The sequence below is a fragment of the Sus scrofa genome, unplaced genomic scaffold (genome assembly GCF_000003025.6).
Source record: "Sus scrofa isolate TJ Tabasco breed Duroc unplaced genomic scaffold, Sscrofa11.1 Contig1206, whole genome shotgun sequence".
NCBI classification, from domain to species: domain Eukaryota; kingdom Metazoa; phylum Chordata; class Mammalia; order Artiodactyla; family Suidae; genus Sus; species Sus scrofa.
In genome coordinates, this window is record NW_018084833.1 from 1,202,542 (window position 1) to 1,258,534 (window position 55,993).

The 55,993-nt window shown below is 66.3% G+C and overlaps 1 protein-coding gene across 1 annotated transcript; it reads left to right on the top strand.

Moving 5' to 3' along the window:
• The first annotated feature begins 6,749 nt into the window (after nucleotides 1-6,749).
• On the top strand, nucleotides 6,750-50,307 carry NOTCH1 (notch 1). The gene is made up of 34 exons (XM_021081037.1): nucleotides 6,750-7,080; nucleotides 8,771-8,852; nucleotides 25,406-25,668; nucleotides 26,475-26,813; nucleotides 28,616-28,738; nucleotides 29,240-29,473; nucleotides 29,835-29,990; nucleotides 30,164-30,349; nucleotides 30,585-30,698; nucleotides 31,215-31,328; nucleotides 31,572-31,805; nucleotides 31,878-31,988; nucleotides 32,490-32,682; nucleotides 34,024-34,169; nucleotides 34,263-34,376; nucleotides 35,922-36,041; nucleotides 36,344-36,496; nucleotides 37,068-37,296; nucleotides 37,902-38,103; nucleotides 38,657-38,810; nucleotides 38,934-39,118; nucleotides 39,554-39,686; nucleotides 39,874-40,131; nucleotides 40,208-40,320; nucleotides 40,953-41,524; nucleotides 41,709-42,116; nucleotides 42,591-42,739; nucleotides 43,457-43,673; nucleotides 43,801-43,888; nucleotides 43,976-44,141; nucleotides 44,669-44,964; nucleotides 45,779-45,926; nucleotides 46,016-46,113; nucleotides 47,240-50,307. The coding sequence occupies exons 1-34, from the start codon at nucleotides 7,020-7,022 to the stop codon at nucleotides 48,761-48,763; spliced, it is 7,683 nt and encodes a 2,560-aa protein (XP_020936696.1). The 5' UTR covers nucleotides 6,750-7,019; the 3' UTR covers nucleotides 48,764-50,307.
• The last annotated feature ends 5,686 nt before the right edge of the window (nucleotides 50,308-55,993 follow it).

Genomic DNA, 55,993 nt, shown 5'->3' on the forward strand with positions numbered 1-55,993 from the left:
ACTGCAGGCCACTGTGGTCCATGGCTCAGCGCACTGGTCTGGGGCCCCTGAGGCCAAGCGGCCCCCTGTGCAGCCGGGTGGGGCATTGACGGGTCAGGGCTCCCCCCCTCACCTGCGGCTTTGCAAGCCCCACCCCCCAGCCACGGCCTTGGGGGGCAGAGCACGGGGTCCCCAGGCAGACAGCATCTGCTTTGCTTCACGTTTCTTCCCTTGACTTAACGCCAAGCCTCGCTGTACTAAGTGAGGTGCAGATGCTTGGGTAACCCCGCTCTGGACCCCCGCTTTTGGGGGGAAGGACAGACACTCCCCCACCTCCTGCGAGGAAGGCCCCCCCAGGGAGGGGTGAGGAGCCCACCTCCCCCTGCACCCGGCACAGAGGGTGGGTGGCTGAGGCAAACCCCCCAACACTCACCACTCACCGCACTGGCAGAGCCCCCGAACCCCTTCCCGGCCCTGCCCCGGCCGTGGGAACCGGCCTCCGTCCGCCAGGAGATGCGTGAGAACCAAAGAGGAAAAAACCGGGGGGGGGGGGGCTTTCCTCCATCCTCCTGGGGCCTGCGGGAGTGAGGGGCCCCCGCAGGTGCTCAGCGCCCTGCAGTCGCCCTCACGCACGGCAGGTCCCGCGTGTGGCTGAGGCCAGGAGGGCTGGTGGCCTTGGGTTCCCGGCCCGCCCGCCGCCCCCTCCAGGGCCGCGCCCCTGGGAACTTGCGAGCAACTCCCAGCGCTGGCTCCCACAGCACTGGGGTATTTTTATCCTCCCTCCGCCCGAGTGACAGTGGCTCTGATTTATGTTGTGCAAAGCCCCTCCAGTGGCTGAAGGCCCCTCGGGCAGGCTCCGTCGGTGCTGGGCCGGCCTCGCTCCAGCTGGGGCCACGCCGTCACAGCCGCATGAAAGGCGGCTCTCCTTGATGCTTTTTGAGAATTATCGCACCAAATGTTCGCCCGCGAGATGCTGACTGTGATGATAAGGAGGCTGGAGAGGCCGAGCAGAAAGGGGCTGGAGAGGGAGATGGCAAAACCCCCTCTCTGGATGGCAGAAGCTCCAGTCGCAGGCCCAGCCCACTGGCATTTGCCACCAAAGTGCCTGTTTTTATTTAAATGGCCCAGAGCAAGTCTCTGACTAAACTAACATTCCCACGCCAACACGCAGCAGTGCCTCTGGTTTTTGGCAAATTTTTTCCTTAGCTGTCAAGGCAGAAATATAGAAGGATTCTGGTCTTACTTAAGGAGGGCTGGGGTTTTTGCCCTTCCCCCGGAGACATGAAAATAACTCACAGATGTGCCGTACCTGCCCCTCGATCCTTCAAGAGCACAATTCCCCGAGCGCCCTGTAACTCAAACCCCGATTTCCAGGCCAATTTTCTTTTTACCAGCGGGCCGCTGGGGGGGTGAGGGCGGAAGTCCCAGACATGTTTAAATGTGTCTGCAGCAAATGGGAAGAAACGCAGGCAGCCCTGAGACCCTTGCTGAGGGGCTGAGACTCCTGCCGAGGCCCCACCTGGGGGACCGGGGGAGGAGGGGCGGGCGAACCGTCTGCAGGGCTCCTGGCACCTCTGCTGGGGCAGAAAGACCTGCCACGAACAGCCTCTATCTTCCCCGTAAAAATAAAAATGGACATTTTTCGGAAGGACGTTTCCAGCTCTTTTTAACAGCAGAAAGGAAGGCACGGAGGAGGGGGCGCTGGAAAGACGAGGAAGGAAGAAAGAAGGAGGAGAGGAGATGCCCGGCCAGCTGGCTTCTCCCTGAGTGACTCAGGCCTGCGGAGGCTCCGTGGATCCTTCAGAGGGTGGGGCCGAGCAGTTTCGGCCCCCGGGGAACTTTCTTTTTGGAGAAAGTTCTGAGCGGCAGCCAGCAGGGCCAGGCAGGTTGGAAGCTCCCCAGAGCCCGCGGCTCCCAGCGAGCTCTGCAGGGGTCCCCAGGACCCACGGGGATGGGGCTGGCAGGGCTCGACCCCGGTGCCAGGCCGGGTTCCACAAGCCCCCTCGGAGCATCAGCGTCCTGTCCACAAAAGGGACAAGGTGACGGCACCCCTGGGGCGGCCTGGCCCCTCTGCTAGCCCCGGCCGGGAGATGTCGGATCTGGGCTGGACAGATTCTCTGAGCCCACCCACCGTGACCCTCTGCCAGGAGTTCGGCGGCCTGGCCTGGCCCCACGATGCCCCAGAGTCCTGGGCGGGCCCTCCCTCTCTGAGGCCAGCCGCCTCCCTAGGGACCCACAGGGGAGCCACCGGGCCCTGGGTGACTGACGCAAGCCTGGGCTTTTCCCGCCCAGGCCCTCTGGGCAGATGTGGGGGCTGGGGGCCTGGAGGGGGCCAAGCGGGGCCCCTCCTTCTCAGAGCTGGGCCACCTGCCCCTGGGGCTCCTGAGGAGAAGCAGGGTCACTGTCAGGGCCTGGGCTCCGCTCGCTGTCCTGTAGCCCATTTCTCAAATGCCAGCACCAGACGGACCCTCGGTGCCCACACCAGCCAGGCCTCCTGGGCTCACCTGCTGCGGAAGGCAGCTACCTGTCAGGGGACTTGCCCGGGCAACACACTCCCCAGGTGCTGTGCCCGCCTCTGGGACGCGGACCCTCCTTCCTGGGCAGCAGGGGGCTCACAGCCACCCGCTTCCTGGCCCGAGCTGCCAAGCAGACTTGAGGCTCCCGTGCAGCGACCGATGTGGGGACAGGTGGACCAGACCCTGAGCAGGACCGGGCCCTGTACTGAGTCCCACATCACTGAGCTGTCTGCTAGCCACGTCTGTTGAGGGGATAGGACCCAGAGGGATGGGTCCCTGCGCCCAGGAACCTGCCCGGAGAGCGCCGCGTGATTGCTGCAGGAGCCAGGAGGCCCAGGGGCTCTGGGACGGCTTCTGGACAAGGTGAAGGCCGACAAGAGCGGGGGTTGTTTCAGCAGAGGACACGGCACAGACGGAAGAGCAGGGAACTGACTCACTGCAGGCCGTTGGGAGCAGGGCCTCCCCGACCAGGCCTGCGAGGCTGGCCCGGGGGAGACGCCAGCACCGGCAGGGCCCCCGCCAGGCGGAGCCCCGTGCAGCCGCGCGGGTACACACCTGGGCCCGGGGGACAGAGGGTCCCTGCGTGGGGGGCAAGGGCGAGCAGAGAAGCAAATGCTAGACCCCAGCCGGCCGTTCCCTGCTCTGAAAGAGGGGCCGGACTCCGAGGTCCGCCCGAATCCCGCCTTGGGAAAGAGCAACTAGGAGCTAGAGTAGCCCTGCGTGCAGCCGGCATGGAGACGCACGGCCCCGGTCCAGCACAGGGGCCTGGAAGCCAGCCCTTGCCCCTCCACCTGAAGTCACACCACACAGCCGCTGAGACCACGTCCCAGGAAAATGCTCGAACCTCTGGAAGTGTTATGTAGAAAAAGCTCTCTTGGTAGAGGCAGAAACTGAGGATGCAGTGGTGACCTCTCAGCGGCCCGCTGCCCGGAGTCCAGAGCTGGGCCTGGGCCTGGCTGGGGGCCGGGGGTGGGGGGTCAGAGGCCGGGCACCTCTCAGGGCCCAGGGCTCTCTCTTTGCAAGCGGGTCAGACGTGCTTCATGGTGAACTTCCAGAGTAGAAGAGCCCTACCCGCTGTGTTCTGGAACCGCACCCCAGCCGCCCTGGCCTGCAAGCCGCCCCTGAGTGGGGCTGGCGCCCCCATCACAAGCCACCCCCAGCCCCAGCCCCACCTCCAAGCCCTCCCCCTCCTCCTGGCGCCCCCTCCCCTCTGCCTCAGGCCACTGTAACCCACACAGGCTGGCCAGTGCCTGCACCCTCAATTAGACTGCAGCGCTGCACTGGACAGCACACGAGGCCAGGGAGGGCGGCCACGTGCCCCGCCTGCTGTGGTCACACACAGCCCATCGCGGCCCTCCAGGGCCCACCTGCCTGCTGAAGAGCAAGGCCAGGACCTGGCTGCCCCGGAACCAGGCCTGCCACATCTCTGACGTCAGGAGCATCATGCTTTTCTGGGGCTGTGGGGTCACAGGGGACCCAAAGTCCAAGGCCAAGCCCTGCAGGAAGGAAAGGGGCTGGTGCCCCAGGACCAGGAGGCTCAGCCTGGCTGCACCTTAGCATCTGGCTGACAACCCCCACCCGCCCCCACCGAGCAGGCCGAGTCGTGCTGGACCCGCTGCAGGAGGGGCCGGGGTGGCTTTTCGGGGGGGGAGTGGGCCAACATCAGCACAGCCTCCCCAGCCCATCCTGGCAATGGCATCGTTGTGTCTCTCTCTCTGGAGGCAAGGGACAGGGGACCTGACCCAGCTCAGCCTTGGCTGTGGCACGAGCAGACCTGCTCCCCTTCGGGTCCGTCAAGCTGGCCCCTGGAGAAGCACGTGGCCGCTGGACACACATCCCCTCTGAGCGCCAGGCCTGCAGCCTCACCCTGCTGCTTCCAGTTCCCCAGACGGCCTGGGCTCTGCATCCGGCCTGCAAGGGAGCGCCCTGTGGGACTGGCCCCACCATCGGCGGACAGGAAGCCCTGGGCTGCGTCCCACTTCTGCACCCCAATTCAGCTCTGGCTGTCCCAGGCCCCGTCCTCCCACTGGGTTTTTGAGGTGGCCAGCACCCCAAATTCACCTCCCCTCCCGCCGGTGTTTCTCCTTAGCGGCCCCAACATCCATCCGCCAGGGCTGCCGCTGGGCTGCCCACGCTGTGCCGAAGGTCTCCAGGGCCTAGTCCATCAGGACCCCCGAGTCCTCCCCTCCCTCAAGCCCCCTGGCCTGGGACTGTTGATAAAGAGAGGAGGCGGCCAGGGGTCTCCAGCCTAATTTGTGAATGAAGAAGCCTGGTGCCTCTTGCCAGGCCTGGAGGAGTGGAGGAGGCAGCAGCCCCTGTCCAGGCCTCACGCACAAGCCCCTTCCCAGCCCCAGGCACTTCAGGCTTCCGCTGAGGGTTTCCCAGGAGGCAGGTGGCACAGGGGTTGCCACAGAAGGCCTGGTAGCCCTGTCTGCACCATGGGCTAAGGAGAGCGTCCAGCTCCTGGGCAGAGGCCCAGGGTAGAACTGGCAGCACTGGGCAGACTCAGGTGAGCCTCCTCTCCTCCAGGGCTGCTCCTTCGCAGAGGGGGAGAACTTGCCCCCCAGCCAGCCCTGGACAGGCCTTTACTGCCGGCCTGGGGCCTCCTGGCAGAGACGCAGGGCTCCGGGGGGCACGCAGGCAGTGGCTCACGGAGGACGGCCTGGCCGAGGGGGTGTGGTGTGCAGAGCCCTGAGACTGAGAGCTGGGGGGGACTTCGCAGCCCCCCTCTTCCTTCTAGGGAAAATCTGCTCCTCCAGCCTGCCTGGCTGCTGTTATATAAACAGATCTGCTGCCTCCAGACGCCTCCTCTCCCGGGCACTGACCCCGAGGAGTTACCCCGGCTCTGAGACATGCTGCCAGCCGGGGGAGGAGGCAAGCGGGGGTGGCGGCGGGGGGGGGTGTCCCACAACAGCTGCTTGGGGCCTGGTCTGGCTGTGCTGCAGCATCCCAGCTGCCACCAGTGCCCGGCAACAGGTGTGCCCAGAAGGGTGGGCTGGGGTCAGGTGTGAAATGTGCCCACCACGAGGCAACCCCTCTCTGCCCGCCTCTCGGGCCTCTCTGGCAAGGACTGCTTCTCAGCCAGCCCCTGGGATTTCGGTCCTGAAGTTTCTCCTGCCTGGGCCCTTTACCTGGCTAGGTCCCTCTCAGCCCTTAGGGGCTTCCTTCTGGCATCACCTACTCCAGGAAGGCCCCCAGGGCTGCGTGGGCGGGCCTCCGGCCACGGGGCTCCATACCCTGAGTCGGGATGGGGGGGCGCTGTGGGTACCCAGGGTGAGGCTGTGAACTTTGGTTTCGGAGGGACTACCACAGGCGTTTTGGACGCCCAGCACTTAACCGGGGTTGGCAAGAGTTGCCCAAATCTGGCACAGCCGCGCAGAAAGAAATCCGGAAGGAGCCCGTGGGAGGGGCCCAGGGCTGCAAGAGCGAGGGCAACAGGTCCGCTTGACCCGCGCGCGCGCTTTGCAGGGCACCTTGGGCTGAGAGGTAGGACAGTGACCAAGGAGTCTAGAGGCAAGTCTCTCCTGAGGGAGCTAGCCACGCATTGGCCCCAGACTTCCTTTGGGGGGCACCCAGAGCCCCCTTTTCGGAGGCCGCAGCCCCGGTGCCACCATGCCTCAGGGTCAAGTGCCCGGCCTTCAGAACAGCCCGGAGTCTGGGCTTGGTCTCTCGAAGGCTTTAAAGCTGCGACCGCGGAGCTCCTGCATTGGACGAGGGGGGCACCCACGGCTGCCGAGGGCGCTACTTCACGCAGAGCCCCCGTCCCACAAGCCCCCAGACTGGGCATCGGCCGCTCCTCTCCACCTGCCCCAGCCCAGCTCCTCGCCGGGCATGGCCTGCCCCGGGCTCCCCTTTCCCTGCTCGGCCCCCCCTTTCCCTGCTCTGCCCGCGCCTCCTCCGCTATTGAGATGCAAATCGTTGCCAATTGTCGCCGAGCGCGGCGGCACCCAGAGCCGGATCCTTCCGCGGCCTCGCACCAAACTTTTGGCCTCCGAAAACTTTCGACAGAGAAGTAGTCCCTAGGGCCGGGCGCTGACGGGGTCCCGAAGCGCCATGGCCCCCAACCGCGGAGGCCCCGGCTCGGGAAGCGCGCCCCAGCCAGAGCAGGCGCGGGGCCGGTCCAGGCGCGCGGAGGGGCGCGGCCAGCGAGGGGGCGAGGGGTGCGGAGGGATCGGAGGCATCGGCGGGGGCGGGACCCAGGGGCGGGGCCGGCGGGCCGGGGGCGGAGCGCACGGCGCCCCAGCGCCTCACTAGTGCCTTGGCCGTGGGAGGGAGCGCAGGGGCGCGGGCCTCTGGGTGCTGGGCGCGGGGCGCGGGCGGGAGCGCAGCGGAGGAGCTATCCCGGGCGCGGAGCCGGGCCGGGGAGGCCCCGAGAGCTCAGTGTCGCCCCCCTGCCAGCAAGGAGAGGGCAATAGCAGGCCGCCGCCGCCCGTGGGACGGTCCGGCGCGCGAGTGTACGCCCGAGGCCAGCCGGCCGGGCACAGGAGGCCACCACCGGGTGCAGCGGGCAGCCGGCGGGCAGGCATGCCGCCGCTCCTGGCGCCCCTGCTCTGCCTGGCGCTGCTGCCCGCGCTCGCCGCACGAGGTAGGCGCCCGCGAGCCCGCAACTTTCCGCGCCTTCGGAAACTTTTGGCGGCACCCTACGCGCGCGCCCCGGGTGGCTGGGAGCAGGCGGCCGGGGGAGGGGGGGGGCGGGCGACCCGGGGCGGAGTGGGGGCCGGAGTCGTGGACTCGGGGAGAAAGGCTGACCCTTCCTCGCGTCGCCTGCCCCATGGGGCGGAATCGCGCTGCTCGCGCCTGGAACCGAGTTTGGGGACGGGTTTAAAATCGGGTTTGAAGGCCGGCATGGGCCGTTGGGGGCCCGGGAGACCCAGCCCTGGGCTCGCCCTTCGCCAGTCGCGCGTGGGGCTCGCCGCCAGGGCGGGCGGGCGGGAGAGCTGCCTACTACTTTTCGTTTTGAATCGAGCCAGTTTTGGTTTCCTGTTGCTTTGAGGCCATTTATCTTCTTTCTTCGCCTCTTGCCCGCGGCGGGGGCGGATGTTGGGGCGCGGAGCGTGGGGTCCCGGGCGCCGCGTTCGTCGTTAGGAGCCGCACGGCCGGTGCCGGCGGCTGCGGGGCGTGGTGGGCAGAGGGGAGCGGGGCGGGCCCGGCGGGCCCGGCCTCCTTCTCGGTGGCGAGCGTTCGCTCGGGGCTGGGGCGAGGGCCACGGACCCCGGGGTCCCCGGGCTCCCGGCCGCCCCGCCCGCGGTGTCTCCTCCCCACACCGGTCCCTGCGCTCAGCCCGGCTCACGGTTATTTGGGGGGATGGGTGTGCGTGCTGAAGACTGGCTGCCTCCGGCGGGACTTTCGCTTTGTGGAGTTCAAGTTTGGAAAGCTTGCAGCGTTTGGGAGGGGGCGCTTAGTCCTCTCGGCTCACTTAGGCTCTCGGAGGAATCCGATGGGGTTTGATCTTGCTCTTCCCCTAAAAGTTGGAGGGAGAATGACTCCGGCGCTTCCAGAAAATAGGGTTCCTTGTCACCCTCGATCTACACACACCCTCCCCTCCGGGAGAGGAGCTTAATTTACCTGCCCTGGTAAGATGGAGAGGAAGGGGCTTAATTAATTGACCCCTTCCCGAGAGGGGGGTCCAATTCCTGGCAAATGGAGCATCTTCATCCCCCCTCCTGGGAGGGGTGGAGGGGGCTGCCGCTGAAGATGCCCACCCTGGGGAGCTGGAATTGGGTGTCTGCGGAGGCGGGGCCAGGTCCCTGGGGTGCAGTCCCGGTGCCCCAGGAGGCGCCCTGGCCTGACAATGGGCTGCTCTGATTCCTCTGCCGGCGCTTTGTTGGCGGGCGGGGCAGCGGGCTTTGCAGCTGTCGCATTTTCCCACGAGCGGGGGAGCTGAGTGTGGCCACCCCCCCCCTGCGCGCCGTCCCCTCGAAGAACTTGTTTGAACAGCAAGATGATCCTAGCGGTTGGCTCGGGTCCCCAGGGAGGACAGGGAGGGAGTGAGAAGTTCGGGAGAGCGGCCCGGCTCATCCCGGCTGTCTCCACTGCTGGCCTCCAGGCATTCCAGGCCACCCCGCTCCGCCTGGAGCGGGACCTGTCCACCTGCCCGCCAGCCAGCCCTCCCCCGCATTTCTGGCCCCAGGACTCTGGGCGGAATGATGAAGCCCTCCAGGGTTCAGGCCGGGCTTCCGGGGGCCCCCGCCCCCCCACAGCCCCATGTCCGGAGGTCCCTGGGGTGGGCCCTTGCTGGGGCTGGCCGGCTGACCTCTCCTCTTGCCTCTCCCCAGGCCTGCGGTGTTCCCAGCCCAGCGAGGCCTGCCTGAATGGCGGGAAGTGCGAAGGACTCCCCAACGGCACGGAGGCCTGCGTGTGAGTATTCGCACCCCTGCGGGGACCTGTTGCGTTGGGGGGGGGGGTGAGCAGAGCCCCTGCCTTCTGCAGCAAGGCCGCAGCCACCGAACACTGGCCCATTGTCTTCTGGAGATGGCCCAGAAGGCTGGGCGCGGTCACGTGCTACTTTTATTGGACAAAGTCTGGCAATTACTTAATCACCAGCAATTATGCTGCACGCGGAGCGGGTCTGGCCGCTGGAGGTTTGCGCGCTCCTCTGTGGGCCACTGCAGGCTCCCGGGGTGCCAGGTGGGGGTCCCTGGTCCCTGTTTCTTCCTCACGGTCCTGAGAAACCACAGACCTGCCGGGGAGGCTCGGGAGCCTCTGTCGAGAGGCCCAGCCTCACCACCCTGCCACCTGTGGGCCCCTCTTTTGGGCAGGTGCTGCTTCCTCTGGGCAGGTGAGGCCCAAAAGAAACGGACTGTTTCGAAGCCAAGCCCCCCCTCCTCAGCCCGCTGCCCTCCTCTCCACTCCTCTCCGGCCTCAGGTGAGGTTGGGGGCGTGAGGCTGGGACTCATCCGACTGGCGGTGCTCATTGCCATGGCGGGTGGCAGCACCTGCCAGGAGCTCGCCTTCTGTCCTGGCATCTGCAGCCCTGACCTCCTAACGGCTGGCCCTGCGCCGTCCCAGCCCTGGGTCCTCAGCTGTGACTCGAGGTCTGCCCCGGTTTTCCCCGCCTTGGCCGAGGAATCCGGTTAAAATCTGCTGCCGCCTGCCTGTGAACCTGTCAGCCGGAGGGAGGCTTTTCGGTTGTGGCCGGTGCCCTTCAACTTGAGTTGATCCCTGATGGGAATAATGAGGAGGTGCCTGGTGGCTGGAGGAACGCACCCCCCACCCAGGCTGCAGGAGAAGCGGCTCCCCAGCCGGGCTGGCGCGCCCTCATTCCAACGGCGGAGGGCCCATTCCCTTGACAACCCCCAGCCCGGCCCGCTGCCCGCCCGGCCGGTGGGCAAGCAGCCCCCTCCTGCCCCCCCCTCCACCGAAGCCAATTAAGCAGGTCTGCGAGCAGTTTAATGGACAAAGCGCATTGTGTCTTTGTCAGACGCTAATGAATGCACTCTACTTTTTTTTTTTTTTTTTTTTTTTTTGCTTTTTGGGGGCCTTTTTCTCCTCCTGCAGAAGCCTCACCAACGCTTGATGCCCTAAGTCTTGTTTCCTTTCATTCAGAGACCGACAGCTGGGATTCAGTGGAAGTGCAGTGGCTATTGTTGGGGGAGGCGGATTAATGCTGAGTGATTAATTATGCGTGGCTTCCCAGAATGCACAACTCCCTTCCCTGCCGCCTGGCGGCTCCTGCTCTGGCTTTGGCGCTCAGCTCACTGGGGTGTGAGTGTGTGTACGTGTGTGTGTGTTGGGGGGCAGTCTCTGAACTGCGGACAGCTTTGGGAGGGCGGGGGGGTGCGGTGAGTGTGTACTGGGGACAGTGGGGGCAGTCTCCTCTAGTGCCCCCAGGGAGTAGGGCCAGCCTGTGGTCTCCCAGGGCCAGCACTGGGCAGGGAGGGGGCTGCCTTGCGGCACAGGCTGCTGCTCCCTGGCCTCAGGGTGAGGCCCTTAGAGGAGAGGAGCTGGGCATGAGGCAAGGCCTGCGCCCCCAGGCCAGGCCACACATCAGGGCTGGGGTGCTGGCCCTTCTCCTCCCTCCGGCTGCGCCCCCTCCTCCTTGGCGGGAAGCCTGCCCTCGGTGCAGCCTGGCACCCGGCCGAACTCGGCCCACAGAGACCCTATTGTGCGCGCCCCACGGATCCACTTGGCTGATGAACGGAAGTGCTGTGGGATCAGAGTCGGGACCGGCCGGCCACCGAGAGGCACAGGTCCGGCCTCGGGCCATTTGGGGGCGCTGCGGCTGCTCCAGGGGCCTGTGCCCCGAGGCCCCGGGGGTCTGCTGGTGGGGGAGGCTCGCCCCCCGCCGCTCCCAAAGATAGGAGCCGCTTTCCTTCTGGGGGGGGCATGGCGGGGGGGGGGCGGGGGGGCGGGGCGAGCCCCGCCAAATGGGTGTGTCTTCCAGCTCTGCAGTGTCCAGCCGGGACCCTCAGAATGTTCTTTGACTTTCCGTGCTGATTCGCGGGCTCCCCTGTGGACGGGGCGTGGGAAACGCTGGTGCCGTCAAGCCAGGCGTGTTAGTACCTGGTGAATCATCTGTTTCCACCCCAGAGGGAAGGAACCTTCCCCAGAAGCCGCTAGTCAGGTGGCTGCAGGGCTCGGGGTCGGAAAAAGAGGCTCGTGTTGGGCCGATGCCTTCCCAGGAGGTCACAGAGCCGCGGCCGCGAGAAGGGCTCAGCTCAGGTCCCCGTGGGCCGAAGCTGGTCTCTGGACGGCGGCTGTTCACGGTGGCCCCACGGGCAGGCTGTGATGGGGCGCTGGGCCCTCTGCCCCCTCCAGCCTCCTTGTCCGCCCGTCGGGGTAGAGAAGACACTGCAGCGGGCCCCCCGCTTTCCTTTCGAGCGGGGGAGGGGTGGGAAGGCCCACGGGGACTGCCTCTGGGGGCTGCGCATTTTCGGTTCCAAGGCTTACTGGGGGCTGCCTGGTTCTGGGCTGGGAGCTGAGGCCCAGGGGGACTAAGGTAGGCCCCCCACCTGCAAGCAAGTCAGAGGCTCACTGGGGTCTTCCAGGTGCTGGCAGAAGGGGGTGAACCCCGGCGCCGGGAGGGAGGGCCGGCCGGCTGGCAGGTGGTGTCCTCAGCCTTGGACCACCGGCGCGTGAGGCCTGGCTCTGCCGCCTGGTAGCTCTGTGACCCAGATCCTCAGGTCGCCAGAATCAGATCCCCTGCCCCGGGTGTAATTTGGGGCCGAGCCACATGGGTGCGTGAGGCTTGTGTAAGTGCGGCAGTCATAGGCACACGCCGAGCGGCCGTCTCCTCCCTGCCTTCTCCTTTTGAGCTGACAGTGCTGGTTTCAGGATCCTCATTCTCGAACGTTGAGTTGGCTGATGAGTTAATTCAGAGAACCCAGAGGGGGCGGCCTGGTGGGCCTGAGCAGGGTGCTGCCCGGGAGGGGCCGGCCAACTGGGAGAATTTTTTCGCCCGCGGTGGCCCTTCGGCAGCCTTCCTGCCTCCTTCCGACGCCCGAGTGCCTGGTGCGTGCTGGGCCCTGCGCGGTGGACTCAGGTCCCAGCCCCTGCCCTCCCGGAGGGAGCCGACTCCCCAGTGTGGAGGCAGGAGAGGCGGCAGGGACGCGCGGCGGTGAGCGCGGGGCGGGAGCAGCCTGGCCCGACGCGGCTCTGGGCAGATCCGAGCACGGATCGGGCGCGGGAAAGGAAGCGGAAGCACAGAGAGGTCGGCTCTCGGCCCCGGGAACACACAGCGCAGAGCTGGGCCCGGCCCTGCCTCTTTCTCCAAAGCGTGTGTCCTAACCACTGCCGCATCCTGCCCGCGCCGCCCTGCCCTCCCTGGCCCTCCTCTGAGGAAGCAGGGCAGGGACGCCAACTTCCCTTTAAAAGAGGAGGTTCAGAGGGTCGGGTGGGAAGTGACTCGGCGGCCTGGCTGCCGGGGGATGGCACGTTACGCCTGTCACCTGGTCCGTCCGTTTCCACTGAGTCACCTGCGGGTCCGGGCGAGGCCGGGGAGGAACAGGTTAACACGCTGATCCACAGCCCTGGGCTGAGAGCGAGAAGGGTCTGCGCAGGACTTCCTCTGTTTACGCAGCGCCCGGCCTCAAGGACGCAGGGTTAGAAAAACACGTTGAACGCCCGGCGTCAGCTAGAAAGTCTCACCTACCGGCTGACGGCGAAGCGGAGGGAACCTGTGTTTTCTAAAGGAAGGTGCCTCCTCGGGCCTGGCCCTGCCTCTGAACGGCAGCCAAAGTCCTTTCCATTGAAAAAGAAATAATCTTTTAAAAATAAAGTGTTTTTCAAAGAACAAAGGAGGCTCCCTTGTGGCGCAGCAGGTGAAGGATCCGGCTTGGCTGCAGCCGTGGCGTGGGTTCGATCCGTGGCGTGGGTTCGATCCCCGGCCTGGGAACTTCCACATGCGGTGGGTGCGGCCAAAAGGGGGGCGGGGAGAGAGGAGAAAACCGTGCCCTCCGTCGAGAGGACAGCAGGGCGGCAGGCGCTCAGGCCGGGGGCTGGGAGCCCTAGAAGCAGGGCTGGTGGTCCAGAGGGGCATCCGGCGTTGGTCCCCAGGTGCCCGGCAGCAGCCCGAAGGTCCCACAGGAGCCGGGGCTGGCCCTGTTCCCCTCGACCGGGAGGGACTTTGGTGGGTGGTCGTGGCTGGCACTGGCAGATGGGGCCCGCTGGGCAGTGCCGGGCTGGGCCGAGGGTTTGCGCCCTCCTGGGGTAGGGAGGGCACCTTTCCTGTTTCATGTCTCGTCTATAAATAGTGAAAGGATGTGGCTTCGCAGAGTTGATTGAGCGTCTAGATTGCTTTTCCTCAACAATGCAATGATCACAGCTCCTCGCACAGACAGCTGCTTTTATCCAGCAGCAAGAAACCCCTGGCAGCCGTCCTGTTCAGCTGGCTCATACCCCTCCGGGGGGTGCCCGGCACTGCCCTTTCTTAATGCCCAGTTTACAGGTGGGAAAAACTGAGGCTGAGAGATGAAGACACTGAGAAAGGGTGTGGGCACCCGAGGCCTGTTGGCGCCCGCTTTTGCTTTCATGTACGGGCACATCCAGAACTTTCTAGAGTCTTCTCAGAGGCTTTAACGAGCGGCTGGCTTCGGGGCACCATGACTGTGGGTCAGGATGTGTTTGATGGCCTGGAAGTTCCCGGTGGGGCTGTCTCTGGGGGGCCCCACCCATGCCCCGCCGTGGACAGCCTGGAAGATAGAGCGCCTCTCAGACACGCCTCTCTTCTCTGGGCCTCAGTTTCGTCCTCTGGACGTGAGTGTGTGGGGGTAGGGGCCCCTGAGCTCCCCTCCAGCCACCTCCGGGCAGGACCCTGGGGTGGGTGCCCAGGAGCCAGGCCTGGCCGTGCAGCAGGGCCGCTTCTGCCAGTCTGGGGCCAGCTCTGGGCTCTGGTGTCCTGATCACCTGACCTGCTGTGCTGGGGACCCACCTGCTGGAGAGGGGGCCGTGATGGACAGGGCAGGTGGGCAGGGGAAAGCCCTCTGCCAGGGAGGCGTCTGTGGCTCCCCCACCCCCGCCCGGCATTTCCTCTCTCAGGCCTCGCTCCCCCTTGCTCTGCTCTCTGAGAACACAGGACCTGTGACTAGACGGGGGGAGGTATTAGTGTTCGGGTGGGGAATGACCCCGTTTTTATCAGTGTTAGGACGTTAGCCGCTGAGGGTGTTCGTTTCAGTGGCATTTAGTACTCTCGCAAGGTCGATGGTTCCGGAACTTTTTTGTCACCCAAACAGAAGCCCCACGCCCTTTAGACAGGCACCCGTTCCCCTCCCCCAGGCCCTGGCAGGTACTGATGTGCTGTCTGTCTCTGGCTTTACCTGTTCTGGCCACTTCCTGTGAGCAGAATCACAGTGGGGCCTCTTGTGCCTCTTATCCGGCGTCTCACTCCGTGTGTGTCTGTGCGTCACGCCTCTGACGCTGGACTGGACGCTGGACTGTCCGGGATTGGCTGGCGGTGGACCACCAGCAATGAAGTCCCTGTGCCAGCTTGGACGGAAGTCCAGAGGAGGTGGGTGCTGGGGGTGGCGGATGCCCGGAAGGCTTCCTGGAGGAGCCGGTGCCCGTGTCTGCCCCTGGCAGCCGAGGAGCCCCATTGAGGTCCGCTGCCTGGCACCGCGGATTGGGGGGCGTGGGCTCTTATGGAGCGCTTACCAGGTGCTGGGGCCAGGCGGTCACGTGGGAGAGCAGGCGCGTGTTCAGGACCAGACGTCGGGGCAGACGCCTTAACCGCCCGCTGATGGAGGCCCGGGTGCCCCAGGGCTGCTGCGGCCTTGGGGTGCGTCCACCGTGGAGGGGAGCCGCAGGGGCATCACTGGGAAGTAAGGCTTTGGGGGTGAGAGCGAGCAGGCTGAGACCCCGTGCCCCTGCCCGCCCGTGCCATCTGTCTACTTCCCGGCTTTTTCCTGCGGTGAGGGCACAGCTTGTCCTGGGCCCTCAGGGTCAGCTCAGAGTCACCAGCCATACCCCTGGGAGGTGCTCTGGCGTGTGTGAGCACAGAGCAGGCTGGGGGCTGGCGCCTCGCTTTTGGCCACAGACAGGTCCCTCTACATTGCCCTCAGGGACACCAGACCGTGTTAGCACGTGGACACCTGCTCGGCCCGGTGGAGGGTCCCCGGTCCCCACATCCCAGGATCACCGGTTGGCACAGCCCTGGGTGCAGCCCTGGGTGCAGCTCTGGGACGCAGAGGCCCCTGGGCACAGACCCACTCCCCCGTGTTTGCCATGGGGCGGCCCCTTCTTGCTGGGGTCTCCTCCACCCACGCCCTGCCCCTGCCCTCCGTCAGGAGCTTCTGGGAAGGGAGTCTGACCTGTCGTTCACACTGGGAGTGAATTAGCTGGGTCAGTGCGTCGCCTCCTCCCCACTCCTTTCCTGGCATGAAGCCGTCGAGGGCGTGTGGATGCCCCTGGAGGCCCGGCCTCTCCGGCGAGGCATCCCCCCGACCCTGCAGCCCAGGGCTCCCAAAGGCCCTCCCGCCCCATGCGCAGCACTGTGGGTCTTGAGCCCTCCTGGGCTGGGGACCGGGGGTCTGACCTGGAGCCCCTCCACCTGAGTTTCCTGGAAGGAGTGCCTGGGGTCCCAGTTTCACGAAGGCCTCAGTGAGGCGGCAGGTGCCTGGTAGGGGGGCCTCTCCTCCAGCGCCCACACTGTGGCTCCTCATCCTGAGTCACGCAGACAGGCTGCCCGGCCACGGGTGGCCTGGAGCTCCCCTCCCAGAGCTCACCCCCGCGCCCATGGGGCTGCGGGACAGGTGGGTGCCGGGTGGGCGCTGCTGTCACCCGTGGGAGGCCAGGCCGAAGCCGAGATCAGCCGTTGAGCTTTTCAGCAGCGACACGCCGTGTTTGGACCCTCTGCGCCGGGTGTGGCCTCGCTCTGAGCGTGAGCCTCTGTCCCCACCTGTCCCAGCTCACCCCTTCCGTCACCGGGCTGGGTGTCAGGCTTGTGTCTCTGAAGTGCTTGAATTGGTTGTTCTTTTAAGCTGGGTAAACGGTCCCCTTGTCCCTCTGTTGACACTGCTGATTTGCTGAACAAACTCTCGCCCCACAGGTAGCGCAAAAGCCAGCCTCTCCCAGCCGGGCCGAGGCCCAGGGCGGGCAGGTCCCGTGTGTCCCCTTGATCTCTGAGTGCAGCGGGCCCGGGAGAGGGCTGGGGTTCGAGAGGTGGCCATGAGGGGTTGGAAACGCCGGGGACCGATACGGGGCCGGGGCTGGAAGAACCCTGGTTCGGGTGCCGAGGGGATGCTCGGGCACTCAGCCGTCTGCTTCCCCAGGGGCTGCTTGGAGACAGGGGCGGCTGCTTGGCTCCGGGGCTCTTGCCTCCTTTACCCGCCCTCGTGGGCCAGCGCATCCCAGCCAAGCCACAGGCACCTGCCGTGGACGAGACCCGCTGAGACCCTTGGCCGGACAGGCGCCAGGGCGCCTGGGCCCCGGAAGCTGCCAGGAGGGCGCGGCCCCAGCCCGGCCCCCTCCCCCTGGTTGTCTTGGGCCCATGGCAGGGGTGCGTGTGGGAGTGGGTGGGCGGCAGGCTCTGGAAAGATCTGTCGGTGCCTGAGCGGCAGGGACCGGGCGCGGGGACCTACCTCCTACCATTTCCTCTCGGTTTCAGTTGTTCATAAGCGGAAACTACACAGTTACTGGAAATGAGAGTTTTGGGGGAGAAGCCGGAGTTCTGAGTGTGTGTGTTTTTCCCTGACAGCTTTTCAGTAAAAGATGCTGAGCTGCTGGCCTGAGGTGGGGACCGGTGGGGACCGGCGGGGACCGGGCCACGCTTCCGCCCCCTGGGGCCTCGTCTCCCCTGTGTCCACAGGGGGCTGAGGGGTGATGCCCTCTGGGCCTTCCGGTCCCCTGAGGGTCTCTTTACCCCTCTCACCAGGCTGGTCCTGGCTCCCAGGGAGGCCCCACAGGGCGGGACTCCCCTTGCTTCCCCCTCAGGGGTCAGACGAGGGCGGCCTCAGGCCTGTCTGGTTGAGAACCAGACGGGGGTGGCCAGGCAGGGCTGTGTGTCCCGGTGTCCACTGTGGCAGGGGCTCGGCCTGTGGCACATTGTCCCTGGTGGTCCAGGGTCCAGGGCTGACGTAGTACAGGCATTCGGCAGCTCGGGGAAGCTGGAGCCAGATGGGCTCGGAGCTGGAAGGGGAGGCAGGCGGGCAGGTCCAGGTTTCGAAGGCCTGGCTTCCAGGCCGCAGGGAGGCACCGTCCAGGCCGGTTTCCCAGTGCTGGCTTGCACCTTGCACGCTGGGGTTGCCGCATTCCAGCGTCCCCCCAGGCCGGGCTGGGGGTGCTGCGTGGGCTGTGTGACCTTGCTCTGTTCACGCACCTCTCTGAGCTCCCCTTGCTTGTGGGAAGATGGGACCCTGGCTCCGTGAGGGGGAGGGGAGGCCTTCCGCCACAGTCCTGAGCCGCAGAGGTCACCTCACTGCCTGTCTGTGGTCCCTTTTAATTCGGCGTCGTATTTCGAGACAGCTGTAGGTTCACACAAGTCTGTGGGAAGTGAGGTGGTGGGTCCCGGGTGGGGTGGTCTCTGTTTCCTGGGGGGATGTGTCCGTTTTCCTGGACTCCACACTGGGGCCTGACCCCGTGTTCCAGATCCCCGTCCAGAAAGTTCCCTGGCACCAGCCAGCCCAGGATTTGGACGAGCAGCTCGTGCAGACAATCCGGGACTCTTCCCGAGGGGAAGAGCCCGCAGAGCGCCCGCGCTCCCACCAGCTGGCCAGGCTGCCGGGCCATCCCTAGGGTGTGACAGTGCAGGCCTGTCGCTGGTCACCGGGCCTGGGTGCAGCTGGGGCTGGCTTCTGTCTTCAGGTGTTGGCTGTGTTCCTTGGAGCCGGGGCGACGGTGCTGGGCCCGGGGTGAGAGCAGGTGAGAGCAGGGCTGTGAGTGGACCGCCAAGGGAGCAAGCCTTGGGGGCCTGGGGGGCCTGAGGCAGGGCGGGGGTGGGCAGGTGGCCCACCTGAGCTGGGGGAGGAGTCCTCAGAAAGGCCCTGGTTGCAGGGCGGGGTGGGTCACCCTGCAAGGATCACCCCGGAAGCTTGTGCACCGTGTGGCACGTGGTCAGAGGCCACCGTCAGTCGAGGGGGCGTCCTGGGAGCACGGGAGGGTGCAGCGGGGCTGCTCCCCTTCGGCCTGTGCGGCGGCTGGCCAGCCACACGGAGCCGCGTTTCCTCCGTCCCCGGGCCAGACAGGAAGGAAGGCCCCGCAGGCACTGTGGGTGAGGGTGGTGGCAGGTGTCTGGCCCGGCTGTGACCCTCTGCTGCACGGAAGGGGTGCAGGGAGCGAGGGCCCAGAGCCATCCCCCCGCCGGCTGGCAGCCCCCCAGTTCCCAGGCCTCTAGTCCAGACCCCCCCGACCCCGCATCCACCAGTCCTCCGCTGCCAGTCTGGGGTGTTTCGTCCCGCTGGGTCTTGTAGGGATGTAAGAACGCGCTGTCTGTTCCGGCCTCCCGGTCTGGGGAGATCGGGGGGTCGGGCAAGAAGTCCCGGCCCCCGGTGGCCTCTGGCCACTCTTGGTGGCAGGAGAGGTTAGGAACCGCATTCAGATCTGGTGGTGCCATGGCATGGGCTGCTCGACTGTAAAACGGGCCTGGCGTGAACCCGCAGGGCCGCCCGGGTGTGGGAGGTACTGCCGGCAGAGTCCAGGTACAGGTCCGGGAGCGGGGAGGGGGCGTCCTCAGCTGCTTCACTGCGGGACCCACGTCATGCTTTGGTGTCCCCCCACCGCGTCTTCACCCAGACCCGGATGCAGAGCCAGGCTGCCCCCGAGGGCCTGCCGGTCAGCGGGAGAGGACAGGAGCGCCGGTGGGCAGCCCCCCTCCCCCGACGCCCCCAGACGGCCTCTGCGCCTGCGAGCAGAGGCGGGAAGTGGGCAGAATCGTTTCTGGCTTCAGCGTGGAGCTCGCTCTGCAGTTGCTGACTTAATTAATTGAGTTTGGATTAAGCCCTCCCCATGGCCCTGGGCCGCGGGCATCAATCCCCTCTCAGCGCATCCTGGCGTCTGGGGGGGTGGGTCCGGGCCCTGGCGGCTGTGGGGGTCCCCGGCCTTGCTGGGGGCGGGTCCGGGCTCCGCCACGTGGGTCCCTGGGAGCAGGAGCGTTGGGGTGAGCCCAGGGAAGGGCGCCCCTCTAGCTGCCCTCCAGCCTGAGGACACGCGCAGTTACAGTCCTGAGGGGGCGGTTGGGAAGCCCCTCCAGGGAGCAGGGCCGTGGGGGCAGCAGGCTTTTGTCTCACGCCCACCGGCCCCTGGGCCCGGGGACGGCCAGTTCCCAGAGCGCCTGCGCTCCCGGCTGTGCCTTTTGCCGCGCTGGGCGGGCGGGGCTGGCCAGGCAGCGGCCTCCCCGTCGTGGGCCTGGGCTGCCGCTGCCGCCTGGCCGCCCCCGGGAAGCCGCTGGACCTCTGCTCTGGCCTTTCCGTCTTTCGCCCACTTCCCACGCCGAGGGCGGGGCCGCCGGAGCGCCCGTGGGGGCAGCGAGCCCAGGGCCATTGTCCTCCCTGCGGTGGGAAAGGTGGCTTCCGTCCCACACAAAGGGCTTCCCCGTCTCCGCACTTCCTCTTCCCAGGGTGTTCTGGACCATCCGAAGGTGCAGCGCGGGGAGCTTCGCAACAAAGAGCCCCGGGTGCCAGGAGCGGCTGCTGTGCGCCCCACCCCACCGGGCACTGGGTTCCGGCCGCTGCCACTCAGGGCCAAGGGTCAGCTGTGGTCCAGGGTTGGGGTCCGTCTGCATCAGACCTGGCTGGTCCCTCTTCTGGGCTCCCAGGCCCTCTGCAGCCCCGACGGCCCCCTGCCTCCTTCCTGAGGCCTTGGGGGCCAGACTGACGGCTCTGAGCTGCGGCACTGAGCTGCCCCAGCCCGGTTCCCCTGCAGTCACATCCCGGGGCAGTGGGGTCGCAGCTGCTGGGGCGCAGCAGTCCCACACTGTAGCCTCCAAGCCCGGGTGCTGTGCTCTGGGCTGCCCCAGGCACACCCCACCTGACCCCTGCCCGCCCGTGCCCCGAAGCAGGAAAGGGAGGGGTAGGGGAGTGCGGCCGGCTGCCCTCCAGGTGCCCCTGGCACAGCAGACGGGCTGGGTTCTAGCCCGTCCCTGACGGGCGTCCTGTAAGTTTGAAGGCGACCTGAGGACTTGGCATGTGCCGTGGCTCCTTCCTGGTGGCTTCGGGAGGTGGGGCAAGGGCAGCGAGGAGTCACCTGGTGTCCCCGGGGCTTTGCTCGCCAGAGCCAGGCTGTCCTGTCTGTTCCCAGTGGGAAAGGACCCCAGGACCCCCGGGGATGACAGATGTCACCGAGCTCCCCACCCAGCCTGTTGAGAGCATGTCACCCCTTAGCAGCTGGTGCCTCCTGGAAGGTGTCTGCCCTCACCGCGGTCTGGAGGCCTCAGCCTGCCCTCTGCCCACCCCCTCAAGCCTTGGCTAGGAACACAGTGGGGCTCCAGAGTGTGGGGGAAGTGGGGGGGGGCATTGGGGGCCCCATGGTCCCGCTCTCTCCTGCTCAGTCCCCCTTCAGCAATGGGTCAAGAGCCTTCTCCACTCAGTCTGCTGGTGGCCCCAGGGTCTCAGAACCTCCCGGCCAAGCGGCCCAGGGGTGGGCGGGCCTGCCTGCCTGCCAGTGGGTTAGTGGCTCTTTGCTTAGCACCGCAGGCCCACCTCTAGGGAGGGCCATAGCCAGCTGTCCTTGCCCCCGGCCCCCCAACACCAGGGGCCCCCATGACTCTGGCAGTGGAGGGTCCAGAGCAGGGGACCAAGGACTCTGCTTCTTGGGCAGAAAGTTCATGAGAAGGGGCAGTGCTGGTTGGGGAGTGGGCCTCTGGGCAGGCACCCCGATGTAGACAGGGCCGGGGCCGGGCTGAGGGGCCAGCCGGGGGACCCCTGGAGCAGGCAGCTTGGTGGGCCCTTGCCTGAGGTGGGCTTTGCTGAGGATAACCCCCCTTTACTGCTCATGAGCGGCCACTCTGTCCTCTGCTGCCAGAGGGGACTTTGGATCTCAGAGGTGGTGGGAACAGGCGCTGGGGGCCGGAGTGTCCTGCAGAGGGCAGTTAAGGACAGGACGGCCCGTTCCAGCCGGTGGCTCCTTCCACCTGGGCGCTCAGGCTGGTGGGGCATCCAGGGGCCAGGGACCTGCAGAGCTGTCACTTTCCATCTTGGGTGGCGCAGCCCCTGCCACCTTTGGAGGGCAGGCCCGGGCCCTGCAGACGTGGCCTCCAGCCAGGGTCTCTAGCTCTTCTGCTGCATGTCCTGGTCCCCAGGCAGCGTGAGATGGGCCACCTCTGCGCCTGGCAAGCCCTGTGTCCCCATGGCTTCTCTAAACCCATGCCGCTCCCCTGGTGCAGGGAACACATTCCCAGGGATGCGGTGGTAAACGCGGCAGTGCCCAGCCCAGCAGCCATGGCCGGAGGGAGAGCCCCTCCCTACGCACCTGGCCGAGCGCAGCGAGGCCCCCTCTCGAGACCCCCCCTCGACCATGAACTCCTCGAGGGCTGAACCCAGGAATCTCTCCTCCCTGCATAGTCTCTCCTCACTGGGGCTGAGGGGAGGCGGGAGCTGTCATCTGTCCCCTGGGGGTGGCAGATGGCTCGCTTCGCTTAGAAAGGAAAACAGCACAATTTAGAATTAGTCCCGGGTGAAAGGGGAAGAGGTCGAGGCCACATCTGCCTCCGGATGCTTTCTGGAGCTGCATTTCTATGGAGCGGCGCTGGGGCAGGGCTGGGGGGAGGGCAGGCCCCAGCGCAGAGGAAATATCAAGGCAGGAACAGCGGGGGAGGCTGGGGACCGCAGGCAGCGGCCATTTGGCCCCGCTGCCCTCCCCCCGCTGCCCCCGCCCCCCTCCACTCACCTGCCACTGGGATGTGGGGGCAGGTGCTGCGGTGACCTCCTGGGGGAAACAAGGAGGGGAGAGCCTTGGGGGCCCGGCAGCCTTGGGACAGTGCTTGTCCAGTTGTGGGGGCTCCCATCGTGGGCCCTCGGCACTGCCCCCCCCGCCCCCAGAGGGAGGTGCTCTTCCGTCACCGGGGCCCCTTTGGGAGGTCCCAGAATTGCCTGGCAGGTGTTGGGTGCAACTTCCCTCACGGACCCGCCAGGACAGGTGTTGAGGACAGAACGGCAGGAGGGCTTGGTCGCTGTCTGGTGGCCCTGGCCACGTCTGAGCAGCCACTTCTCGGGGAAGTCCAGATGCTGTGGGCAGAGAAGGTAACAGGTGTTGCCCCAGGAAGCGGCTACAGCCCGGTGGCAGAGAGATGCAGACAGGAGAGAGGGGAGAGAGAGGCAGGGCTGGGGGCTGCCCAGAGAGGGAACAGAGCTCAGGTCTGGGGCGGGGGGCAGGGGGGTGGACTGGGGGCGGGGGCTCCAGGACTGGCTTTAAGCTGCTCCACCCACCCCGGGCCCAGACCCCGCCTACCTGGCTGAGAGCTTCCCCTCTCCAGCTCGGGCACCTGGCCAAGCCCTGGTTGCACCCCGCGCCCAGCGCTCCCCCACGGAGCACCTGCCTCGGCTGCCCCCGCTCCAGAGGCTGCCCCTCCCTCGCGGCCCGCCTGTCCCAGAGCTGGGGTGCGGGCAGTGGATGGCAGCCAGGCCTGGCCCTGGAGCCGGCCCGGCTGGGCAGCGTGCCTTCGCGGCAGTGTCCGCCAGGCCTGGGCGGGAGTGGGGAGGACAATGGACCCTCTCAGCCGCCGCGTTCCCCCACGGAGGAGCCTCCCTGGCTCCCGCCCCGCCCGCTGGGGTTGGCGGCCGCCGCACCCGGCCGGGAGCAGCTGCCGCCCGCGTCCCCGGCCACAGGCGCACCTGCTCCCCGGCCGCCCTTTGTCCATGCTGCCGACGCCCGATTTACTGGGCGTGTTTTCCCTCTCGCTGGCCCAGCATCATACAGCCTGCTGGCCGCGATGCTCCCGGTCCAGGCGGATTCTCCCACAGTCCCCCCCTTACGCGCCCCATGCCGGGCGCGGGGGAGGGTGCCGGCGGGCGGAGGGCTGTGTGTCTGGGCAGGGCCTCATGGTCCACGTGGTTACACTTCACGTTCTGACACACTGAGGTGCAGAGCAGGGGGCTCCTCTCGTGGTGGCGGTCCCCAGCGTGTCCCCCCCACACACCGTGATGAGGCCTGGCCCACGAAAGGATGGCTCTGGGCAGCCTTGTGTGAATTCCCCAGAGCAGGGTGGGCCTCGTCTCCCCACCTTGGTGGGCTTTCCTACCCTTGGCGCTGGGGGGTGGGGCCCGGCACCGAGGGGGAGAGGGAGGGGTCCTACCCTGCTTTGGGGGCCCAGCGCCCTGTCCAGCACCCACCGCCTGCCTGCTCCATCGTAGCTGCCAGAGGAAAAAGAGGCTTTTCTCCGGTGGGGTGGGAGCGCCGGCCAGCTCCCGCCTGACAATGAAGGCCATTGATGGTCTGGGGGAGGCGCTGCCTCTGGCCTCCCCTCCCCCCAGCTCCCGCGTTCCCAGCGCCACTCAGGCCAGGACCAGGCGCCTGTAACTGGATCCACGCACAGTCCCGGGGTGTGGCCTTGCAGGAGCCCAAGGTGCCAGGGCACCAGCTGCTGGGGGGTGCGCCCCAGGGTCTCTGCCCCTCATAGGAGCCTCCCCTTTCCCCCTCCTCCCCTTCCTGAGCGGGCTGGTCGGGAGCCAGGGCTCAGGCTTGAGTTACCCCCCCGGACCCCTCCCAGAGGGGCAGCTGGTTTTCTTTAAGCCAGTTGGTTTGGGACTTTTGGCTTCTGGCAACAGATGGTGGGCCCGAGTGGCCATTTTGCGTCCTCCCCGCCCGCCCTGCCCTAGCCACAGCCACAGATAAAGGCCTTCAGGGAGACAGATGCCTCCCAGGCCGTGAGGACAGGGGAGCAGTCCAGCTGCTGAGACACACAGACCCCAGCCCCCCAAACTGCCGGGCTTGGGGACAGGGCCTCTCTGGGGCCGACCCGCCCCCTTTCCCGGGTGCGCTTTGGTTTTGGCCCCTGGGGCAGGCGGGGGGTGGGGGGGGGGGAAGCTGGGCTGGCATTTGTTGGGGTCCCTGGAGTGAAGCCGGCCCCAGGAGCAGCCCCCACCGGTGGGCTCTGGGAGGCGGAGTGGCCCATGCCCGGCAGAGCCCTCCCTCCGCCCAGGTGGGAGGGGGCCCCGTCCACCCAGCACCCTGACCTGTGGGCCCAGTGTGGTCAGAGCTGCCTTCCCAGGCCCGCGGGCGGGGGCCGCGCCAGGGCACGCTCTGCCTCAGAGGCTTTGCCGCTGGGAAGAACACTGCCTGGCTGGTCCCAGGGCCGCCACGGAGCTGTCCCCTTGAGTGCGAGGCCACGCGGTGACCTCGAGGGGCAATTTATGGCCCAGCCTCTAGAAGCTGAACCACCAGGTGGTGGTGGGGGGGGGGGCAAGTGCTGCACCCTTTCCCACAGGGAACAGGGGAGACCAGGCCCGGGGGCGAGGGAGCCAGGGCCCCCCCGTCGCGGTTCCCCTTCTCCCGTCGTAACCTAAGCAGCGTGTACCCGGGGAGGGCGCCCATCCGGCCCGGGACTGCCGGAGCGCTGAGGTGGGTCCCTGGACCCTGGCTTCCCCAGCTGGGCAGTGGGTGCTTCTCCCTGCTGATGCTGTGGGGACACCTGCTGTAAAGACTCGATGCCCAAAGGGAAAAGCTTACGTGCGGGTGGAGGTGGGGTGCCAGCCAGCACGAGCCCCGTCCCCTAAGACCCCAACAGAATTTCACGCCGAAAAGAAAATGGGAAGCCAGACCACGTGTCTGCGTCCTCTCCCTCTGATCATATTGCCATCGAAAGAGGAGAAAGTCGGAGCCCTTTTATCACCCGATAACACATGTGCCTTCCAGAAAGGCTGGAGAGAAAAGAAGCAGACAAGCCCCCCCCAAAAAAACCAAAAGATTTCACAGGGCACCCATTCCCCTCCACCGAGCACGGCTGCACCTGGCCCGGGTGGCCCCTTCTGGGCAGCCCACCAAGCTACAGACAGGCGCCTGCGTGGGTTTTAAAGTCTAACCCAGGTCCCACAGAACTTTCTGGTCTGTAGCCCATTTCTTCAATTAACATAATCTTTTTTTTTTTTTTTAATGGAGGTGAAATTCGTTTAACATGAAGTTAACCACCCTAGGAGTTCCCGTCGTGGCTCAGTGGTTAACGAATCCGACTAGGAACCATGAGGTTGTGGGTTCGATCCCTGGCCTTGCTCCGTGGGTTAAGGATCCGGCGTTGCCGTGAGGCTGTGGTGTAGGTCGCAGACATGGCTCAGATCCCATGCTGCCGTGACTCTGGTGTAGGTCGGTGGCTGCAGCTCCGATTCGACCCCTAGCCTGGGAACCTCCATGTGCCGTGGGAGCGGCCCTAGAAAAGGCAAAAAGACAAAAAAAAAAAATGTACCACTTTCAAGGGTACAGTTCCGTGGTGTTTGGCACAACTGTGAGGTTGTGCAACTGCCACCCCGGTCGTCGTCCCTCGAGAGGCTGGTGCCTGGCTGTGCCTGCTGCCCAGGGTCGGGGAGCCGGGACTCACCCTGGCATGTCTCTTGCAGCTGCAGCGGAGCCTTTGCAGGACAGCGATGCCAGGCCCCCAACCCCTGCCTCAGCGCCCCCTGCAAGAATGCCGGGACATGCCACACGCTGGACCGCGGCGGTGTGGTGGACTACGCCTGCACCTGCCGCCTGGGCTTCTCAGGGCCGCTGTGCCTGACGCCCCGCGACAACGCCTGCCTCGCCAGCCCCTGCCTCAATGGTGGCACCTGTGACCTGCTTACACTCACCGAGTTCAAGTGTCGCTGCCCCCCAGGCTGGTCAGGTAAGGACACCCAAGGGCCCCCACTGGATCCTCAGCCCTCAAGAGGGCTGGGCAGGCCTGGTCCCCCCCGAGCTGCCCAGGTAGCCCAATGTGCTTGGCAGAGCCGGGCTCCCGTCTGTGCTGCTGGAACAGGGTCCCAGGCTGTGCTTGGGGTCCGTTAAGGTCAGGGTCTGTGACCTAGAAATCGCTCAGATCCCGCCCCCCCCACCGCCCTGAGGGTCCCTTTGCCCCTTTCCAGCCCTGGGGGTGGGGGGTTTCAGCTCGAGGGCCCCCACCCCTCCCTGCCTCTGTGAGAAAAGGGGATACCCCACCTGCTTCCTGCCAGGAGGGCACCAGTTTTATGAGCATGGGCTCGGGGAGTTTCCGTTGTGGCTCGGCAGGTTAAGAACCTGATTGCTATCCATGAGGATGCAGGTTAGATCCCTTGGTGGGTCAGGGATCCGGCGCTGCCTCAAGCTGCGGCATGGATCCCGCGTTGCTGTGGCTGTGGTGTAGGCTGGCAGCTGCAACTCCAATTGGACCCCTAGCTTGGGAATCTCCTTATGCCGTGGGTGCGGCCCTAAAAAGACAAAAAAAAAAAAAAAAAAAAAAGAGCCCAGGCTGTGGAGGAACAGCCTGGGTCAGTGCCCCCGTCCGCCCTGGATCCTGGGACAGCTACTCGGCCTCTAAGATGGTCGGGGTCCTGGGGTTCGAGGAGCTGGTGCCCTCTGCTCCATCCCCGCGGGCACCTCCTCCGCGGCACTCTCAGGGCAGCCTGGCGCCGGGGGCAGGAGGCTGCCTGACCCTCTCGCCCCCTCGCTCCCCAGGGAAGACTTGCCAGCAGGCCGACCCCTGCGCCTCCAACCCCTGTGCCAATGGCGGCCAGTGCCTGCCCTTCGAGGCCTCGTACATCTGCCGCTGCCCTCCCGGCTTCCACGGCCCCACCTGCAGGCAGGACATCAACGAGTGCAGCCAGAGTCCCGGGCCATGCCAACACGGGGGCACCTGCCACAACGAGCTGGGCTCCTACCGCTGTGCCTGCCGCGCCACCCACACCGGCCCCCACTGCGAGCTGCCCTACGTGCCCTGCAGCCCCTCCCCCTGCCAGAACGGGGGCACCTGCCGCCCCACGGGGGACACCACCCATGAGTGCGCTTGCCTGCCAGGTACTGCCCCACTGGCCCCCGTGGGTGGTGTGTTCGGGGGCAGCCCCCGCTTCCTCCGGCGGGTGGCTGGCGGGAACCAAGGCCACCGGAGGGAGGGCTGGGGGCGCCCAGTGTGGAGGGAGCGTGGGGCTCCGCCCTGGGTCATTCCTGTCCTCGCGGCCCCTGGCACCTGGTCCCTGCTCTGAGCGTCCTGGCGTGGTGGGCACCAGCCTTCTTCAAGCCACTCAGGAGTCCGTAGGCCCACGTACAAATTACGAAACTCCACCGCTGCAGGGGGCGCCCTTGCTTGTGTGGCCCTTGGGGCCTCCCCTGCTCCCCAGGGTGGGGACAGTGGGGCTGGGGCGGGCGGGTCACTTGCCCCCATGGTGGCCCTTCCTCCTGGCCCTGCCTGTCTCCCACGGGGGCTGGGGGGGAGTGACAGGCGGGCGGAGCGCCCACCATCCCTGAAGCAGCTCCTGTCCCTGTTGTGTGTCCCACACTTTCCGCTGTAGTTTTCATTTGAGTAAGTTTTGCTGCCGCGGATCTAAAATTAATGATAATGACGATAGGTCTGAGAGCCTCTAGTGCGGCAGCCGCACACAGCGGTTAGGCAGGAACCGGGAAGGGGCGGGGTTTCAGGAGAGGCAGGGGACGAGGAGCGGGGGCTGCTGGGGTTTGGGACCCACGGTCCGGCTGACCCAGGGGTGAACCCAGAGCTGCCCCAGCCCCTACGCTGCCCCTGCCAGCCCGGGACCTGCAAACAGGAAGTGCCCTGCCTGCCCGCTGTCCGCCAGGCCCCAGCCTCGACTCTGCAGCGGCCGCCTCTGAGTGCAGACAGCAGGCGCATGCATTTCCTGCATGTCACTGGGTGCTCCCCTCGCCACCTGCTGGCCCTGGCGCTGCTGGCCACCCGGCTGGGCCCCTGTGCCCTCCAGGGGCTGAAGGCAGAGCCCTCTTGCCAGGCCTGCTCCTGGGTTCTGGGTTCAGATGCCTTGCTGGTGGCTGCGGGACCTGGAGTCTGGCCACTTGGGTCAAGAGGGGCCGTGGTGAGGGCCACCCCACACATGGAGTGGGTGCTGGTGCCCCCGCCCCCACACACAGTGGGACTGGAGTTCGGGCTGGGGGGAGCTCGGAGGGAGGGGCAGTGATTAGTAACTGGCTGCAGCTTGGCCATTGCCAGGCGCACCTTTCTGGGTTGATTATTGAACCAGCGGGAGTTGGACAGATTAATAGCTAACTGGCTGGCCGCCGAGGCGGTACCGGGAGGTCGGCCAGGCTGGGGTGGGTCAGTGCCTCCGTTCCCGGGAAGCGGAGAGCTGTGTCTGCACGGCCCCCCGGGATGCCCCCCCCGCCCCCTGCCCCGGTCCCACCGTCTCCGGTCCCCAGCTTGGTCCCCAGGCCCAGTGCAGCCCCTGCAGAATGGGAAACTGGCTGCACACCGGGCGCTGCCGAGAGCCCGCTGCCCTCGGGCAGTGCCCACTTGTGGGAGAACGCCTTCCACCACAGAACCCCTAGAAGCCGTGCCCCCGCGTCCGTCTGCTCAGCCGCCCTTTGCAAGATGGTCCCTTGGGGAGGAACGCGTTGCCCATGGGCTTGGGTGTGCGGCATTCACAGGCGTGGCGGGGCAGGGCGTGGGGTGGGGATTCCAGCGGCTCCAAGGCGGTGGCAGGCCTCAGAGGGGCAGCTCCATCCAGAGCCGGGGGTCGCGGGTCCGGCCAGGAAGGTGTCAGAGCCCCAGGAGAGCGTGGTGGGGCCGGCGAGACGCAGCCCCTGCGGCCAGCCTCGTGGGGAGGCCTGAGCGGCCCTGGCTCCTCCCGCCCCAGGCTTTACCGGCCAGAACTGCGAGGAGAACATTGACGACTGTCCCGGCAACAGCTGCAAGAACGGAGGCGCCTGCGTCGACGGCGTGAACACTTACAACTGCCGCTGCCCGCCCGAGTGGACAGGTGCGTGCGCGGGCACCACCGCTGCTCGAGCCAATGCGCGTGGGTCTGGGGGGTGGAGGGCCGAGAGCCTGGCCAGGCCGGGAAAGGGGCCGGGACCCAGGACTGCCCCTCTGCCAGGGTCTGGTGGCCCCTCAGCTGTCAGCGGTCAGCAGTGACGTGGTGTCAGCAGGCTGTAGGCAGCCTGGAATCAGGTCCCCAGGTGTGAGCCCAGCTTGCCGGGCGGGACACGGGGACGCTGGCAGAGGGGACACGGGTCCTGGCCTCAGGGGCTCGCCGTCTGGAGAGGGCCGGACCTCAGGGGGCCTGTGCCCACAGACCAGCAAGACGAGAGCCCCCCAGCGCCAGGGGTGCAGGGGAAGGAGCCAGTCAGGCTGGCGGAGGGTGGAGGAGTCCACGAGGAAGGCTTCCCGGTGGAGGCGGCCCTGCGCCCCAAGGCGAGGGTCTCGGCTGTGGTTGAGGGGTTTGGAGGCGCCGCCTGGCTCAGGAGTGCCGACCCCGCAGGTCAGTACTGCACCGAGGACGTGGACGAGTGCCAGCTCATGCCCAACGCTTGCCAGAACGGCGGGACCTGCCACAACACCCACGGCAGCTACAACTGCGTGTGCGTCAACGGCTGGACGGGCGAGGACTGCAGCGAAAACATCGACGACTGCGCCAGTGCCGCCTGCTTCCACGGCGCCACCTGCCACGACCGCGTTGCCTCCTTCTACTGCGAGTGTCCCCACGGCCGCACAGGTGAGTGCCAAGGCCCGGAGAGGCGGGGCCTGCTGCCCTTGCTTGAGGGAGGGCCGGGGGCGGCGGGGACCTCGGTCGGCGCTCTCGGGTCAGCCTGGCAGCGAGGCCTCACGCAGACACAGACTGTGGCTTTTCAGGACCTGTAGGGATGACCCCAAAGGGGCCTTTCTGGAGTGAAGCGGGCAGTACAGGCGGGGGGTTGCCTGTGGTCGGGCCTGCTGGCCGTGAACCTCCCAGGGTTCCCGGACGCTCTGCAGCATTGTTGCCGTGTCACAGTGGCGGCCGCTCCCTGGGTTGGTGACCCCAGCTGTGGGCTCCCAGGCCGGGGGCAGTGCCCACTGACTGCCGCCACCCTGCCCAGGTCTGCTGTGCCACCTCAGTGACGCCTGCATCAGCAACCCCTGCAACGAGGGCTCCAACTGTGACACCAACCCCGTCAACGGCAAGGCCATCTGCACGTGCCCCTCGGGGTACACGGGGCCAGCCTGCAGTCAGGACGTGGACGAGTGCTCGCTGGGTACGCATGGCTGGGGCGCCGCCCGGGCTGTCCTGTCCTCGGGGTTCCTAGTCTGAGGGAGGCGGCCCGCCGCTGCTGCGGGGCACTGCCGGTCTGACAGAGGAGGTGGGCAGCCCCAGAGTGTTCCGGGCGAAGGGCTCCTGGAGCAGCCCCTCATCTGGTGCGCCCCGCAGGCGCCAACCCCTGCGAGCACGCAGGCAAGTGCATCAACACGCTGGGCTCCTTCGAGTGCCAGTGTCTGCAGGGCTACACTGGCCCGCGCTGCGAGATCGACGTGAACGAGTGTGTGTCGAACCCGTGTCAGAACGACGCCACCTGCCTGGACCAGATCGGGGAGTTCCAGTGCATCTGCATGCCGGGTATGCCTCCCCGGGGGCGCCGCCGGATGGTGGGGGCAGGGGACCCCCAGCGCCTGGCCCCCCGGCCTCCGCCCCGAGGCCCATGGGCACGGCAGACAGCATCCACGTCTGGGTGGCTGTCTGGGCCCCGGGAACAGGCGTGGAGGGCAGGCCGCCGCTTTCCGGGGCCGAGCCCTCGGCCGTGGGGGGCTGCTGCGGGTCCCCCGCAGCCCTGACCGCGCCCATCGCCCGCCAGGCTACGAGGGCGTGCACTGCGAGGTGAACACGGACGAGTGTGCCAGCAGCCCCTGCCTCCAGAACGGCCGCTGCTTGGACAAAATCAACGAGTTCCAGTGCGAGTGTCCCACAGGTGAGGCCCCGCCCGGCCTGGTCCCCCGGTGCCCGCTGTCCCAGAGGGCTGCTGCACAGGGGTGCCGGCCCCCCACCTTCCTGCTGTGCTCACTCAGGGTGGGGAGCCTGGGGCCTCGAGAGCCTCCTTCCTGCTGGATCTCCCCTGGGGCCTCGGCGGCCTGCAGTGGACACAATGGCCAGGAGGACGCAGGGAGCCCCGTGGGTGCCCGGGTCCGTCTGAGATGGGCCAGGGCCTCGGGCCGCGAGGTGCACCTCAGCTGTCCCAGACGCCAAGCGGGAAGCCCACTCGCCGCCCTGCGGGGCCGTGGTCATGGGAACCAGGCTCCGAGGGGAAGGGCCCTCCTGTGATGGGGGCGCCGGGGCTTGGACCTGAAGAGGGGGCGAGGGAGGGATGGGGGCGCCCGGCCCGAGGGCTTTCTGGGGAGCCCTCCCAGGCACTCGCGTCAGTGGCTGGGGCCATCACGCCCCACCCCTAGCCCACCTGTCTGAGCGCCCCCTCCCCACTGGGCCACAGGCTTCGCCGGGCACCTGTGCCAGTACGACGTGGATGAGTGTGCCAGCACGCCCTGCAAGAACGGCGCCAAGTGCCTGGATGGGCCCAACGCCTACACCTGCGTGTGCACAGAAGGTGAGGGCCAAGCGTGGGGAGCGGAGCCGGTGACCAGGGTCCCAGGGAGGGGACAGGTGGGAGCTGAGGCTAGGAGGTGACCCCTCAGTGGGGCCTCCTGTCCAGGCTCCAACGGCACGGCGAGGTTCCCATCAGGCCGCCTGGTCTTCTCCCACCCGAGCACCAGGGGCCCTGGGTCTGGCGGTGGGACAGGGACAGCTGTGTGCCCTGGGCCACCTTGAGTCCCCTGGACCCGCCCTGCAGGCTACACGGGGCCCCACTGCGAGGTGGACATCGACGAGTGCAGCCCCGACCCTTGTCACTACGGGTCCTGCAAGGACGGCGTCGCCACCTTCACCTGCCTGTGCCGGCCCGGCTACACCGGTCACCACTGCGAGACCAACGTCAATGAGTGCCACAGCCAGCCCTGCCGCCACGGGGGCACCTGCCAGGACCGCGACAATGCCTACCTCTGCTTCTGCCTCAAGGGGACCACAGGTGCCTCTGTGGGCTGAGGGGGGGGCGCCCAAGGATAGAGGGGAGGAGCTGACCGCCTGCCCCCCCGCCCAGGACCCAACTGTGAGATCAACCTGGACGACTGTGCCAGCAACCCCTGTGACTCGGGCACCTGTCTGGACAAGATCGACGGCTACGAGTGTGCGTGTGAGCCGGGCTACACGGGTGAGCCGCCTGGAGCAGGACAGCAGGGCTCTGTCCCCAGCCCTCCTCACGGCTTCGCCTCGGCTCAGGGTCACTGGGATAGGGCAGGTCTGGGGGCCCTGCCGGCGGGTTGGGGGGCCCTGCCATCCGAATGCCAGCCTTGGCTGACGGCAGCAGAGACCACGGAAGGACTGGGGCTTTGGCCGGGGCCAGGGCGGGCGTCCTCGAGCCGCTCGTTCCTGGTCAGAGCCGCCCTGCAGGCCAAGAGCAGAGCCAGGTGCCCAGGCCTGTTTAGTCCTGCTGCCACCCTCTGTGCTGAGCACGTCCAGGGCGTCCTGCGCCCCAGGTGCTGTCGGCCAGCTCTGCCCCCGGGGCCCCTGGGAGGAGGGCCCGTGTGGGTGCAAGTCGCGTGTGTGCAGAGCCCGCTGGCCGGGCCTGTGCCTCGGAGGACGTCGGCAGAGGGGTTTGGGGCGGAGACCCCTCCTGCGCTGCCGGCGGTGTCTGAGCCTGCCCCGCCCGCAGGGAGCATGTGCCACATCAACATTGACGAGTGCGCGGACAGCCCCTGCCACAACGGTGGCACCTGCGAGGACGGCATCAACGGCTTCACCTGCCGCTGCCCCGAGGGCTACCACGACCCCACCTGCCTGTCGGAGGTCAACGAGTGCAACAGCAACCCCTGTATCCACGGGGCCTGCCGGGACAGCCTCAACGGGTGCGCACAGGCCCCGGGAGGCAGCTGCGGGGGGTGAGGGGGCAGGCTGGGGAGGGGCCGCCACCAAGCTTCAGATGGGCTGTGGGGGGCCTGGGCCGAGCGGCTGGGTGCTCCCCCGGAGACGGATCCAGCCAGGCACATGCTCATCTCTGGCCCGTGCCCGGCGCTATCGGGGACCCCAGCGTGGGCTCAGGAAACACGTTTGTGCCAGGCAACGGCTGGCGATTCTTAGGCCTTGTGTCCAGTGAGAGGTGATTGTACGGTCTTTGTCCTGGTCCCTGAAATCACTCAGATCCGCAAAAGTAGAAGGAGCATCTGTTGTTGTTTGTAAGAGCCTTTGTGAGCACACCTGAGTTTAGGTGACGGAGGCTGCTGGGACCGCCTGACGATGAGGCTGGGTGCCGGGGAGCCTGGGACTGGGGGGCCCCGAGTCCCACCCCAGCCTCCAGGGACGGGGAGGGGCTGCAGCGGGAGTTAATCACTAACAGCCAGCGGGTTATGAGGGAAGCCTCCATAAAACCCTAACCGAGGGAGTTCAGAGCTGCCGGCTGGTGAGCCCAGGTGCGGGGCTGGGGCGGGGTGGGCCCTGGGCCTTCCCCATTCCTGGCTCCGTGCCACTCCTCAGGGGGCTGATCCTGATTTAAGCTTTTGTAATAAAACAAACCGCTAGTCCCGTAAGGAAGCTACCTTCGAGAGGGTTCTGAGCCGTTCTAGCCAGGTACGAGGAAGCGTCTGATTGGTAGCTGCTCACAGTGCAGGCGGCGGCCTGGGCCTCAGGGTTAGTGCCTGACCCCGGCCCAGCCTTGCAGGGCCCAGCCCCTCCCCTGTGGGGTCTGTGCTGGTTCTGGGTGGTTAGCGCAGGAACTGGGTTGTGGGTCAGCCAGCTGGGGTCCCCAGAGCTGGAGGACAGTTTGGTGTGGGGACCCCCCCCAGCCCCCCACGTGGTGTCAAGCGTTTTAGGGTGGAGGAGAGACAAGCTTCTGGCTTCTGACCCCCACTGCGTGCCCAGCACTGCTTTGTGCAAACAGGCCGTTGATGTAGGCCGGGACCTCACGGCCTCGTCTTGCACAGAGAAGGCAGGTGCTCTGTGCAAGGCCACACAGCAGCCGCCGAATGGTGGAGGGCCTTCCGACCACGGCCCTGCTCGGGGCGCTGTCCCACGTCGAGTTTAACGAGCCTCCTCTCTATCTCGGGCCAGGCGGGCTGTCGAGGAGTGGAGGGGACCCCAGGGGTCCGGGGGGACCGGTGCCCCCCTGCCGTCAGATCACGGGATGGCGCCTGCCGCCTCCCCCCTCCCCCCTCCCGGGCCACACCCGAGCCGCAGTGTGGTCGCGTCCGCAGGTACAAGTGCGACTGCGACCCCGGGTGGAGTGGCGCGAACTGTGACGTCAACAACGACGAGTGCGCGTCAAACCCCTGCGTCAACGGGGGCACCTGCAAGGACATGACTGGCGGCTACGTGTGCACCTGCCGCGAAGGCTTCAGCGGTGAGTGGCAGCTTCTGGAACAGAGCGGCCCCGGGGTGGGGCCTGGCCGGAGCCCCCGGGGGGCGGCCGCCCTGACTGCTGCCCCCTCTCCAGGCCCCAACTGCCAGACCAACGTCAACGAGTGTGCGTCCAGCCCCTGCTTGAACCAGGGCACGTGTATCGACGACGTGGCCGGATACACGTGCAACTGCCTCCTGCCCTACACAGGTGAGGGCGGGGCCTGGCAGGGGCTGGGCTGGCCTTGCTTAGCCGGCCTTCCCCAGGGTTCTGCTCTGTCCCTCGGGCCATCGCCCTGCAGGCGCCATTGCCGGCTAAGCACACAGAGACGCGGGGTGCCCGGGAGGGAGTTTAGCGTAAGGAGGCCCCCGCTGTTGTGTCTGAGGAGCCTGTCTGGAAGGTGACAAGGTGGAACCCTTGGCGGAGCTGGGAGCTGGGCCTGGGCCGTCAGCCTTCTCGGCCAGGAGTTCGTGCTGCTTGGGCCCGGGGGCCAGGCCACCCTCGCCGCCCACTGGCCAGGCTTGAGGGACGCCTTTGATGGCGGACCTCTTTGTGAGAAGGAACAAGGAGCCCACTGTTTGCAGCGAGAGTGGCGGCAGACGTGTCCCCAGGCGTCTCAGCCATGGCCTGGCCACGGGGGTCGCGGGATACGGTCCCCTCCTTGGACTTTCCCAGTGGTTAAAAGCAAACTCCGCGGCCACGGGGGAGTGGGCAGAGGGCGCTGCCCCTGGGATGGCTGTGGGCCCTGGAGGTCCCGCGAGGCCCCACCTGGCCCAGTGTGTGTGTGGGGGGTACGAGACTGTGGTTCTCATGACATCGGGCGGCCCATGGCCAGAGCAATGTTTTCCTTGACCGAAGCGGGGACCTGGACTCTCTCCTATGTCGGTGAGGAAACTCTCCCCTGGTGGCCGCCCAGGGCGCACCCGGGTCCCTTTCGGACGCGTCGACATCGGAGGCTGGCGGGCGGGAGGAGCTGCCCTGCGCTGACCTGCTTCCCGTCTGCCCGCTTCCTGCTTCCCTCTGCACAATTGTCGGAAACTCTGGCGAATTTCCTGGCAGCCCAGGTCGCTGTGGAAACCGATGGAAAGAAAGGCCCTGGACAATCGCAGCCGCAAGCTGGGGAGATAACGGGCTGCAGGGAGATAGCGCTTCCTGGCCGCCTCGGACTCAGCCCCCACGGGCTGTCAACAGGAAACCCCACGGAGGAAAAGTCACCCTGTGTGCACAGGCACAGGGTTCTAGCCAGAGTCCCGTCCCGTCCCAGGGCGCCGATGCTGCGCCCGACACGCCCCTGATAAGTAGGACATGCTTGGGGCTGAGGCTGGCACGTCCCCCGGCAGTGCTGCCATAGCCTTTGTCCAGTGGCCTCCGGCCATGAGCACTTGTGCCTTGACACCGAACCCCTGGGGTTAGCTCCCAGGCCCCCTGCTCTGGGCAGGGCCTTTGCCAGGCGAGGAGGGCGTGTGAGGCTGGGAGCAGGTGCTGGGCCTGCAATGCTGAGGCGGGGGCCGCATCCCGCTGCCTGGTGGGGGGCAGGCTTCCTCTGGTTTGTCTTCAGGTCCCGACCCAGCCGGGCGCCTCACGCGGGGTCCCGGGGCAGCACCAATACCCCCTCTGTAGGGCCAGCCTGACGTGCCTCGATGGGGAAGGACCAGCAGGTGCTGGCCACAGTGGCCTCTGTCAGTTGGCACCACGGGACACTGACCCTCTGGGCCGGGGCTCCCGGGGCTCCTCAGCTGTCCCTCTTCCCCTCAGGAACCACGTGTGAGGTGCTGCTGGCCCCGTGTGCCCCCGGACCCTGCAGAAATGGTGGCGAGTGCAAGGAGTCCGAGGACTACGAGAGCTTCTCCTGCGCCTGCCCCTCGGGCTGGCAGGGTGAGGCAGCACGGGCCGCGCTTGAGGCGCAGGGATGTGGTGGGGGGGGTGTTCCAGGGGCTCCGGCTCTAGAGCAAGTGGTAGTGAGCTCCCTGTCTTTGGAGACGAGCAAGCGGGCTGCAGAGCCGCCCGCCCAGGGGACCCCGAGCAGGAATGGGCCCTCCCGGCCTTGAGCACCTGTGTCCTTCTTGGCCCGGGACCCGGGACAGCGCGCCCGAGAGCCCTGCCTCCCAGGACACCCCAGCAGAGGCCCTGGGCCCGGGGGCAGCGCTGAGCCAAGGGCGCCTCCCCTCTTCCCGCAGGGCAGACCTGCGAGGTTGACGTCAACGAGTGTGTGAAGAGCCCGTGCCGCAGCGGCGCCTCCTGCCAGAACACGCACGGAGGCTACCGCTGCCACTGCCCGGCGGGCTACACGGGGCGCAACTGCGAGACGGACATCGACGACTGTCGGCCCAGTGAGTGGCCCGGCCGGTCTGCCCTCTGGGGCCCCCGCACTGTGTCCCCGGGCGGCATGGGGCAGGGCCTGGTCAGGGTTGGGTGGACAGTGGACAGGCAGCGCCTGGGTGCAGGGTTGGTTTGACACAGGCGGCGTTGGCCTGGGCCTGCCCGTTCAGGGGCCAGAGGAAGCGCTGGGCAGGTGGCTGCTATTGGTGCCGTGTCATCGAGGGCCTGTGGGGCCATTCGAGGCGGTTCCAGGTGACCCAGAGGCTCTGGGGCCAGCCTGTGGGGCTCCAGGCCCCTCCCAGCATCTCCGAGCCAGATTCCCCGCCCCGCTCCCGGTTCACAGAGCCCTGGGGTCCAGGGCTCACGGGGAAGGTGGTGACCACGGCCTTGCTCACTCTCAGTTAAGCCTGTGTGCTCTCCTCCGCCCTCGTGGCCTCGGGCCCTAAGCGTGAGAGATGGGGCGGGGCTCCGCCAGACCCCTCGGTTGCCGTGGGGGCGGGGCCCGGGGCCCTCCCTGCCTTGGTTGCCCTGGCGGCGGGGGTGGCGCCCGCCCCTCAGGCCCGGCCTCCTGTCGCCTCCCAGACCCGTGCCACAACGGGGGCTCCTGCACAGACGGCGTCAACACGGCCTTCTGCGACTGCCTGCCCGGCTTCCAGGGTGCCTTCTGCGAGGAGGACATCAACGAGTGTGCCAGCAACCCCTGCCACAATGGTGCCAACTGCACCGACTGTGTGGACAGCTACACCTGCACCTGCCCCACGGGCTTCAGCGGGATCCACTGTGAGAACAACACGCCCGACTGCACGGAGAGGTGTGTGGCAGCCGAGCGGGGTGGTCCCGGGCCTCGGGCCCGCGTGGGGAGGGGGCCTTGCCCACAGCGTCTTTGCAGCTGCGCACAGTGTGTGCCCGGCTGGCACTTGGGACCAGTCAGGTGCAGCCGGGTGTTGCTTGTTGCATGGCAGTGGCTCATCGTGTGGCAGTGGCAGTGTCACACATGCCATGTGACTTGGGAGCAGGACCCCTGGCAGCGTGTGCTGAAGAACTGGGGCGCCACCTCCTCTCAGACCTGCAACCACCTTCTTTCCTTATTCGCCTGGGCTGCCAGGGAGCTCGGCCTTAAACGCCCCCCGCCCCCCCCCCGGTTTCTGCCCTAGTTCTCGCCCGTGTGGTGTCTGCAGTTCCAGTTCTTCCCTTGCTCTGTCTCAACCCCTCCACCCTGCGTGTGTCACAAAGCTCCTCTCAGCATGAGCTATAAAACGTGGTCTGACGCCGTGTGGGGCCTGAGCTCCCTGGACCTGTGTTGGGGGCCTCCTGGGACCCAGCACTCACACTGGTCCCAGGGGAGGTCCTGGCATGGAGGCAGCTGCTGGGGCGGGTCCCCACCCCGCTCACCACCCGCGCTGCCCACCCCTCCAGCTCCTGCTTCAACGGCGGCACCTGCGTGGATGGCATCAATTCCTTTACCTGCCTGTGTCCACCTGGCTTCACGGGCAGCTACTGCCAGCATGACGTCAACGAGTGTGACTCGCGGCCCTGCCTGCACGGTGGCACCTGCCATGACAGCTATGGCGCCTACAAGTGTACCTGCCCTCAGGGCTACACTGGCCTCAACTGCCAGGTGAGTGAGGGGCGGGGGAGGGGCCGCGCAATGCAAGGTGCACCTGCTCCAGCCGGGTTCGCCTCCCGGGTTCCGCCGGGAGGGCAGACGGCGCGGTCTCGCGGCTCTGGGGGCCTGGGTTGCCAGGCTGGTGCCTGGGCCTGGGCTGTACTGAGGAGTGGGAGCTGGAGGTGGTGACTGGGGGCTCATGGAGCAAGAACGTGGGTGGGCTGATGTGGGGGGAGACAGCCGAAAGCCAGTGTCTTCATGGAAAAGCATGAGGAAGACTCGCGTAAAGCAGCCACTGTAGACGAGCGGTTTACTTGCGAGGAGAAGCGGCCTCAGGAAAGGCAGCAGGTGTCCCGCCTCACCGAGGGCCCGGAGCCTGAGACCCCCCGGCCCCGCCCGGCTGCTCCTGAGCGGGGACCTTGGGCCTCAGCTTCCCTTTCTGTAGGGTGGGGTCCCAAGCCCCTCGGGCCGAGGGTCTCTGGCGGGGGTGTGGCGCCAGGGGGGCTGGACCCCCGGGAGCTGGCCGGGTCAGGCAGCCTGAGCGAGTCTGCCCCTGCACCCCCAGAACCTCGTGCGCTGGTGCGACTCGTCGCCCTGCAAGAACGGCGGCGAGTGCTGGCAGGCCCAGACCCTGTACCGCTGCGAGTGCCACAGCGGCTGGACCGGCGTCTACTGCGACGTGCCCAGCGTCTCCTGTGAGGTGGCCGCCTGGCAGCAAGGTGAGCCACCGCGTCGTGCCCAGCGGGCGTCTGTCTCCCGAGGTCGGGAGGGGTGCTGTCCGGAGCCGGACGTGGCCCCGGGAGGAAGCCCGGGCCTCACGCTGTCCCCGCGCATCCCCGCAGGCATCAATGTTACCCACCTGTGCCGAAACGGAGGGCTCTGTGTGAACGCGGGCAACACGCACCATTGCCACTGCCAGGCGGGCTACACGGGCAGCTACTGTGAGGACCAGGTAGACGAGTGCTCGCCCAGCCCGTGCCAGAACGGGGCCACCTGCACCGACTACCCCGGCGGCTACTCCTGCGAGGTGGGGCCCGTCCCGGGTCAGGGCGGGCGTGCCGGGCGTGGGTGTCTGCAAGGGCCGGGCCCCGGGCTGGGAACACTAAACCCAGGGGACGTGTGCCCCTCTCAGACCCATTTTCCCGTGGGGGCTGGGGCGTCCGGCGTGACTGACAGGAGGAGTCCTTTCCAGGGACCCCTGGAAGGGGAAAATTCGCCGACAAGTGGGCAGGGTTTGCCCTCCCCCGTGTTTGCCCCGAGGTGCCCACCTCCATCCTAGGGAACACATCTAACCCCGAGCTTGGCCGAGGCCCCCAGTGGACCGGCGCCCTTCCCGGGGTCTGGGTCTGCAGCTGGGAGGAGCCCACGGCCTCGCTCTCAAGAAGGCACCCCTTCCTAGGGGCTGGGGCCGCGTCCCGGCCGCCCACTGAGCCACGGGCCTGGCCCCTCTGTCCCCCTGCAGTGCGTGGCTGGCTACCACGGGGTGAACTGCTCCGAGGAGGTCAACGAGTGCCTGTCCCAGCCCTGCCGGAATGGAGGCACCTGCATCGACCTCACCAACACCTACAAGTGCTCCTGCCCCCGGGGCACGCAGGGTAAGCGGGCAGTGCCCGGGCAGATGCAGCGCCGACCAGGAAGGGGCCGGGGCAGGGAGGCCGCGGGCGGTCGCTGGCGTCTGTCTCCCGGGCGCCTGTAATCCCATCCTGACCGCCGGCCGAGGGGAGCACGTTTGGGAGGAGCAGGGCTGGAGAGCAGGGGTCTGAGCCCACCTGGGCCCTGCAGGTGTGCACTGTGAGACCAACGTGGACGACTGCGACCCCCCCATCGACCCCGTCTCCCGGGGCCCCAAGTGCTTTAACAACGGCACCTGCGTGGACCAGGTGGGCGGCTACAGCTGCACCTGCCCGCCTGGCTTCGTGGGCGAGCGCTGTGAGGGCGACGTCAACGAGTGCCTGTCCAACCCCTGCGACCCCCGCGGTGCCCAGAACTGCGTGCAGCGCGTCAACGACTTCCACTGCGAGTGCCGCGCTGGCCACACCGGTGGGTGCCACCGGCCGGCCGGGGTGGGGAGGGGTGCCAGGCGGGGATCCGCCCTCACACCCGCTCTCGTCCCCAGGGCGCCGCTGCGAGTCCATCATCAACGGCTGCAAAGACAGGCCCTGCAAGAATGGGGGCACCTGCGCCGTGGCCGCCAACACCGCCCGCGGGTTCATCTGCAAATGCCCGGCAGTAAGCGGAGGGCCCTGTGCAGCTGGGAGGGCTCCCTGGTCTGAAGGCGGCAAGTCCGCGCCCTCGCTCGGGGCACCCGGCCCGCTGAGGTGGCCAGAGCCCCTGGGCCTGCGCACACCGGAGGGCAGAGGCCGGCCGGAGCATCTGGGCTCCGTCCTCCGCATTGTCCTTGAGGTCGTCTCTGTGGCGTTCGTAAGCTGCGCTTAGAGCGGTTCGTAGAGAAAAGGTGCCGGGGAGCCCCCCCCCACCCCCTCCCCCGTCAGCGTCTTGCCCTCCTCTGGCGCGTGGCTCCGGCTGATGACCAGCACTGAGACGTCGCGAAGGCCACTCCAGTGTTGTGCGTTGTGTGGGCTTGACACGCGTGCCGTGTCCTGTGTGCACCACTGCGTGTTGCGTGGAATTTCTCGGTGCCCTGAGAGGGCCCGTGCTCTGCCTGTGCCCCCTCCCTCCCAGCCCCTGGGAACCCCTGACCGTCTCACGTTGAAAGACTTGATATACAGGGCCACGCTGCCCGGGAAAAGGCTGCAGGCCCTTCTGGGTGGGGTGTGTGGTGCGCTGGCCGGGCCTGGGCGGGTCCCGTGCTGTCGGGGAAGCCAGCCCACCCTGACACCCGCTGTGCCCCTGTCCGCCAGGGCTTCGAGGGCGCCACGTGTGAGAATGACGCGCGCAGCTGCGGCAGCCTGCGATGCCTGAACGGCGGCACCTGCATCTCGGGCCCCCGCAGCCCCACCTGCCTGTGCCTGGGCCCCTTCACCGGCCCCGAGTGCCAGTTCCCGGCCAGCAGCCCCTGTGTGGGCGGCAACCCCTGCTACAACCAGGGCAGCTGCGAGCCCACGCCTGAGAGCCCCTTCTACCGCTGCCTGTGCCCCGCCAAGTTCAACGGGCTGCTGTGCCACATCCTGGACTACAGCTTCGAGGGCGGCGTGGGCCTCGACATCCCGCCACCACAGATCGAGGAGGCCTGCGAGCTCCCCGGGTGCCGCGAGGAGGCCGGCAACAAGGTCTGCAGCCTGCAGTGCAACAACCACGCCTGCGGCTGGGACGGCGGCGACTGCTCGCTCAACTTCAACGACCCCTGGCAGAACTGCACGCAGTCCCTGCAGTGCTGGAAGTACTTCAGCAACGGCCACTGCGACAGCCAGTGCAACTCGGCCGGCTGCCTCTTCGACGGCTTCGACTGCCAGCGCGCGGAAGGCCAGTGCAAGTGAGGAGGCCGCTCCTCCCCGCGGGGCCGGGCTCACGGAGCGGCCGTCCGCTCCCAGGTGGGGGCAGGGCGGGGCGGCAGGCGGCGGCCGGACCGGCCCGGGGTCTCGCAGGGCACGGGGCGGGGCGGGGCGGGGCTGGGGGCCGGCGCGGAGGGAGGCCTGACCCTCGCCCCGTGCCCGCAGCCCGCTGTACGACCAGTACTGCAAGGACCACTTCAGCGACGGGCACTGCGATCAGGGCTGCAACAGCGCCGAGTGCGAGTGGGACGGGCTGGACTGCGCGGAGCACGTGCCCGAGCGGCTGGCGGCGGGCACGCTGGTGCTGGTGGTGCTGATGCCCCCCGAGCAGCTGCGCAACCACTCCCTGCACTTTCTGCGCGAGCTCAGCCGCCTGCTGCACACCAACGTGGTCTTCAAGCGCGACGCCAGCGGGCAGCAGATGATCTTTCCCTACTACGGCCGCGAGGAGGAGCTGCACAAGCACCCCATCCGGCGCTCCGTGGCCGGCGGGGCCTCGCTGCTCCCGGGCGGCGGCGGCGGCGCAGGGAGCGGGCGGCGGCGCAGGGAGCTGGACCCCATGGATGTCCGCGGGTGCGAGCCCGGGCCTGCTGCCCTCGGGGCTGGCCCTGGGGGAGGCGGTGGGGAGGCCCGGGCCCTGGGACGGGCGGGGGCAGCAACAGCACTCCCCGCCACCAGCCCCCGCCCCAGGCTCTTGACGCCACGGCCACACCTGACTGAGGTCAGCTCTGGGGGGCCTTGGGCTCTAGAGGACTCTGTCCTGAGCCGAGGGCAGGGATGCTCGTGGGGCTCAGGGGACCACGGGGCCGGGGGCCGGCATGGGTACCAGCGCTGCCTGGCTGGGGCTGGTGCTGGACGTGGGGACGGGCCGGGCCCTGCCCACCTCCGGGGCTTTTCCCGTCCAGACCCTGCTCCCTGCCCCGGGTTCCGGGAGCCTCCCCTGCCCATCGGAACGATGCCACAGGGCCAGGGCTGTCCCTGGAGACGGCTCTCTGGGCGGACGCGGACTGGGCTGGGTTCTCATCCTCTGACCGGGTGCCCCCCCAGGTCCATCGTCTACCTGGAGATTGACAACCGGCAGTGCGTCCAGTCGTCCTCGCAGTGCTTCCAGAGCGCCACCGACGTGGCCGCCTTCCTGGGCGCGCTCGCCTCGCTGGGCAGCCTCAACATCCCCTACAAGATCGAGGCCGTGCAGAGTGAGTGGCCCGCCTGCTGTCCCAGCCACAGCCCCTCGGGACGAGTGGCCTGGGTTGGGAGGGGACCCCTGCGAGGGGCTGCGTCCCAGCCCCCCCCCCTTGTTCTGGGGCCTTTTGCCACCCACAGGGGCGTGTCACGCCGTCCAGGGTTTGGGAAGTGCTTTTCTGGCGTTTTCTGCCTGGCACGCTCCCCCACCCATAGTGCCAGCTGTCAGCGAGGCCGGCCCGGGGGAGCAGGCGCACCCACCAGAAAGTGGGAGCCCGTGTCTCTCCCCACCTCTTCCTCCTGATTTTTCTTTGTTGGGTATTATTTCAAAATCATTACAGCGTTTTTTTAAAGAGAGAGAGAGAGAGAGAGAGCAGAGAATTGATCGGTGTCATGTGAAGTGTTGAAGTTTGTATCCGGAAAATCCCCCTAAATCCTCTGTCTTAACAGCTCGATGCGAGTGCGGTGATTTGAAGTTGGTTAATCCTTTTCCCTTAAAGGAGAAAAAAGTAAACGCCGTCTCCAGATAGCCGGCTGGTGCAGGAGAGAATTTAGTGATCGTTTGCAATTCTGATTAATCGCGTAGAAAATGACCTTATTTTGGGGGGCGGGATGGAGGCTGGCGGGCGAGGAGGCGCCTGGCCGCCGAGCCAGTGCGCTGCCCCCGGCCGCCGGCCTGCCGTAGCGCTGCCTGATGTCCGGGCGCCCGCCCGCGGCCCCTGCGCCCGCAGGTGAGACGGTGGAGCCGCCCCCGCCTCCGCCGCTGCACTTCATGTACGTGGCCGTGGTCGCCTTCGTGCTGCTCTTCTTCGTGGGCTGCGGCGTGCTGCTGTCCCGGAAGCGCCGACGGCAGCATGGCCAGCTCTGGTTCCCCGAGGGCTTCAAGGTGTCGGAGGCCAGCAAGAAGAAGCGGCGGGAGCCCCTCGGCGAGGACTCGGTGGGCCTCAAGTGAGTGGCACAGCCGCTGGCGGCCTTGGCTTTCGGGAGGCGGGGCTGGACCCACGCCGAGCGCCCGCTGAGCGGTGGCCTCCGGGGCTTCCCGGCTCAGTCCCGCTTCCCTGACCCTCGCCCCCAGGCCCCTGAAGAACGCCTCGGATGGCGCCCTCATGGACGACAACCAGAACGAGTGGGGCGACGAGGACCTGGAGGCCAAAAAGTTCCGGGTGAGTCCGGGCCCCAGGGCCCCCCGCCCCCGCCCCACCCCGCCCGGGCCCCGTGGCACGTGGCTCTCGGCTTGACCCCCTCCGTAGTTCGAGGAGCCCGTGGTCCTCCCCGACCTGGACGACCAGACGGACCACCGGCAGTGGACCCAGCAGCACCTGGATGCCGCCGACCTGCGTGTGTCTGCCATGGCCCCCACGCCACCCCAGGGCGAGGCCGACGCCGACTGCATGGACGTCAACGTCCGAGGGCCTGGTAGGTGCGGCCCGTGCCCCACACCGCCCCAGGGGCTGCTGGCCAGGGTCACCTGGATGGGCTCCTTCTCGTTGGGCAGCCGGCCCTTCCCGGACCGCGTGAGCCACCGGCCTCGCTCCCCCGAGCTCGACTCCCAGGAGTCAGTCCCTGGAAGTTTAGCGGAGGCTCAGCTCGGCGGGCCGGGCGCAGCGGGGCCTGGCAGGGGGGCGGGGAGTGGCGGAGTCGCCCTGCCTTCCACGGGCGCCCTCCTCGGGCTGCGGGTCAGAGCCCACGCGAAGCTTCTAGCCGCCTCCTCCCCAGACGGTTCTTCCAAGACATCGAAGTCTTCCTTTACCCGCTCGTTACCTTGGCTTCCTCCCAGCTGGGCTCTTGGTGATCTCGGGCAGGGGTCTTCGTTGCCCACCTGCCAGTTGGCAGCTGGACGTGGCTCTGTCGCGCGGGAAGCCCGGATTGAGTGGGGTGGTCGAAGGCAGGCCGGCCGCGAGGGCCCGCCCCCTGACCGAGCCCCGCCTGTGCCGCTTCCGCAGACGGCTTCACGCCCCTCATGATCGCCTCCTGCAGCGGAGGGGGCCTGGAGACCGGCAACAGCGAGGAGGAGGAGGACGCGCCGGCGGTCATCTCAGACTTCATCTACCAGGGCGCCAGCCTGCACAACCAGACGGACCGCACCGGCGAGACGGCCCTGCACCTGGCCGCCCGCTACTCGCGCTCCGACGCGGCCAAGCGCCTGCTGGAGGCCAGCGCCGACGCCAACATCCAGGACAACATGGGACGCACCCCGCTGCACGCGGCCGTGTCCGCCGACGCACAGGGTGTCTTTCAGGTGGGCGGCCCTTCTGCCAGCCCGTGCCCTCCGTGCTCCTGCTCAGGGCCCCGGAGCCCTGGTTCCGAGCGGGGCGGAGCCGGCCAGCGGGTGGCCTCCTCCCGAGCCTTTGCACCCGGGGCGGGGGCGGGGAGGGCGTCAGACCCGAGTGTCCCCCTCCCTGGGAGGCCGCAGGGACCCGCGGGGCAGGGCCTCCTCATCTGCACCCAAGACAGGCGTGCGTCTCGCCGCACCTGCCCCTCCTCCCTGCTGTGGCCGGAGGCGTGGCCTCGGGCGGTCGGGAGAAAGCCGCCTGCACACCCGGGGCTCTGGCCTCGCTGGGGCTCCCAGGATCAGGGCGGATTAGAGGCTCCGATGCCGGGGGCCCTGGGGGAGGTCGCTGGCAGAGGCCCCCCTGCCGCAAGCCCCCAGCCTCTGGGCCGTGCTGCTCTGTACAGACGGGCTGGTTCTCGGGCACCAGGGCGGGGGGATCACAGAGTTTTCCTTGAATGATTTCTGACGTGTCGTCTTTCTTTGGAAATAAGAAATTGAGGCCATTCTCAATGAGCCGGCGGGGTCTGCCCTGGCGCCTCTGGCACTTAGCGATTCCCTCGGGTGCTTTGCCGGAGTGAGGCTGTCCTGCTCTCTGCTTGGCCGCGGCTTCTTCCATCCTCCAGGTCCTCACATGTGCGGGGCCGGTGGGGCTCTGCCCCCCACCCCCCACCCCCCAGCCGTCGGGCCTCCAGGAGGGGCTTCTTCCGCCTCAGGGACGGATGGGACACCGGGCTTCTGCTCCGGGCGGGGTCTGCCTCCCCTGAGGTCTTCCTTGTCTCAGATCCTGATCCGGAACCGAGCCACCGACCTGGACGCCCGCATGCACGACGGCACGACGCCGCTGATCCTGGCCGCCCGCCTGGCCGTCGAGGGCATGCTGGAGGACCTCATTAACTCTCACGCCGACGTCAACGCCGTGGACGACCTGGGTAAGCCGGGCCCCCAGCCCTCGGGCGGGGGGGGGGTGGGGTGCCCGGCCGCCTGCTCCTCCCCAGCCGCACTCTGCTTCCCCACGCAGGCAAGTCCGCCCTGCACTGGGCCGCCGCGGTCAACAATGTGGAGGCCGCCGTCGTGCTGCTGAAGAACGGGGCCAACAAGGACATGCAGAACAACAAGGTGGGCGGCCAGCGTGTGCCCCGGGCGCGCCTTCCCACCCGGGGACCTTACCGCCTGGGCCTCGGCGCCCTAATCGGTCAGGTCCCAGCCGAAGCCCTGGGCCCCAGACGTGACCCTCAGCAGGCGCCCGTGTGTTCTGCCACCGCCTCCCCTCCTGTCCCCTTCTCAGCCCGAGGCTTGTGTCCCAGTGCTGTGAGCAGCAGCTCCAGCCGTCTGATCTGTCCCGGAGACCTGGCCCTCACCTGCCTTTGGCCGTCACGGGGCTGGCGGGGTGACCCAGGTGGTGCCGAGGGAGCCAAGAGGTGGGGGGGGTGCAGCTCTGCATCGAGAGGCCCCCGGATATAAATAAATGCCAGCAGCCACCTTCCTGCACAAGGACTGCCCCCTCGTCCCCCCCACGCTGCCAGGCTCTGTCCCTGAGGTTCAGGAGACTGTCCTTCCTTCCTAACCCCGGCCTGACCCCATGTCGTCTGCATCTGTCGTCAGTTTGCTCTGTGCACCAAGCCTGTCCCCATCCTTCACTGACCCCTGGTTTAAACTGGGATTTCCTTGCCTGGGTGAGGGGCAGCGGGCGGCGCTCCCGAGTGCGCGGCGGGGCTGAGGCACAGTCCCGCCTCCTGGTGGGGGGACAGAGGGGCTGGCCCCGGGGACCGCCTGGCGTGGCCGCAGCCACGGCCGAGGCCCCCCGTGTACCAGGCAGGCACCACTCCCACGCGATGGTCTCATGGGCATGTGTGGCCCGTCCGCAGGACGGATGAGAAACCCAAGACCCGGGGGCGGGGCTAAGATGTCGGGGCCCCTCAGGGGCGGTTGGGTGGCCAGAGATGCACTCTAGGGACGCCCACGCCCCTGAAATTGCAGCAGTGGCTGCGTCTGTACGGTGGGAGGAGGGGGCTCCCGTTTGTTAGGTCCCCTCAAGGGACAAACCCCACTGGTTTGGAACGCAGAGTCCCACAGACCAGCCCTGGTGCATCTTAGAAGAGGCACTGAAGGTTTATTTTAAGACCTACCAGGCCAGGTACCAGAAGGCTGGGGTGCGGTGGGGAGGGGCGGGCGCGAGGTCAGCGTCCTCCCCGTGGGGGTCCTTCTGGTAAGAGCATCGACGAGGCTGACCTCCCCCCCCCAGGAAGAGACGCCCCTGTTCCTGGCCGCCCGGGAGGGCAGCTACGAGACGGCCAAGGTGCTGCTGGACCACTTCGCCAACCGGGACATCACGGACCACATGGACCGCCTGCCTCGCGACGTGGCGCAGGAGCGCATGCACCACGACATCGTGCGGCTGCTGGACGAGTGCAGCCTGGTGCGCAGCCCCCCGCTACACGGCGCCGCCCTGGCCGGCGCGCCCACCCTGTCCCCCCCGCTCTGCTCGCCCAACGGCTACCTGGGCAACCTCAAGCCAGCCGGGCAGGGCAAGAAGGCCCGCAAGCCCAGCACCAAGGGCCTGGCCTGCAGCGGCAAGGAGGCCAAGGAGCTCAGGGCGCGGAGGCGGAAGCCCCAGGACGGCAAGGGCTGCCTGCTGGACAGCTCGAGCGCGCTGTCGCCCGTGGACTCCCTGGAGTCCCCCCACGGCTACCTGTCGGACGTGGCCTCCCCGCCCCTGCTGCCCTCCCCTTTCCAGCAGTCTCCGTCTCTGCCTCTCAACCACCTGCCCGGCATGCCTGATGCCCACCTGGGCGTCAGCCACCTGAGTGTGGCGGCCAAGCCCGAGATGGCGGCGCTGGGCGGAGGTGGCCGGCTGGCCTTCGAGGCTGGGCCCCCACGCCTCTCCCACCTGCCGGTGGCTTCCAGCACTGGCACAGTCCTGGGCGCCGGTGGAGGCAGCGGGGCTGTGAATTTCACCGTGGGTGGGGCTTCAGGCTTGAACGGCCAGTGCGAGTGGCTGTCCCGGCTGCAGAACGGCCTGGTGCCGAGCCAGTACAACCCGCTGCGAGGGAGCGTGGCACCCAGCACCCTGAGCACGCAGGCCCCCGCGCTCCAGCACGGTGCCATGGGCCCGCTGCACGGTGGCCTGTCCGCCACCGCCCTGTCCCAGATGATGGGCTACCAGGCCCTGCCCGGCGCGCGGCTGGCCGCCCAGCCTCACCTGGTGCAGACGCAGCAGCAGCTGCAGCAGGTGCAGCAGCAGAACTTACAGATGCAGCCCCCAAGCATGCAGCCGCCGCAGAACCTGCAGCCGCCCAGCATGCCGCCACCGCCGCCGCAGCCAAACCTGCCACCGCAGCCACACCTGGGCGTGAGCTCGGCCACCGCCAGCCACGTGGGCCGGAGCTTCCTTGGGGGGGAGCTGAGCCAGGCCGACGTGCAGCCGCTGGGCCCCAGCAGCCTGGCGGTGCACACCGTCCTGCCGCAGGACAGCCAGGTCCTGCCCACGGCGCTGCCGCCCGCGCTGGCCCCGCCCATGACCACCACGCAGTTCCTGACGCCCCCCTCCCAGCACAGCTACTCCTCCTCGCCGGTGGACAACACCCCCAGCCACCAGCTGCAGGTGCCCGAGCACCCCTTCCTCACCCCGTCCCCCGAGTCCCCCGACCAGTGGTCCAGCTCGTCGCCGCATTCCAACATCTCCGACTGGTCCGAGGGCGTCTCCAGCCCGCCCACCGGGGTGCCCCCGGCGCAGGCCGCCGCCCACATCCCGGAGGCCTTCAAGTAAACAGCCCGAGCCCCGGGGGGACCCCGCGCTTCCTGGCCCAAGCCCTGCGGGGCTGACCAAAGGAGGGTTTTTTCAAGAAACGCTTTGATGCAGAAGACGGCGACAAAGACTTTTCTTTTTTTTTAGTATTTATTTATGTACTTTTATTTTACACAGAAACACTGCCTTTTTATTTATATGTACTGTTTTATATGGCACCAGGTAAAAACTTTTATCTACTCGGAAAAACAAACAAACAAAAAGCTACTGCTCGATCACGACTTTCCTACTTCGGATAAAGGCTCCTGGGTGTGTGTACAATATAAACAAAGATTCAGGATTTTAAAATGCCATTTATTTATTGATTTCCTTTCGCTGCACCCAAGAGAAAGGATGTCTGAGAAGGGAGCAACGTAGCTCCAAAAGCTCCCGGCGCGTCCGGGCCCGGCGGCGAGGTCCCCAGAGGCGCCCCTCCCCCAAACCCGGACCCCCGCTCCCAGCACCGCCCGCACGTTGGAAGATGCCTCTAGAGCCAGGGAAGCCAGCCCTTTACTCCTTTGGCGTGTGGGTGCATCTGCATCCGAGGCAGGAACGTAAAATACAAGACCGTGGGGCTCATGTGCTTTGGTGTGCTCTTCGGCGACTTTTCTTAAGCACGGGCCAAGGGTACGTGTCATGGTACCGAATCATGAATCTTTGTTTGGGGTTCAGTGTTACGTCGCTGTTCGTTGGTCTGGGGAGTTCTTGCTCTTTCTGGAGGCTCCTCTGCACCGCTGACGCGTACGCATCGTGTCGAGGGAGAAGTCGGAGGTGTGGTGCCCACCCTGGACCCCCCGTGGGGAGGCTTCCCCCTTGCTGGGGAAGGACACTGCCTGGGCCGCCTCGTTGGAGCATCTCAGCTCGAACTGCACCTTCCAGACGCAGGAAGGTGGACCGGAGCTGCTGGTTTTCCAAGGAAAAAGCCAGCCGTGCCCAGCCAGCCTCAGTGCGCAGAGACCCTGGTCCCAGGGCACGGCCAGGCTCAGTGGGGCGCTCGGGGCGCCTGGAGCCTGCTCGCCGGCCACCCCTCCCGGGTTGGGGGCGGCGTGCCCGGGAGGAGCAGAGTCTTAGAACACCCAGTATACGCCTGTGGCAGAGGAAAGGTCTGTACATACGTCTTCAAGGGGATTTTGTTTAAGAAATCTGATTGGACCAACCTGTCAGGGTTCCTGCTGTTAAAGGGACGTTAGAAGCCAGGCCTCGCGTCCTGCAGCCGCCAGAGCCGGAACAGTAGCTCCTCAGAGCAAACCCAGGAAAGGCCTTGCCCCTCGCAGGGCAGCCCTGCCGCCTGGGGGGAGGGGAGGGCGATGCGGGACCCCCTGTTGGGCATTGACAGACACGTCTTAAGATCGTGCTTCTTCTTGTGTTTTATAAAATATAGTGTAGTTTACATAAAAGGGAAACTTTTCAAAAAAGTTATCTACGTGCAAAACTAGAGGATGAAAATGATGTATTTTTCCCATCTTTTTGTTAAGTGATTTGCAATAAAAATGATTCGGAAAGTCATCCAGCTTTCGCTAAACGCAGCTGTGGTGCCCACTTGCTTTCTGAGGGGAGGGGGGAGGCAGGCGGAACGCGGAAGAGCGGGCAGAGGCCACCCGGCCCTGGCCCATGGGTGCCAAGGCCACTCTGTCCCATCCGAAGTCCCCAAGCCCCGTGCAGTGCGCGGGGCACACGCTGTCCGACGCTGGGCTCTGGCCTCTCCCGTCGGTGCCACAGGGGGGCACCGCTTAGCACAGCAGGCGGCTGTGGGCAGGGGGCCGCAGGGAGGGGCTGGAGGCCGCGGTGCAGAGTCGAAAACGCTGGATCCCCAGCCCACCGAGTGAGGCCAGGGACCGAACCCGCATCCTCATGGATACTAGTCGGATTCGTTTCTGCTGCGCCATGACGGGAACTCCGTGGTTGTACATTTTTCATGTATTAAATGCCGTTGAATTGTTTGCTGTAAAAAGGTTACTTTTATGATCTATGAATTTTACCTCCATAAATCATCTCCTTAAAAGAAAGGAAGGGAGTTCCCACTGTGGCCCAGCAGGATTGGGAGTGTCTCTGCAGCACCAAGACACAGGCTCAATCCCCGGCCCAGCACAGCGGGTTAAAGGATCCAGCGTTGCCGCAGCTTCCGTGTGGGTCACACCCGGGGTTTGGCTCTGACTCCTGGCCCAGAAACTTCCATGTGCTGCAGGGTGGCCAAAAAATAAAAAATGACAAGGAAGGAAGAAAGAAAAGAAAGAACTGGCAGTGTTTGTACTCCCGAGAGGTTCTCGCAGGTTGTGGGATCGCCCCAGACAGCAGGACGGGTCTCGGGGCCTGTGGGTCTTCAGGAGCACCTCTTGCTCCCCCAAAGCCTCGGGGTCCCCTCGCAGCAAGGAGGACCACACCATTTCATGTCTAAACTGGGCACGCTGGGAGCCCTGCGGTGGGGGCAGCCGCGGCCACAGAGGCTCCGTCCAAACCTTCCCCGACCCTCAGCAGAAGCACTGGCGGGGATTCCCTGGGGCCCCAGGGCGCCCACCGCAGGCTGAAGGGGCGTCGGAGACACCCCCACTGCCCACCAGCCGCCCTCCACCTGCTGCCCTCGCCCTGGACCCCCAGCCTGCCAGGCCTGCCACCACACGCTTCCCAGGACACAGCCCCTCCTTGGGCAGCTGCGGGCTGCACCGCGGCCTCCGGAATCCCTCACGTCGGAGCTTCGCTGTGTCTGCAGGAGATCAAAGTCAAGCGAGGCTCTCAGGAGGCCTCATCCAACGTGACGGGTTCCTAGCACGAAGAGGTGCGCCAGACGCCGGCGCACACGGAGGGGAGGTGTGAACACACGGGAGAGGCCAGCCACCTGCCAGCCCAGGTGGGTGACCGTGCCGGATCCCAGCCTTCCAGACCCCAGAGTGGGGAGAAGCCAGTTTCCATTGAGCCACCGGGTCTGTGGCACTTGTTTTGGCCGCCCTAGCAGAGGCACAGGCTGGGTCATACCTCCCAGTGCCAAGGGCACCCCCCGGGGCTCCACCCCAGGAGCTCAGGGTGTCACACCCCAGGGACCCAGAGACATGACCCTCTTGCCCTCACAGCTGCTCCTGGTGGGGGGCTGGTTGGGGGCGCCGTCCTTGGCACCTCAGGGTGGGGTGCTGTGCTGCAGCGCTGGCCGACAGAAACGGGATGGAAGCCCCGTGTGCGGTTTCAACCGTCAGCAGCCGCATTAAAAAGTAACCAGAGGAGCTCCCATTGTGGCTCAGTGGTCAATGAACCCAACTAGCATCCATGAGGACGCGGGTTCACTCCCTGGCCTCGCTCAATGAGTTAAGGACCCAGCGTTGCCGTGAGCTGTGGTGCGGGTCGCAGTCAAGGCTCGGATCCTGCGTGGCTGTGGCTGCGGTGTAGACCAGCGGCTGCAGCTCCGATTCAACCCCGAGCCTGGGAACCTCCATGTGCCGCACATGCAGCTCTAAGAAAGAAAAAGAAAAGTGAAAAGAGACAGGTGACGTTTATTTTAAGAATGCGTCTCTGTTAATCCAACATACCCCAAGTGTTGTCACTGAGCATGTAACTGACACAAGAATCAACGCCATGAAGCTCTGCCATCTGTCTGCGGGTGGCTCTGGGCCACCCCCTCCCCCACGGGGCTCCCAGGTGTGGTTCTGGATCGAGTCACTGGCCTGTGCTGGGATCCCCGAGCGCACGGGTGAGGAGGTCAGCTCCGGGGCGCAGCGGCGTCCCAGGCTGGCGGGCATCCTTTGGCGGGAGCCTCACGGTTCGCAAGAGTCTTTCAAAGCCTAAAGGTCCTGCAGGGGAGAGTCCTGACCCACGGCAGCTTCCCAAACCCCTGGACCTCCCCCCCAACACCCTCGGGACACAGTGATTCTGGGTCTCCACCTGCCCCGGGATCAAGCCGGACCGCATTCCTTAGGTTTCTGGTTGCAACACTTTGGCAGAATAAACCTTAACCCGCTGAGCCACCGGGGAACTCCCGGAAATGTTATTTATATGTGACACAACAGATGGCACACGTGAAGGGCCTCAGGGTTGGATTTTTTTACCTTTTTCACACAACCTTAGACGTGGGGTCCATTCCTGAACGACGCAGCACATGATGCGTTATCTACACTTACTACGAGTCTGTGGTTTCGTACAGATTCATGGTATTTACGACAAATCTCTACACAGGCACACCTCTGAGATCTTGTGGGTGCAGTGCTGGACCCCAGAATAAAATGAATATCAGGATCAAGGAAGTCACACCAACAGTTTGGTTTCCCAGTGAATCTAAAAGTTAGGTTTACACTAGACTGTTGCCTATTAAGCGTGTCATAGCCTGAGAACGCCATATGCCATGGGGCAGCCAAAAAAGAAAAGAAAGCCTGAATATAGAACTACTGTATCATCCAGCAAGCCCACTCCTGGGCATATACCCAGACAAAACTACAATTCAAAAAGATACAGGGACCCGTGTGTTCCTTGCAGCCCTATTCACAATAGCCAAGACATGGAAACAACCTCAATGGCTATGATAGTTGAATGGATTAAGAAGATGTGCTGTCTATACACAAGGGAATACTACTCAGCCATAAAAAAGGACAAAATAATGCCATTGAAAACAACACGGCTGCAACTAGAGATTCTTATACGAAGCGAGTCAGAAAAAGACAAATACCATATGATATCATTTAAATGTGGAATCTAAAATATAACACAGGGAGTTCCCATCATGGCTCAGTGGTTAACGAATCTGACTGCAAACCATGAGGTTGAGGGTTTGATCCCTGGCCTTGCTCAGTGGGTTAAGGATCCGACGTTGCCGTGCGCTGTGGTGTAGGTTGCAGACGCGGCTCGGATCCGGCATTGCTGTGGCTCTGGCGTAGGCCGGCGGCTACAGCTCCGATTCGACCCCTAGCCTGGGAACCTCCATATGCTGCGGGAGCAGCCCAAGAAATGGCAAAAAGACAAAACAAACAAACAAACAAACAAATAAAATAAAATATGACACAAATGAACCCATCTGCAAAAAAACCAAACAAACCAGACTCACAGACATAGAGAATGGACTTGTGGTTGCCAAGCGTGGAGCAGGGGAGAGGGGTGGACAGGGAGTTTGGGGCTGGTAGATGCAAACCACTGCATAGAGAAGGGTGAGCCGTCAGGTCCTCCTGCACAGCATGGGAACCGTCTCCAGTCTCCTGGGGCAGACTCGGATGGAAAAGAGCATGAAAAAGACCGTGTACACATGTACACGCACAGTGGTGTGTGTGTGTGGTGTGTGTGTGTGTGTGTAACTGTGTCACTGCTGTACAGCAGACATCGGCACGGCGTTGTAAATCAACTACACGTTAAAAAATTTTAAAACAAGATAAAAAATAAGAAACGAGCCTCAGAAAACGTGTGATCTGAGTCGGTTTCTCACGTTCAGCGACCATTTCCTTACCTGTAAATAAAGGAGAGAGGGCTTCCCATGAATCCACCTAGTGTCCACGAAGACACAGGTTCGGTCCCCGGCTTCGTGCAGAGGGCCGAAGATCCGGCATGGCTGGGGTGTGGGTGTAGATGCAGCTGTGGATCCCACGTGGCTGTGCCTGCGGAGGAGGCCGGCAGCTGCAGCTCCGATTCGACCCCTGGCCTGGGAACCTCCATATGCCGCAGGTGTGGCCCTAAAAGGACCACAAACAGACAGACAAACACATTAAACAAAGGAAAGAAAAGGATACAGCCCTGAAGCGACGTTCTCCGTGGCCACGCCGGGCGAAGGCCCTCCCCAGTGGCCAGTGGCCAGTGGGTGCAGGATGGTGCCGAATGCAGTCCCTCTTTATTCAACAGCCACACTCGCCAGCCTCCATGAGATCCCCGAGCACAGAGCTTGAAAACCACGGTTGCCCACTAAGCGCCACTCTGGGGGAATTCGTGGAGCACCTGCCGTGTTGCACCGACCCCACCACCCTCGGGTGGGCAGGCTGCAGTCTCAGGGGATGCAGGGAGCCGAACGCTTTTCTCTGGCTGTGCTGGTGCCAGGTTCTGACGGAGGCTGGGCGCTTCCAGACGCCAGCGGGCCTGGGAGGAGCCACCTGCGGGGCCAAGGCTTGGAGGCGGCTCTCTGCTCCCCCCTGCTGGCAGCACCCCGTAAGCGTCCCCTTAGGCAAACAGGTGTTCCCCATGGGACTTGCAGCGGGCCAGGTGGGGCCAGGTGAGGTTCCACTGTTCACAGTTCACGTCTGCACCCCACCTAACGCTCAGCCTGCAGCAGGGCCATCATCCCATTTCACAGATGAGGAAGGTGAGGCGCAAAGGAGCAGATGGCTTCTTAAGTTCACCCACTTGAGCCAGAGCCACGTGACTCCCCAGCCAGTGTTCTCACAACCACTCGAGGGGCCATCTCCCCTAGAGGCCTGGGAGGGCCTGTGGGGCCTCCAGTGCTCAGCCCTGTCACTTTCCAGACGGGGGAACCGATGCTGAGGGAGGCACTTGCCAAGGTCACTTTGCCAGGTGTCAACACGCAGCCAGGCTGGCACCTGGCAAGCTGCACGTGTCGGAGTTCTTCCAGGCTCCACCCCAGCCCTTCCCAATCCCAGGCCTCGGTCCGCCAGGCCTCCACGTCCACACCATAACCCAAGTCACCACCGATGCTTAGGACTCGGGCCCTCCTGTCCTGCTGGCCCCCATGGCTGAGGCGAGCAGAGCATCTGTGCTGTGCGGGAGTGCAGACGGCCCTGGCAGCAGGAGAGCCAGGTCCTGCCCCCACAGGGTCGTATGGGTTCAGCTCTCCCCACCGGTCTGGCCCCAGCAGCCTCGCCACTCTCCCAGGGGACCCGGGGCCACCTCCTGGGCTCCTGGCTCTGGCTCGCCCGCTGCCCAACAGCCTCTGGGAGGTGAAACTGGTGATGTTGTTCCTGGCAGAAGAGCCCCTGAAAGCGTCCCTTGCTCTTCGAGGTCAAGCGCAAACCCCCTGGCGGGGCCCGTGGAGCCCGGCAACACACGCCCACCGGCTCCCACGCAGGCCCACTATCCGGAGGTTTCTGGCCTTTGCCGCTGCAGAAGCCCTTTGCTTCAGCCGCAAATGCTCCGCCTTTCCATCTCTGCCTCTATCCCCCCCGACCTCCCAGGTGGGATCCAGGCCTGGTGAGGCGCCCTTATGGTGCCTCCACCCGCACAGCTGTAGGGTGTCCATGCTCCCAGGGGCAGAAGCTGAGCCTGTCCCACGGCCATGGTCCCAGCTCCTCCTGGTGCCTGGTG

Excerpts from the sequence above, each read along its gene's own strand:
- NOTCH1 (XM_021081037.1), top strand. The coding sequence starts at position 7,020 with ATGCCGCCGCTCCTGGCGCCCCTGCTCTGCCTGGCGCTGCTGCCCGCG. Across the intron at positions 34,170-34,262 it reads CTGCCGCGAAGGCTTCAGCG|GCCCCAACTGCCAGACCAAC; the intron begins GTGAGTGGCAGC and ends CCCCCTCTCCAG. Across the intron at positions 44,965-45,778 it reads ACGCACAGGGTGTCTTTCAG|ATCCTGATCCGGAACCGAGC; the intron begins GTGGGCGGCCCT and ends TCCTTGTCTCAG.